The sequence below is a fragment of the Lactuca virosa genome, chromosome 2 (assembly GCF_052849685.1).
Source record: "Lactuca virosa cultivar CGN04683 chromosome 2, Lactuca_virosa_CGN04683_v6, whole genome shotgun sequence".
NCBI classification, from domain to species: Eukaryota; Viridiplantae; Streptophyta; class Magnoliopsida; order Asterales; family Asteraceae; genus Lactuca; species Lactuca virosa.
The window spans coordinates 237,659,885-237,731,973 of record NC_136427.1 but is presented as its reverse complement, the minus strand read 5'-3'; the positions used below and the strand labels follow the sequence as shown (position 1 = coordinate 237,731,973).

Below are 72,089 nucleotides of genomic sequence, written 5' to 3'. Positions count from 1 at the left end.
CGAAGTGTCTCGAAGGAGGCCTGCTGCTCTGGTCCCCATGAAAAAGCAACACCCTTCCGGGTCAACCTGGTGAGTGGCACGGCGATCTTGGAGAAATCCCTGATAAATCTCCGATAATAGCCAGCCAACCCTAAGAAACTCCTGATCTCGGTGGGGGATCTCGGCACCTCCCAACTCATAACCGCCTCAATCTTGGCCGGGTCGACCAATATCCCATTCTGGTTAACGAGGTGCCCTAGGAACTGGACCTCTCGTAACCAGAAATCACACTTGGAGAATTTGGCATAAAGCCTCTCCGATCTCAAAACTCCAAGTAACTCTCTCAAATGCTCCTCATGCTGCTCTCTGGATCTCGAATACACCAGTATATCATCGATGAACACGATCACCGAACGGTCCAACATCGGTCTGCATACTCTGTTCATGAGATCCATGAACGCCGTCGGTGCATTGGTGAGCCCGAAAGGCATCACCACGAACTCGTAATGCCCGTAACGAGTCCTAAACGCTGTCTTCTGGATATCCTCATCTCGTACTCTCATCTGATGATATCCAGACCTCAAGTCGATCTTGGAAAACCAAGACGCTCCATGCAACTGATCGAATAAATCGTCGATCCTCGGTAAGGGGTAACGGTTCTTGACCGTCAGTTTGTTCAGCTCCCGGTAATCAATGCACATCCGGTGTGAACCATCCTTTTTCTTGACAAAAAGGATCGGCGCTCCCCACGGCGAGCTACTCGGCCGTATAAACCCCTTCCCCAGCAGCTCCTGCAGCTGCGAGGATAACTCCTGCATCTCTGGTGGCGCAAGGCGATAGGGCGCCTTGGCGATAGGCGCTGCCCCCGGAACCAAATCAATACGGAACTCTACCTGCCTCTCGGGAGGCACACCCGACAACTCCTCGGGGAAAACATTTGGGAACTCGCGCACTATCGGGACCTCATCGATCGACCTCGGTCTCTCTGCATCTACTCTCGTATCCACCACATAAGCCACAAACCCACTACAGCCCTGCTGTAAACTCTGCCTCGCTCTAGCGGCCGAACAAAATGCTGACCCAGAACGGGAACCCTCGCCGTACACCGTAAGTACTCCCCCACTGGGGTCTCGTATCCTCATCAACTGTCGCTCATAGTCAATCACAGCTCCGAAACGGCTCAACCAATCCATGCCCACTATGACACATACGTCCCCCATAGCAATCGGGACCGGATCTATCGGAAACTCGACACCGAAGATCTCGAGTACACATCCTCGAATCACATCAGTAGCATACACCGCTCGCTCGTCAGCTATGGAAACTCGTAGAGGTCGACTCAACGCCTCACGCTGGGTACTGATGTGCTGACTAAACGCTAGTGACACAAAAGACCGACTCGCACCCGAGTCAAATAACACCAAGGCAGGTACAGAACACACAAGAAATGTACCTACGCATATCACGATATAAGCATAACACTACAAACTCAAAATAAACAGAGGAAAGAATACATACCAGCTACCACATCGGGTGCTGCGCGGACCTCCTCCGTTGTCAACTGGAAGGCTCTCCCGCGAGCCTTCGGTGCCTCAGCCTTCGCCGGCCGACTCTCTGTAGCTCGAACAGCAGCAGGAGCAGATCCCTGAGAAGCTCCCTGAGCTGACCCTCGTAACTGTGGACACTCGGCCTTCCGGTGTCCGGTCTGGTTGCAGTGAAAACAGACTGCAATCCCCTTGGGGCAATCCTTGGCCATATGCCCCTCCTTGCCACATTTGTAGCAAGACCCTGCTCTGCACACTCCGTCATGACTCTTGCCGCACTTGCCACAAGTGCGGCCCCTCTGGCTCCCTGATCTCGAATCGGCAGGCTTGGCCCGCTTGGCTGCCGGCTGAGACTGTGCCGGTCGCCGATCCCTCCCCTGAGACTCCGCCTCCTCCCTAGCCTGAGTCTCCAGCTCTATCTCCCTCTTCCGGGCATTTGCCTGAAGCTCGGCAAATGTCCGGTACGTCGAGTTCGCCACGAACTCTCGTATATCCCTCCTCAAAATGCTCAGATATCGGCTCATACGTGCCTGCTCGGAGGACACGTGCTCTGGGCAGAACATCGCCCGCTCATGGAACATCCTGGTGATCACTGTAACAGACTCTGTACCCTGCTTGAGGGTCAAAAACTCATGGGCCAAACGCTCCCTCTCCACCTGGGGAACGTACTCTTCTCGGAACATAGCAGTGAACCTCTCCCAGGTCACTGCAACAAGCTCAGTAGGCGAATAGTGCGCCGTCACAAACTTCCACCAGTCCTTCGCTCCCAAGCGAAGCTGGTTCAACGCGAACCGGACTCTCAAATGCTCTGGAGATGAGCAAGTAAAGAAACACCCCTCAATGTCTGATATCCACCTCATCACTGCAATCGGGTCCTGGGTCCCATCAAACTCCGGTGGTTTTGTGTTGCTGAACTCACGAAACAGCAACGCATCACCACCCTGCGGCCTAGTCGCAGCTATAGCTGCAGTGGCCGCAGCAACCACAGCCTCAGAAAGAGCAGCGTATCTCTCTTCAAATGTCTCTATCAGTGTGGTCTTGATAGACCCGAACATCTCTGGTATCTCTGCCCTGATGGCCGCAACCACCTCCTCATGAATGATCCTACGGATCTCCTCATCACTAGTACCGCTGCTCTCTGGTGTGTGGCGTGTCCCAACCATGATGTCTCTGAAATACAACATAATAAATATCAGGGACTCGCTCGAGTATACTCGCACTCGATAACTCCACCCTACTTGCTCCTTAGTACCCAATGGATTCTTACTTAGGGTGCGCACTGCTCCGGTCTCTTCAGTAGTACGGGCCCTATACTACCGTCCACACCGCATCAGCATCCACTCTAAGTCCTCCTCCTTGGATCCCAAGTCCCAAGTACTCTACTCTCTTTAACCATATGCTACTCACTAGCAGCTCTCTCATAAACTCCTCGCTGCTATCTAAACACTCTCAAGTATCCCTAGCAGCAAAACTCCTAGACTAAGGCATCACATATCAGGCCACTCTAGTCCTAATAAGAATACCTAGTCTACTCTAGCATGCATAGCATAACTCATCATATATCATAACATAATATATCTCATAACACTAATTACAAGGGTATTTTGGGAAATCACCGTTCGGGCGCTGGCTGATCGTACACACGGCTCTGCTCTGTTAGTCTAAAAACTCTTTTTACTCTTTTAAAAAGTTTTTAGTCATCAAAATTTCTCTCAAATCCTCAGTTTGAGTTCAGATACGCCCGAAGATGAATCTGAATCCCTCAAACCAAGGCTCTGATACCAACTTGTAACACCCAAATTTTCAAAACAATTTTTCACATTTTATAAAACACATTTTCATTCATAATCGTTATAAAAACACCATTGGATCACATAGTCAATCATAACATCATATCCCAAGATCATAATAAAAATCTCCCCGTGTGTGTACTGATCAAGCCGGCGCCTTCCCGCGATCCTCGCTGGTACCTGAGACACATAACACAACACTGTAAGCATAAATGCTTAGTGAGTTCCCCAAAATACCACACACAACACATATTAGCCACTCGAGGCTATGACTCTGATGACCCTCTGGTCAAGGTGTCTCTATGGGACCCTCCAGTCCCATAACTCTGTGGGCCCTCTAGCCCTAACCCTGTGGGCCCTCTGGCCCTAACTCTGTGGACCTTCCGGTCCTAACTCTGAAAACTCTGTAACATACATAGCATATAACACATAGAAATCACATCATGCAAAAGCATACAACATACTCTGTCTCATAGCTCTAATTACCACTCTAGGTAAAGTATAGTGAGAAGACTCACCTCGGGTAACTCGGTAAAGCTCGAACTCTGTAAAATCAGGTCTACCCTCCGCCTAATCATGTAAAATAAATACTCTCAATCAATACATCTCTCAAGGCTAGACTATTCCTCCTCTTAGTACTCTCAGAAGGGTAAAAGACCATTTTACCCCTCTCATAACTCAAAGGCCCCACTATAGACCAAACCCTAAAAGTCAACCAAAAGTCAACCCTCCGGGTTACGCTGCGCGTACCAGATGTGTACGTTGGGCGTACCCGGCAGTCTCTCAGAATCGGGGAACGCCACCCCGTACGTCGCGCGTATTGGGATTACGCCCGGCGTAAATCCCAGTTTCAGTCCCTTAGCTCTTGAGGTCTTAAACAGTTAAGACTCACGTCCAACTTTTAGATCTGACCATTTTTAAGCCTCTTAATCCATAAAGTCGATGACTTTAAGCCTTTGCATGGCTGAACAAGTCACTAACACCCAAAATATACCATTTCCTAACACTAGAAAGCCCAATACTCAAGCATGATCTCATATCCACGACCAAGATGGGAACTTTATGGATCTATAACACAAATACCACTGAAATGGGACAGATCTAGGTCCATGGAGCACATTACACTCATAAAGTCTCCACCTTTGGGACTTTTAACCCTAAAATGGTCCATGAAGCAACAAACCAAATGAAGAGGAAAGTTTTGAACTTTATACCTCCAAATGCAGCTCCTTCCTCTGTAGATCTCAGATCCAAACTTGCACTTCAAACTCTAGTCTCCACAAACTCCTCTCCTTCTTCTTCACTAGCACACCAAGGCACTTTTAGCTCCAAAATCACACACACTCACTAAGAACGATGAAAAGTTCTCTCTTAGGGTTTTACTCACTGCTATGGAGGCTGAGAAATGAGCCTTAGCATCCAATATATAGGGCACAAGTCAGAAATTAGGGTTTGCACCTGGACACATTACGCCCAGCGTAACCCTGAGTACGCCCAGCGTACTCAGGCGAGTCCGCGTCCAAAATAAGCGCATGAGTACGCGCAGCGTACTCTTGAGTACGCCCAGCGTACTCATTTGCTACCAATTCCTCTTAAGGGCTTAACTTGACACTTTGAATAAAAGAAGGGCTAAATAGTTGTACCTGAATTTCGGGATGTTACAGGTATTGTCCGAGTACAAGTATGCTAGTTTACTAGGATAAATCATTGTTATGCGTGTGTAGTTAGAACACTTGGTGTCTTGGTATGCAAGATTAGTAGGGTCTTGCATGTTGATCATATGATACTGTTAGGAGTTATGTATGGTTAAGATAACGAGGGAAGGACAATTCTCAGGATCATGTATGATTGACCAACGAAGGACTTAATTGAGAAGTGGTCAATGACAGGGTATGTAATACGCTAGTATATGCTATGTGTTTATGTACATGATTATGTGGTAATGATAACATTGGTTCTATGTAGGTTAAGTTGGATAGCCTGATAACTCTTGGTCTATCGCCTTATTGTGATGTTTTTTGTCTAATTGTTCGCTCTTGGTGGATCATCTGTTCGACTATCTATTTGATCTATGGCAACATACAAATTTATGGATTGTATGAAAGACCAGGATTTAACCCCTGAAAATGGCATGAAAGACCATAAGAGGACCATGACATTTGTATGAAAGTCCATGGGAGGACCATGATACTTGTATGAAAGACCATGGGAGGACTATGGCAGAAGGACCATGACAACCGTACGTAAGAATACGGTAGGAACATAGTAGTCAAGACTTCAGGAGGACTACATCAATAAGTGATTGTAAGATTGTGGGAAGACCATAGCATTCAGATGTTTTATACTGATATGTATGTTGATAGATGGGTGTTATAGCCGAGGACCTTGTGTGGATGCATTGTATGTATAGTTGAATATGTAGTATATTGGGGAACTCACTAAACTTTAAGCTTACAATTGTGGATTAAATGTTTTGCAGGTTGTTCATGAGAAGATCTCAAACAGGATGGTACACACACATCGAAGATATCCATTTTCAAGGTTTTGTAACTCAAATGTCACTCAAGGGTTTTTGAGATAAAGGTTTTAAATAGTTAATCTATTTTATAAATCAAAAATCTCTCTGTAATTTTTAGGACGTTACATAATTACTTATAATGTCTACCGCTAGCCAGTGTCTATAACACCGCTAATCCCCAAAGGATGACCCTGTTCGCTACAAACATGAACAGAAGACCAGTGCATCAAGTGAGGCGCGACTCTTACCCACAACACTACTCTGGTTCTTCGCGTTCAATACTTAGACTTTGCATGTATGGGTACAATGCATTGTCTTTAACGAGTGTTTTAATTGATATTTCCACACTCATACCTCCCACTTAAAGGTGATGCTTGATCCGACATCTCCGAGTAGCTAACATCACTCTAATCCCCGTATACCCTTGTGCACAGATTCCATGTTTCGAAATGGTTATCTAGAAAACCACTCGACGTCTCCTTTGCTTAAGCTATTATCCAACGACATTCTTCCACAACTAAATTCGGATAGGATACGTGCCTAAATTTAGGTTCCTACTCTTTACGACTTTACCCCCTCTATGTGTGTTTCCCTTTTTAATTAATTTATAATTAATAATTCACTTGCATGGGTCTTATACACTCCTCTCCATTCGACATTATGTAATCATGCTTGTACTTTATTCATCAATTCATGACATATTGCACTATAAATCATATTATAAAAGAATGTAAACAAAATACACCATTTAAACAATATATTATCCACTATCCTGCATTGCCTAATTCCAATATAAACATGTTATACCATAATCGCATCATGCATAAACTTCACATTTTAATCATCAAACATAATCCTCACCTCTAGCATGAAGCTTACCGCTCATTTCATACAAATTCATCATCTCATGATGTGTAACATGTAAATTTTACCCTAGTTGATTTACCCATAGAGAAAGAACAATATATCTTAGCTTATACTTCATATATAAATAAGATTATAACGTCACATACAAAGTTCTAGACCAACAGAATTGTACCAAAACATGCAAGCTTCCATATTTGTACTAGACAACCACAAGAATGACTCACCTCAAATCCAAGTTATGGGAAGCAATGAATGGAGGAAGACACTATCCAAGAGACCACTAAGCATCCTAAAAGGTTACACAAAATCCCGATTAGAAACAAGCAATCAAAACATAAAACAAAGTCTAAGTTTCATATTTTGAAGTTTCACAGCCTGGCCCCTTTTCAGTGTTTTAAGCGTAAAACAGAAACTACAACTACAAACAAGATGTTATCAGACTTTATAGAAACTAGACTCGATTTTACACGACTTTATTATTTTGGTGATTTTCTCTAATTCGGACCAGAATGACCTCTACAACCCTTGCAATACAGGTCACGAATCTATCCAAATTTCTAATTTTGCCAAACATTACCAAAACCCTACACTCATGTCGAAAATTTATCCACGACACTTCTAATGCACTGGATATAAAAAAAATAGGAGATATGAGAAGGATTATTACCCTTAGAAATCTGATATGGTGCTAGGAACAAGGTAGGAGAGAAGAAACCAAGCTACACACCAAGAGTTCACCAAAGAAAGACCCAAACATCTCTTCAATCGATTGCAACTCCAAGAATGGAAGATACTTAATAGCTCTCACTGACTTAGGGTTTATTTGCTGAAAATGTGATGTTAATCATGGGTTTTAGGTCAGGATGAGTTAAATACATGATAAGTTTCATTCCAGGCCCTTAAAGTATGAGAAAATGACTCTATGACCCTTATACATGATCAAGAATCATTTTCTTGCATTTCAGCCCTCACAAGGTAACTTTAACCAAGCTAAAAGGTTAACTTAACTTAGTAACATAATGGGAACTAACCTCAATCATAGAACGGGAAATTCATGTCGCAACAATTAACAACTTAAAAATCCAAATTTGTCGTTACCTCTCTACCGTCCCACCTCCCCTCCTATTCGACACCCCTTGCTCTCTACTGCTACATCATAAAGAGAAACAGCCACCTTCAGATTGCTTCCTTTACAACTTAAGGGTTATTAAAAAACAAAATATGTGGATCTGGTACAAGTTATAAATCAAAAATCGAAATTAGGGCTCGGGTTGATAGTGTAAATAAAAAAGGGAAAGAAAAGGATGATGTCGGGTTATTGAGTTTTCTACATCTGTGTATTTTTGATTCCATACCTGCATCTTTGGGTTACCAAATTTTTATGCATCTCTATAGGATTTGCCTAATAGTGGAACGAAGAAGAGAAATATAAATATGATGTTGGAGTAACCAATTTTTTTCATGCAAATCTATCGGTTTTCAATGAAAAATTTACACTCGGGTTAAACGTTTTTTTCCTTCTATTTCTTCATGCAAATCTATAGGTTAGTTGATTTTTTCTACAAATATTTAGGTTGTCGATTCTTTAGAAAAATATGAATAGATAAAGAAAATGATGATGTTGGGTTCAATTTCTTCTTGCACCTATGGGTATTGATTTTTGAATTTTATCTTTGTTTTGGTTTATAAATTTTAGCTGAAAAACTCACTCTCAAGATCCGTTTAAGGACAAAGGTGAGTAGGTTGTTTGGGTGGTTTCATCGAATATGACAACAGTAGGAAGCTTGGTGACATGGATCTGGATGGGAGGAGATGTGTTTATTGGGGGTGGGTGAGGTTAGACTAGCGGGAGCCAATAAAATAAATAAACAATAATAAAAGTTCAAAAAAAAAATCTAATAAGGGTTTATATAGTCAATTTAAGTCGGTCCGAGACCAAAACCGAAACAAAAGCAAACTATTGGTATGATGAGTGTTAAAAAAAATGAGCAAACATACTAAATAGCAAAAAAAATCTAATAAGGGTTATATAGTCAATTTAAGTCGGTTCGAAGCTAAAACCGAAACAAAAGCAAACTATTGTGATGATGAGTGTTAAAAAAAATGAACAAACACTAGTATAGCAGAAACCACATAGACCATTAATGTAAAATTACTCTAAAATCTAACTAGAAAGTCATAGATATTAACAAAATGAGTTGTATTGTTTTTAAAGTATTGATTATTACAAAGAGATAATAATGATATATCAACTAACATTCATATTATTTTCCGTTTTGAACTGAATTCTAAAATGTGATGGAGACGGTATTAAATTATATTCAATATGAAAATGTAAGCTAGTTGATATTCTTTCTATTTTTAGTTCTATTATAACAAAAATGGGAATTAGATACTAAGTTAAATAGCTTTTAATGACGACACCCTTTTTAAAATGTCATATCCGAATTGATGCACAAATGTGATACTCCATATGCATGATCAACTATTAAAGACGATATAAATTTGATATCGAAACATATCGTGTAGGTTAAAAATGTAATAATATTAAATTGAATTTAGTAAGACTAGTTGTGAGACTCATGTATTACATGAGTTAATTAAAAAAAAATTAAATATAAATGTCAAAATATTGAAAACTTTGAATTTATAAGAAAAAAAAATAATGAATTATTATAATGGAAATGCTTTTTATCTTTTAAATTTAAACAAATAATTTAAATAAAGAAAAGAAAGCTTTAATTTTGAGAATTTTAAAATTAAAAGGTAAATTTATTAATGAAATTAATATCCCATTATTGCTACATTTATTACAATTATTACATTAAATATTATGTGAAATTTAATAAAATAGAAAACTAATAAAATGGCAAGTGGAAAAAAAATAATTCAAAATAACTACAAAATAACATTTGGCAAATTGAATGAGAATTTGAAAAGTGGCAAAAAAAAAAAAACCTTTATTTATTAGAGAGGATTATAAAAGCTATTAAGAAAATAAAATAATATTTTTTAGTAGACCTAAACAACTAAATGTTATCAAGTTGTTAATCTAGTGATTTATAGTATGTGCTATTCAGCCTGACTTACGAATGAACTAGCTCGTTTAATCATTAACTAGGTGTAAGACAATGTATTACATGAGTTCATTTTAAAGAAAAAAAATATGAAATTCTAAACATTTGAGAAGTTTGAATTTATACGAAAAAAAATAAAAAAATATATTGAATTATTAAAATTAAATTGTTTGTTTTTTCTTTTAAATTAAACAAATAATTTAGATAAATAAACAAAGGAAACTAATGAAACTTTAATTTAGAAAATTTGAAAATAGAAGAAGTCAATTAATGAAATTGATATGCATTTAGTATTACATTTATTGTAATTATTACATTTAAATATTATGTGGAAATTAATAAAATGAAAAAAACCATAAAATGTCATGTGGAAAAAAATTAATTGAAAATAACCACAAAATGACATGTGGTCAAATCAGTGAGAATGTGACATGTGCCAAAAAGTTTTTTATTTATTAGGAATGATGCCTCATGAAGCAGTGACTTTTATGTTTTGAACTATTTAAAATTTTAAATATCACTAGTCTCTATAAAAGTCACTCTCCATCTATAAGATATATTTTTTTATACAATTTGTGCGGATAAGTTTTTTTTTTTTTGAATAGACTTATCCATTCGTTATTTTTACAAATTATGAAAATGAAATATAAATTAGGTTTTCACTTACATAGAGATAAAATACAAAAGGAGTTTGGTGCATAAAAAGAGAAATACTTAGCAACAATTTTGGTAGTTTATTTGTCACACATCCCATCCTCTTCCAATGCTTTCGTCATTATTTCTTAATTACCCATCATGCATGTCTAGGGCTGAACAAAAATCATGATGGTATTGAACGGAACCAATATTAATACCGTATAGACACATGCGGGTTGGTATTCGGTTCCCTAAAATAGAGCAAATTAGGTCTGGGTACTTATGAGATTCGGTGCTTCGGGTTTGAGATTTTACTAGAAGTGAACTGGTCTTATATTTTGATCCTCATAACTCTTTCGTATGAACTTCGAATGAGTTGATTTTCTTCTTGCAATTTCTTCTCTGTCTTGGCTACATGTTAAAATCAAGAATCAACTAATTTGGATAAATATATCATAAGTTACATAACCTTAAACATGGGTTTTTGAACATTTTAATTTTCTATAAGTTTTTTTTATCTTACAAGAATATGTGCATTAATTTTTCTTCAACTTTGAACAATTATAATTCTCTCATATGAATTCGGATTGACTTTATTCTTTATCCTATATGTTCTTTATTGTCTCGCTACAATGTGAGGCTTAAGAACCTCCTTTTGGTTGTATATAAACTTAAGTTCTATAGCCTTAAATGCCCTCTTGCATATTAAAAATTGATACTAAAATGGTATTGGTACTAAAGTACCATTACCCACATAATCACATTTTCAGTTTCAGTGCCCACAAAATCACACTTTTGATTCTGGTGTCGAGCTCACCCCGACCTATCTATGTCTTTATACCACATAAAATCGTTACAATTTTATTATTTCTTTATTGAGATCATCAGTTAGGTGATGTTTGTTTTTTTATAAAAAAACATCTTCAGACATTTTATTGTTGCGCGGCGCAGCACACGCTCAACACTTTTAATCTCGCAGCTGTTTGTTTTTTTAGAAGTCTTCAGAGTAAAAAACCTATGCGCGTGTTCTGTTTGGCGTAACACTTGTATTTTCTCTTCCAACCTCTTATTCTTTTTTCTTGCTGAAATCTTGATTATATGTTGCTGAAATATTATTTTACTTTTTTTTTTGTTTTTGTTTTTGTTTTTTTTTGTTTATTGTTGATTTTTTTTTCATTTTTTATATTAAGTAATAATAATTTCTTGATGAAATATCATTATTTTTTGCTAAAATATCTTTATTTTTTGTTGAAGTATCATTATTTTTTGCTGAAATTTCATAAATTATTGCTAAAATGTCATACATTATTAAATTTTCGGTATTAAAAAACTATTTTTGATTTATAAAATCAGTTTATTTTAATTTTTTAATACCTGCAGCAGCATACAGATGTTAAAAAAACGAACACGCTTCTTATTACAGTCTGCAGTCGCTTGGTCCACCTCTTCTACTGCAGAGGGTTGCAGAGGTGGTCCGCAGACTTTATGAATTTTTGCTTCAAAAAAACAAACAACACCTTAGTCAATGTTTAAGATATAGTAGGTATATATCAACGTGATGATTTTCTTTCTTGTGTGACAATTATGAATTGTGATTATTTCTTTCAAAACATGAATAAGACACCAATTAAATAGGTTTAAACGTAGAGCTGGGGTCGACTGAACCCGACACGAATATCTACTAACTTAATGTGGGAAAACCTTTCTTAATATTAAATTATGCCATGCTATTGCATACCATTTATTAGATAATAGTCATGTGTCGTTATTTAAGCTCAGTAAGTCTTTTTAAATACCTTATTCTAACATAATAACAATAAAAAATTTATTCGGTACATATTCACCATTGTTTTTTCCTATGGTCCCACAATTCACTAATAATGATTTTTGCTTTAAGAAGTTACCATGTGACTCAAAAGTTGTTTCCAAGCAAAGTATCCAAAAAAGGTGAAAACCATGCATCGTTTTCGTCTAATACTACAATGCCCGGTTGCTTCATCCATCACCACCCATTTGTCCACGCTGCTGTGATGTCTTTCTGTATTTGAATGCATCACTTACGTTTCAAATATAATTCAAGATTTTAATATATAAATACTACTTATATATGAGTGTCATTAATTTGATTATCGAAATTAATTAATGTACTAATACGATTAAAATATTTAAATTAAGTTATCACCAATACTTAACATCATCAACTCTGATCACTTCTCGTTTTTGCTACTCTTTGCTTTAATTCGATTATTTAAATCTCAAGGAATATACTTGTTTGATGTGCTCTCTCTATCTTTATTCCTTAATTTCAATTTTTTGTCGGGTTCCTAATCGAGGATGTCAATTTATGTTATGTTGCAATCGCATCACTAATTAAGCTTACATGTAGACGTAAGTTATGATCGTACATTTACCAGATACGTAACATTAGCAAAATGATCAGCTATTTCGTACCAAAATGAAAGGCAAAAAGAAAACACACTAGAAAATAGGGGTCATGATGCTTTAGTGATGATCTTTTCTCTTATTTAATTTGAGTAATCTTTACGTATAATGAATATCGTGGAGAAATAAATCATTAATTAAAGATTACCTAATTTTTGGTGCACATTAATATCGTGCGTTATTATTATTTTTGGCATTAATCCACTAACATAGTAGCATGCCATGCATATATATATGCATAGGTTTTTTTTTGTCTAATAATTAATACTTCTTTATCGCCGATTTATAGTTTGTCATACTATTTATTTTGTCATGTTCATGGATTATTTAGTTTCCTTAATGGCATGATGAGTTCGACGAAAAAAAGGGTGGTTGATGCGATTGCTTGTACTATATTTTGGTACATTTGAAGATTTCAGAGAATGATATAGTGTTTCAAACAAAAAAGATACAAAGATATGTGATAATTGATTCTATAAAATAACTTTTTTTTGTGGTATTCAAATAGAAATAGTAGATGTTCGATAGGGTTGGTTAATTGGCTCCAAAATCCCATTAATTTTTTGTAATTGTTTTCAAGCTCTTTGCTAGTATTATATTTATGGTTAGCTATTTCAAAAATATATATAAGTTATATATATATATATATATATATATATATATATATATATATATATATATATATATATATATATATATATATATAAGTAGTAAAATAGATGGGCTAGTTAGGCTCATGATCGGTGAAAACAGGTTGCAAGAGTCCTGTGGGTGAGCCAATCGGTTCACATTTTAGATTACTTAGCCATGTGCAATTGGTTTGGTGGGGGTGAATTAATGGTATGGATCCTTGATGTGATCTAACTGCACCTCTTTCTTGAGGTTTATGAAACTTATATTTCTCTATATTTAGAAATGTATTTAATAGTTTTAAGCGCTTAGGTTTCTTTTTTTAAATAGAGTTGGTTTCATGTCAGTTAGTTTTGAATACAATAGGTTTTTGGGAGTATGACCCAAATAGATAAATTTTGGTGTTGTTTTCTAAAATTTAGACATAAAAAAGCATTTTTTTCATATATAGACATGTATTCTGCGGAACCATCTCCGAGGGCTCTGCGGAATCAGCTTAAAGCTCCAAGGAATCGATGTGAAAAAAAAAAATTTGAAAAACCATTTCGCGGAGCTACCTCCGAGAAATGACATTCCTTGGAGGTAGCTCCACGAAATGGTTCTTCGGATTTTTTTTTTTTTACATTGATTCCTTGGAGCTTATACTCATTCCGCGGAGCAAAGGTTCATTCCTCGGAGGTAGCTCCGCGGAATGGTTCTTCAGATCCTTTTTTTTTGTTGCCACATCGATTCCTCGGAGCTTTAAACTGATTCCGCGAGTCCTCGGAGGTGGCTCCGCGGAATGCATGTTTATATGTGGAAAAAGGTTTTTTTATATCTAAATTTTGGAAAACAACCCTAAAAACTGTCTATTTGGGTCATACTCCCTGGGATTTGTTTTTTGTATTTTTGTTGTATAGTTCATTAGTTTAGCTCCTTTAGGATTGGAATGATATGTTAAAAAGAACAGTGAAGTTTTTTTTTCTTGTTTCGCCAATAAATGGTAGATGATGTGGGTTGGAGTAGACCTATTGACCTACATGTTTTGGCGGACATAGTAATCGAAAAACCAAATTAAAACTTAAATAATCAAGATATTTGAACCAACATTAAAATGGGTAGTTTGGTTTTAAATTTTTTTATTAAATGCTTAAATCGTTTCGATTTCGATTATACATAAAAAGCTAACCGATATTACCAAAACTTATCAATAAATATTAAAAACTAGGTGTGAGACCCGTGTATTACACATGTTTATTAAAAATAAAAATTTAATATGAATATATAAACATTAAATATTTTATAAAATAATGTTTTTCCATAACAAATTGTAATCTTTTGGAGCATTTATGAAAAAAATCAAATTCTTTGAAGCAGTTATGAGAATTTATTATCAAATTAATAGAATGATAACCTTACATATATATAACCCATTAGAATTTTTTGGGAATTTATTTTAAGAAAATTGAAATCTCGCACCATATTTTGATCTCCCTTTTCTTCGATCCGGAATTCCCAACAAATCCTTGACTCCTCCAATACAATGGGATTTCTCTTGTATACTAGCTGTCTCATAGGTTCTCGTTAGCAAGGATAGAGAGACAAAATGATAGCTTCGAAAGTAGGTAGGCTAGGGAGAAGTGAAAAATAACAATTTTAAAAATCCTGAAAAATAACATTTGTCAAAATGAATGAGAAGATGACAAGTGACAAAAGTATATTTTTTTATTAGGTAGGATTAGAAAAACATAGAATAGGACTTCTAATAGAAATATAGTTTCTTTCAATTAAATTATATTGCAATGTACTTTTAGTTTCTGACTTTTATAGCAACATAGTTTTTGACTATTAAATCTTCGGGTGTTCAACTATGCATAATATTTCGGATTGTGTTTCAAAAATCCTTATTGACTTAATGATTTTTTAAAAGATAAATAAGTTAAAAAGAATGTTTGGAAAATCAAAATAGTTTTTAAAATGACTTCTCCACATCATTAATAAAGAGTTTTCAATAAATGAATTCTTCCTAACTTTTAAAAACTTCTTATGAATTTTTTTGAGATAAAAAAACTATATTTATCCTTAATGAATCTCACACTTTTTTTTTCATTTTCTTATTATTATTATTATTATTATTATTATTTGTCATTTGACATATATATATATATATATATATATATATATATATATATATAATTTAATGTTCATAATATTTTATAAAACATAAAGAGAAAGTTTTACATAGACGCAGCGGGTAAACGAGCAACAAGCTGTGCCGCAACCCATTTTTGGATTAGCAAAACTAATTCTTTTAAAAACAACATCTATAGATCTTAGAGTCATAACATTACTATGCATGACCCGTTGGACTCTATTGAGTAAGCTCTACCGCTTCTGGTGCAAGGAAAGTGAAAGTATCAAATGCAAAGGGTATAAACGTGTGTTGATTTTCCATGCACATTTTCTCATGTTTTGCCACTTTGCTTGATGCAGCTTTTAAAGCAGCTTTCCCCATAGTGAAAACCCCACTCCCCATACCTACAAGAGGGGAAACCCCTGTTAGATACATGGATGCATGTTTTCCTCCAGCCCATCCAAATACTAAAACATCAGCTGATCTAAGTGTTGATCTTCCTTCTAATGGGTCGGTCAAAAAATTCACAGGTGCCTCTTTCTTGGCAGAAACCCCAGCGCGCTTAAATATATCAAAAAGAACATCCCTAACCAGATCGTGTCGGTACTTGAAACCCGGGAGCTCTTTACAATGAACTGCATGCTCCCCAAAGGAGTCCAAACATGCCTTACGACAAACAGGGCAAGTCTTGACAGCCGGAAATAAGGGGATCATAAGGTGATACTTGAGGATGGCACAATACTCCACTGGCGACATATGCTGGCCAATACCGTCAATAGGAATAGCCATAAGAAAATCCTGAGCATGTGGAGCCCTTAGACACTCAAAAATTTCTTTCTGCCTAATCGTCATGTCGAAGTAAACTTCTATGTCTTGGACAATTTTACTTAAGCTGATAAGCATTTTTAACAAAAAGTTTTGAGACACAATCAACAATTACCAAAGGCCAAATCGAGTAGGGTTATGCCAAATCGAGTCTGTTTGATATTAAATGTTATCCACTCAGATGAGTTTTAATTCCCAAAGGCCAAATTAGTCCTCTTAATGCATGTTTCGATTGCAATTATTTTAAGGACCTTAAGTTGCACTTCGATTAAACTTGTATGCTTTTTATGTCTTGAACCGACGACACACTCATAAAACTATAGGTTCTTTCAAGTATCACATCATTTTTAAAAGCAAAATAATAGTAATAATAAGATGGTTACATCAACTCATCAAGATAACATGCAAGATCTATGCAATACAATTGAAGTAACATGAGCTCATAAGTTTGAAAAACAACATACTGCTATAATTGCTCAATAATATATAAACAACACCCAGTTGGATAAGAATCAAAATAATCAAAAGATAATATCCCAAAACACACTTCTACTCATTATTCAATGCATACAACTCCAAAGAAAAACCAAAAGCTTGCAAGCGTCGATCTTTACACATACTTAACCAAGAAGGATTTCAGCCCTCAACAATTTCTCAAAAAAGAGACGAATCAAAACAAAAATAAAAAATAAAATAAAAATAAAAATAAAATACACAACAATGGTTAACCATTTAACCGATAACCAAACCCAGTTTAACCAGCTATAACTGTTAGCGCTATAATTATGTTGCATAGATATATAGTCCATTATGTATTTAGCCCACTGTATTTGATACTTAGTCCACTTTGTAATGTCTGATTGTATAATAATTCGTGAAGGCTATACGCCTCTTGTAACATCCCGTTTAAAATAAAGTGATTAAATAATAAACCCGGAACCCCGAGAAGTAATTATTATTATTTTATATTATTATAGCCCAAAATCAAATAATAATTAGCGGGGTGTTGGTTTCGGGGAGCCAAATGACAAGATTTGAATCCCCGGGGGTTAAAGTGTAATTTCGGGATTTATTTTGCAAAAGATTTTAGAAGTCAGGGGGCGTTTGGTATCATTTGGACTTAATATTAAAGGTTTTTGAATGGCTGAGGCTAAAAGGGTAAATTATGTACCTAAGTTGAAAAGAATTTGGCAAGCAGGGGCTGCATGGTAATTTTTGGCACTTAAGTTGAAAAGATTTCTTATGGAGAGGGACCAAACGTGTAATATATACAAATGTTTGGAGATGGACACGGGTGGAATCCATCACCCTCATTAGCCTCCGTATATATGCATATCAACCCACGTAAACTCTAACCCTAAACTTAGTTATGTGCAGCCGCTACCTTCCATATGTGGCCTCCCTTCAGCCGCCATCAACCCCTTCACTCCCGTTTCCGATCAGCAGGCGACGACAACGACCACCAGACGTCCGTCGTTCTTCTCCTTCTCATTCTTCAACCGACAACAATGAAGAGCCTGGCGTTGAGGTTGAATCTGTGGGTCGTCGGGATCGTCTAGCATGGCCGCTGCTTTGCCAACGAACGCCGCCGTCACAATGCTGCTACCGGAGACGCTGTGAGCAGCTCGAATGACCGCTGAGACCGACGAGCCAACGTCACGGCAGTAAGAAGTCGGAAGAGCAGAGCTCATAGTCGTCGTCCCTGTTGAAGACGGAGCCGCCGACGAGTGACCACCATCTGTTACTGCCGCTGCTGGACTGTTCCGAAGAGATCATGACAGCACCAATCTCTTCTTCTTCTATGTCGTTTCAGCTATTGTCGATGCCCGTCGTCCGCCGACGCCGCCTGTACAATCCTTCTTCTACTCCGGTTAATATCTGTCACCCTAAGGAAGGCTGTATTTGTGTCTCATAAGTCGGGTGTGTGGTGTACTGCTGCTGTATTGCATTAAGTGTGTGTGTGTGTTGTGTAATTTGGAATCAAAAGTGAGCCACCGCCACCACCGTGAGGTGGTGGCTAGCACCTCCGACCACCGCCTGCCTCCACAGGGCGGATGTGTGTGTATGTGTGTGTCTTATTTGATGTGTGTGTGTTTATTCGGATATTTCGATGTAAAATGTATTGTACGGCAGGAATAATCAAGGAAAAACCCATAACCACCACCGTGAGGTGGTGGCTGCCGCCTTCTACCACCACCAGCCGCCATGTCGGGTGGCGGTGTGCATTTTGTGATTGGAATGTTAGTTTAGATGCTTGGACATATTTAGTTTAAAATTTATAACTACCACCGCGAGGTGGTGGCCGCCGCCGTGAGCCGCCGTTGACCACCACTACCCGAGGTGGTAGTGGGTGGTGTCCGACTTGTTTAACCCTAATGGGCCCAATGAAGCCCTAATTGACCTAAAAGCCTAACCATGTGACTAATGGGCTATTATTTGGGTTGGAAACCCTAATTAGGGTTTGGAAAACCCTAATGTCATGAAACCTTAATTTTGGGGATTTGATCGGGACCCGCACTGGAACTATTTATTAGACTGAAAATGTTAATTAATAATCTTTTGCAATTAATCTAAGGCAATATTGGACTTAATGGATTAAGTCCTTAATGGGTTAAGTAGGAACACTTAACCCTAATCGTCATTTCATGTGAAAACCCTGATTTCTCTTGGGCCTTGAGTTGGGCCTTTCTATTGGGCTTTGGTGATTGGGCTATCTAAGAATAAGTAAATGGACTAAAATATTTGGATGGGCTTTGGGGTAAGGCCCATGTGAAGGGTTTGGGCCCAATTTGGAAAATTGGGCCATATATTGGGCTTTGGTCCATTGGGTGACTTTTGGGCATTTGGAGTGTGAGTTGGGTCTTGAGCTTGAATCAAGCTAGGTTGGGGGTAAAGTAGTCTTTTACCCCAAGCATGGACTTATGGTTATGTACTGGAACCTAATTATTAATTGGGTGTTGTTTTGATGTTGACAGTTCGGGAATCTGTCTTAGGGTTTCGTCAGCGGGACTTTAGCAGTGTGAGGTGAGTTTTCCTCACTATACTCAAGGGTCTAAGGCACAAAGGCCGGCCCTTTTTGGATTGTCATCCTGATATGTTATATATGCTCGAGTATCGTATGATCTGTTAGATCGGTATCCTGGTAGATAGGATGTTAATATGGTATTATGATCTTTTAGATCGGTATCCTGGTAGATAGGATGTTATTATGCTATTATGATCTGTTAGATCGGTATCCTGGTGGATAGGATGTTATTATGTTGTTATGATCTGTTAGATCGGTATCCTGGTAGATAGGATGTTATTATGTTGTTATGATCTGTTAGATCGGTTTGTCTGTCTATAGACTATTATGTGATTATCTGATATATGTTCACATGTTTGATTAGTGGTTGAGGCTTATCTGCTTTGTGTGAGGGCCAATAGACCTAGGCATTCCAACCCGATGGTTGTGGGCCGTGAGTATTCCATCCCGAGGATGATTGGACACGTAGTATGTGGGCATTCAAACCCGATGGTTGTGGGCCGAGGGTATTCCATCCCGAGGATGACTGGACCCATAGTATGTTGGCATTCCAACCTGACGGTTGAGGGCCTGGGGTATTCCAACCCGATGGTTGATTGGACCCATAGTATGTTGGCATTCCAACCCGATAGTTGAGGGCATGGGGTATTCCAACTCGATGGTTGATTAGACGCATAGTATGCTGGTTGTGATTATATGTGTATTGTTGTGTGTATGGGTATTTTGGGGAACTCGCTAAGCTTTATGCTTACGGTTTCAGTTTATTGTTTCAGGTGCTTCAGATGTCTCGGCAAGGCGAAGGCGTGATCGTACACATCCTCGTGTTTTGGACTTATGGTTTCTAGGATACTCAGATATGAAACTATTTTGAAAACATTTTGTAATAACTAATGGCTTTTGGATGTTTGAAAAAGTTTTAAATTGGCTTGATTTTTATGGGTGTTACAAGTTGGTATCGGAGCCTTGGTTTGAGTGAATTGGAGGAACACTCCTGTGAATCCAGTCTCAAATCAAGGAAAAAAAATTTCAAAATGATTTTTAAATGGTTTTCAAATACTAAAGGAGGATGCAGGGTGTATGATCAGCCGAAGCCAGTAAGTAGACCCCAAAATACCTTACAGATTATTTGATTTTGTGATATGTTAGAACAACATGCTAGTACTAGGATAGGGATCTTCAGGAATTGCATGATAGAATTGCTTGATTGTATGATGCCTGATAGCCTAGGGTTTTTCCTTATATGAAATTGACATCATTGATGTAGTTGCTTAGTGTATGCATCACGATTGTACATAATTAAGATCTTATAGCCTGAGAATGTTTGGTTTGGCCTTATTTCCTGTTCTTGTTTGATGAAAGGCTTAGGGTAGGATCATGTGTTCGAAAGTCTATAGGATCTAACGTTATGTATGGTTAGCATACACGAGTGTTGCAGGGTTGGTGGAAGTTTCATGGGTGGGTTATACGAGGTCGGTATGCCATTTATGAGATATTTAGTATTCCTCTAGGAGTGAGGATTGATCGCTCGCCATGTTATGTATACAGTTAGGGCATTTTGATGATACCTGAGACAAATATGGGTAGGTGTGGAAGGTTTACCCCAAGCTTAAACCTTACTTGTCCTCAAGTAAGACAAGACTAAAATGAACTCGGGATGAACTATCCTAGGGAAAATAAAAAGAATGGATAGAACCGCGGAACCTGATCACCGTTAGTCAACATGGTCAGAATTGATCTTGCTATTGCCTCACGAATTTTTCATCCGATGACAATGGGACCATAAACCACAGCCAGGACAACTCCTTTAGGTGAGTAAGGAGGGATGAGCAGTCGCAGCCCAATGGAACATGCGTACAATGAAGAACATCTGTAGTAGGGAGAAAGCAGCTGGATGGGCTCGTGTGGAGCTCTTCTTTTAAGTGTACACTCTGATCTCACGTCTGCCGGCTACTCTCATGTGTAATTGGGTTTCATCGCTCGGGCACCGTTGTAGGAATCAGTTCACTTAGTGTTGGCCCAAACCTCCCGTAGTATTCGACTCAACAGTCTCTCTAACATCATCAATTTGCGAAAAAAACAACAACTCGATCTATATACAATAAGACAATCCTAAATAAATGAATATCAAACGTCGGGTGACCAAAATGTAGGAAAATTTGTTCAATAATTGAACCAGTCACCTATCTACGATTATTGCAGCTTGAATTTTTTTTATTTATTATTTTTTTTATTTATTATTATTTTTTTTATTATATATATATTTTTTTTTTTCAAAGAAAATTTTTGACTCAAAATTTGGTTCCCAAGAGTATGTAAGTGGAACCGAGAGGGTAATAATATAATCCGAATGGTCTAAGTGTGAAAATGACCATGTGTGGAGCATAAAGATGTAATGTAAGCTCCTTTTCAAACTTGCAATTTTTCAAAAATAATGAAAATGTCCATATGCGGACTAAAAGACTCTCTAAGATCCTAAGAAAATCGCAAAAAGATATGGTGATGTAAAGAGACCGGATATGGATTCTACTCGGGGACAAGCACCAGTGCTTCATCTTAACGGTTCAAACATGATCAAGTGTGATCCTCTCAGCGGTAGTGACCGCAAGGCTAAGAACATCCATTGCTATAGTATATCCTACAGTTGTTAGTATTGCATGCATAATTCTTCATGAAAACTACCTGGCCATGATCACTTACCCCTTTAAGCTTCCAACATCTGATCCCAAGTATGAAATCCCAAACTGCAGCTAGTGGTCCCGGTTCGATGGGTGAGATAGCAACAAGATCCTGGACCAATAATGATACAATAACTATGAACCTGTTCCATGGCATCCAAGGGGGGTGAGAATAAACAGACAACAAAAATGCATGAATGCTAATGCCCTAAGCTAAATGTTATGCAAAAATAGAAAGTAGAAAAGAAGAAAATAAAATCTTTTTGGAATTTTATAAAAAAATAAAAGAAAAATGAATGCAAATTAGCTTAAAACTAAAATGTTATGCAACCTAGTTAAAAAAATGCATGAAAAAGTAAAAGAAAAGGGAAGTGCCCCACCCCAAGCTTAAGAACAAGCATTGTCCTCAATTCTTAAGGAAAGGGCGGAAATGACCTAATTCGGAGGGTCGGGCGGCGGGAAATGCCCGTGGCGATAGTGGTAGTCCCACATATCCTGGACCTAGCGGGAAGTGGGCGGGAAGGACTGCTCCAATCGATCAACACGGGTCACCACATCTTGGATGGCTCTCGTGTTCTCTTGCGTTTGGGTGTCGATGCGCTGCACCGTGGAGAACATTGTGGCGAATTGGTCAAAGAACGTAGGGGGGAAATATGGTGGGACTTCGTGTCCCCCCTGCTGCTGCGGCTGATATTGAGGCTCGGCAAAATGCTGTGGAGGCTGAAACTGGCCATCTTCATCATCTATAGGAGGAGGGTAGTCGGATGGAATGATCCATTGATCAGGGTCAGTTGGGTCGAAACTCCCTATATACTTGTGGGGAAGAATGAGGTATGGTTGGTTGTCAAGAATCCACATGGGACCAACGACCGAATCCCGGACGAGTTGCATTCGGCGGAGTGCGTGGCCGTCAAGGCTAGAGGGGCCGGAAGCCTTCTCGAATGGAAGAGTGGAGAGATGAAGTTGAAGCGGTGGCCGAGATGCAATGAGGGTGATCAATCCCCCAATGAAAATGTCTCCTTTGTCCATAGTTGTGAGGTTGTAACATTTGGTGAAGAAAAAGGAGGCAAAATCCGGCCGCGGGCCATTCTCACGAGTCATGCACCAAAGAAAAAATAATTCCGCCTTTGAAATTTGTCCCACTTCGGAGCGGGCAAAAATGGTGCATGTGAGTACTCGATGTGCTAGGCGCAAACATGGGTGAATTATGGAGGAGGCCTTTGACGAAGACGATGAGTATTGTGGCTCGTTGGTAATTTGCTGCCAAAAGTGATGCTCATTGAAGTTTCCGGGCCATGGGTCTTGTTGGTGATATAGATTGTCCACTGGAGTGCCCATCAGGGCGTTCACCACCCGATATGGTAGGGATCGTTTCTCGCCGAGCATTTGGAAGGTGACGGTTTCGCCTTCCTCTCCGGGATTGAATGTGGCGAGAAATTCCAAGGCTGGTTCAACATAGGTGGCGGCGCGGTTATAGAGGAATTGGCCCCATCCAATATTGTTAAATAACGCTTGGACTCCATCGAGTACCCCAAGACTAGCAAAAGATTCCCTATGGAGGAATTTTGTTGACTTGACTTGACGTTTGTTCGAAACGAGAAAATCATATGTTTTGCGGTCCTCGCGATTCAACAAACGAAACGGGGGATCCTTGGATTTTCCTTTTGATCCACCTTTAGAGGAAGTAGCTCCCGTCCCCGTTTTGGCACGTTTAGACATTATCCGGGACAAAATTTTATCAACAATAATCTTCAAATGACACCAAAGACCACACAATTCCAACAACTAATGGGTAATCAAGATGCAAATAATCAAGATAAAGGAATGAAAGTACCCAATTTTCTTAGACCCGGGATGAATAAGTGCAACCAAAAATATTTCGTCAAGACACACCCCAAGCTTACAATTTTTGCTCCGTATTTGACGCTTTAATCGCTAAAACAACCCCACAAACGAGCTTCAAGATGACTTTCCGGCGACTAGAGTGGCGGCACCCGAATTGGTCGGAAATTTTTCGTGAGTTTTTGGGAAAAGATGGGTATGGTTAGAAAGCCCTTGATGAGAGAAACAAAACCTCGTGCTCGGAATCTCCAATGGTGGCCGGAGTTGGTCGGAAAATGCGAAAGAAGGTGGTGGTGGGTGGTGGTGGCGCCCGGAATTCCGGCCACAGATCGGACCGGAATTTGGGTGGGGTTTGTAGAGGATGAAAAATGGCGAAGAATGGCGGTGGTCTCGCGAGATTCCGACCGGTAGAACTCCGGGAAAATGGATTTTTGTGAGGAGTGGGTTATGGTGTTCTTGAGAGTAAATGGTGGAATTTGTTAGGTTAGAATGGAGAAGATGAGTACTGGAGATGTTTAATCCATGGTCAAGAAAGGTCAAACCCGGTCAATGTTGGTCAACTCATTAAACCCCTTAGTCAACAAAAGTCAAAGCAGTCAACAGCTCAAAAGAATGTCATTCGACCAACCACGCGGGCAGGGCGCGGGCCGCGTGCAGGCCGCGGGAACTGAATGGCCCAAAAAAATTGCTAAGTGCTCGAACACTCACGCGGGTAGGACTCGGGCCGCGCGCTGGCCGCGTCTAGCGTCTGAAAAACTTCTGAATTCTCTGATCTTTCACGCGGGTAGGACTCGGGCCGCGGGCTGGCCGCGGGTGCTGTACTCTATCTGATCCTTGATCTACGCGGGCCGCGCAAACATTAAGCCGCGAAGCCACGCGGGCCGCGGGTCATTTCTGCACTTCAAAAATGATTTTTTTTTTTTTTTTTTGTTTTTTTTTGTTTTTTTTTTAAGCCAAAACGATCCCCATAAGGCCCGGTTTCAAAAATTTGACAAAATTGGGAACAAAACGGGGAGTGAAAGGTGAAACCTTTCAAAAATTTATTTTTTCAAAATCCCGAAAACGCGTTGAAAAATGATTTATTTGGATCCGGAAAAAGTGAAAGCATAATGCTTTCCAAAAATGCCCTTCATTAACGTCTTTGGCGAGACGTCCTTCTAGCTTGATTCAACACACCGGGACATCCAAATGGATGATTTCAAGAGCATTTGCATTAAAACCTTCATAGAATGGCTTCAATCGGTGCCCATTGACTTTGAAGATTTGTCCCGTTTCTTCACTTTGGATTTCCACCGCCCCATGGTCAAAAGTCTTTATCACGACAAAAGGTCCAATCCATCTTGACCTTAGCTTGCCTGGAAATAACTTCAATCGTGAATGGTAAAGTAAGACCCTATGCCCCGGTTCAAAATGCTTCCGGGTGATGGACATGTCGTGGAAGAGCTTCGTCTTCTCCTTATAAATCCTTGTGTTTTCATAGGAGTTGTTTCTCAATTCTTCCAGCTCTTGGAGTTGAAGCTTCCTATGTCTCCCCGCCTCATCAATATTGTAATTACATTGCTTGACCGCCCAAAATGCACGGTGCTCTAATTCGACAGGTAGATGACATGACTTTCCGAAAACCAACCTAAAGGGTGACATTCCTATCGGGGTCTTGTAAGCGGTCCGATAGGCCCATAAGGCATCATCAAGCCTTAAACTCCAATCCTTCCTTGTCGGATTCACTGTTTTCTCTAAAATAATCTTCACCTCACGATTTGAGACTTCCGCTTGACCGTTCGTTTGAGGGTGGTAGGCGGTAGAGACACGATGGGTCACGTTGTACTTTTTCAGCAAGGCCTCCATCATCTTATTGCAAAAATGCGTCCCTCTATCGCTAATCAAAGCCCTAGGCACACCAAATCTCACAAAGACATTAGATTTTAAAAAGTCGATAACCGTTTTGGCATCATCCGATCTTGTGGCTTTGGCCTCAACCCATTTAGAGACATAGTCAACCGCGAGCAATATGTAAACGTTGCCAAACGAGACGGGAAATGGGCCCATAAAATCAATCCCCCATACGTCAAAAATTTCACAAACAAGGATTGGATTTTGTGGCATTTGATTTTTTGTGAAATGTTTCCCGTCCTTTGGCACCGTTCACAGCTTTTACAAAACATATAACAATCGCGTGACATGGTTGGCCAAAATAATCCACATTCAAGAACCTTTCTCAAAGTTCGGCTAGGTCCGAAGTGTCCCCCACAAGCAAATTCATGACAAAATTGTAAAATGGATTGATGCTCTTGTTGGGGTACACATCGCCTAATGATTTGATCGGGACAATGTTTCCACAAATAAGGCTCATCCCACACATAGTATTTTGCATCACTTTTGAGCTAGTCTTTTTGAGCACGTGAGAATGTGTCGGGATACCTTTTTGTGACCAAAAAGTTAACGATATCAGCATACCAATGAGTAGATTGAATAAGGGAAAAGAGATGCTCATCCGGAAACTCGTCCCGCAAAGGGAGAGGAGTTTCATTTGAAGTGATCCGGCTTAAGTGGTCGGCAACAAGGTTCTCGCATCCACTTTTGTCTCGGATTTCCAAATCAAATTCTTGCAATAATAAGATCCACCGGATGAGTCTTGACTTTGCATCTTTCTTTGTCATCAAGTACTTGAGAGCCGCATGATCCGAATACACTATAACTTTGGTGCCAAGTAGGTATTGTCGAAACTTCTCCAAAGCGAACACTATGGCTAATAGCTCCTTCTCTGTGGTAGAGTAGTTGCTTTGAGCATTGTCTAGTGTCCTTGATGCATAATAGATCACGTGGGAGGCTCTTCCATTCTTTTGACCCAAAACGGCGCCGATAGCATAATTGCTTGCATCACACATGATCTCGAAAGGGAGATCCCAATTCGGTGCTTATATGATGGGGGCGGATGTAAGCAATTCCTTAAGCTTGTCGAAAGTTTATTTGCACGCCTCATTGAACTCGAAATCGGTCTCCTTTTGCAAGAGTTGGCACATTGGTCTTGTTATCTTTGAAAAGTCCTTGATGAATCGTCGGTAGAAACCTGCATGGCCCAAAAAACAACGAACTTCCCGAACACAAGTCGGGTAAGGTAAGCTTTGAATAACATCGATCTTGGCCTTATCTACCTCAATTCCTTTTTCAGACACAATGTGACCCAAAATGAGACCTTGACTCACCATGAAATGACATTTCTCAAAGTTTAAAACCAAATTTGTTTCAATGCATCTTTTCAAAATTTTGGTGAGATTGGTCAAACATTCTTGAAACGAGTTCCCATATACCGTAAAGTCATCCATAAAAACCTCAATTATGTTTTCGACATATTCGGAAAAGATACTAACCATGCAACGTTGGAAAGTGGCTGGGGCGTTACACAATCCAAATGGCATTCTCCGGTATGCGAAAGTGCCAAATGGACATGTAAATGTTGTCTTTTCTTGGTCTTCCGGTGCCACCGGGATTTGGTGAAAACCGGAGTACCCGTCTAGACAACAATAGTGAGATTTCCCGGCCAACCTTTCAACATTTGGTCGATGAAAGGCAATGGAAAATGATCCTTTCTTGTGCTTGCATTGAGTTTGCGGTAGTCAATACATACTCTCCACACGTTTTGCACACGGGTGGGGACCATCATACCTTTGTTGTTCTCGACCACCGTGATTCCCGTCTTCTTGGGAACGACTTGCACCGGGCTCACCCATTTGCTATCCGAGATTGGATAGATCATCCCCGCATCAAGTAGCTTCAAAATCTCTTTCTTTACAACTTCCATCATAGGCGGGTTCAACCTTCTTTGCGCATCCCGACTCGGCTTGCATTCATCCTCCATCAAGATTTTGTGCATACAAGTGGAGGGACTCAAACCTTTGATATCCGCAATCGTCCAACCCATGGCTTCCTTGTGTTCCTTCAACACCTTGAAGAGTTGCTCTTCCTCAAATTCGGTTAGATGAGTCGAAATGATAACCGGAAGAGTCTCATTCTTGCCCAAGTAAGCATACTTCAAATGTTGAGGTAGGACCTTTAATTCCAATTCAGGTGGTTGAACAAGGGATGGAGACAACTTCGTATGGGTTGGGGTCAACTCAATTTGCTTGACATCAAATCTTATGGATTTCTTCACCTCTAAATTATTGACCAACTTCTCAACCTCCGGATCCAAGGAATAAAACTTTAATTGCTCGACTAGCTTCCCAAAATCAAATCCTTTGCTTAAAATCATTTCCAACACATCGCCATTAGACAACTCGAACAATTCTTGGGTCAGTGGCTCAACAACATCTACAAAGTACATAGATGAAACGTCACTAGGATATCTCATAGCATCATAGATATTAAAGCTTATTGTTTCACCATCAAACTCCATTGTCAAACTTCCCGCATATACATCAATCTTTGTTCTAGCCGTTTTCAAAAACGGTCTCCCAAGCAAGATTAAAGCCGATTTGGAGGACACTTGCTCATCTAGATCAATCACATAGAAATCCGCCGGGAAGACCAATTGGTTCACTTGCACCAGGACATCTTCCAAAACACCTCTAGGAAAGACACTTGATTTATCCGCAAGAGAGATTATGACACCGGTTTCACTTAAGGGTCCGACATTCAATGATCCATACACCGAATAGGGCATGACATTGATAGAGGCACCAAGATCAAGCATAGCACTACTAAAAGTGACATCTCCAATCTTGCAAGGGACCGTGAACATTCCGGGATCTTTGCATTTGGGTGGAAGTTTCCTTTGTAAAACCGTGGATGCGTTTTCATTCATCAAAATTTTCTCATTCCCCTTCAACTTCCTCTTGTTGGTACAAAGTTCTTTTAAAAACTTTGCATATCTCGGGATTTGCTTGATTGCATCAAGTAGAGGGATGTTTACTTCCACCTTTCGAAAGGTGTCCAAAATCTCTTTCTCCTCCATGTTCTTTTTCGAAGTCGCAAGTCGGGAGGGGAATGGCGGTTGAGTGGCTATGGGTGTTACTAGAGGGGTAGTCTTCTTTGGAACTCCGGCTTGTGCATCGTTCTTGACTATAGGTTCTTCAACGGGAATAACTTCTATTTCTTCCTCTTCATCTCTTGGCTTCTTCTTTGAACTACTCTCTCCGGCTTGTTTGCCACTTCTCAAGGCCACCACATTGACATTTGGGTTCTTTTCGGTTTGAGAAGGCAATTTCCCACGGGACTCCAACTTGCTTATGGATGTAACTATATCTCCCATTTGTGCTTCAAGGTTGGAGATACTAGTTCTTGTCTCTTTTTGGAATTGTTGGGTACTAGTGGCTAAGGATTTGACAATGTCTTCAAGAGACATTCCGGAGCTACTTGGTTGGGATTGAGGAGGTTGTTGGTGATGTAGAGGGTGTGGTTTGGATTGATAGTGTGGTTGTGGATGTTGGTAGTAAGGTTGTGGTGGTGGATAGGATGGTCTAACCAATGCATTTTGAGGCAATGGTCTTGGGTTGTAGTTCATGTTGGGATTTGGTTTCCAACTTGAATTATATGCATTTTGGTAACCGGATGGCTTGTTATGATAGTTTTGGAACTCTCCCGTGGCATTTACATGTTCCACATCTTCTTGGAGAATGGGACACATATCCGTAGGATGTCCCATTGTTGCACATATTCCACAAACCATCACTTGTGGAGTTTGTCCCATGGCTAGCTTTTGGACAACGGAAGTTAGATCTTTGATTTGAGACTCGAGGCTTGATGTTCCCACCTCATTGACTTTTTGTTGAGTTTCTCTCTTCATATCTTGGCGCGGGCCAAAGTGTTGGGAATTTGCGGCTATGGTGTTGAAAAGTTGTCTTGTTTGTTGTGGAGTTTTACTAAAGACATCACCACCACTTGAGGCATCGACTAGTCTTCTCTCCATTGGCAACAATCCCTCATAGAAGTGTTGAATGAGGAGTTGTTTCGGAATTTGGTGTTGTGGGCAACTACAGCACAAGTTGTTGAACCTCTCCCAATAATCATGAAAAGTCTCATTTTGACCTTGGCGGATTCCACAAATCTCATTTCTAAGACTTGAGACTCTTGAAGCGGGATAGAACTTATCAAGAAAAGCTCTTGCCATGTCGGTCCATGAGTTGATTGACCCCGGGGGAAGATAGAATAACCAATCTTTTGCTCTATCGGCCAATGAAAAGGGGAATGCCCTTAGCTTGATTTGGTCATCGGTTGACCCTTGTGGCTTCATACTAGTGCAAATAATGTGGAACATCTTCAAGTGCTTATGCGGGTCTTCGTTCTCCAATCCATGAAAAATCGGGAGGTGATGGACTAAACTTGACTTCAATTCCGAACCTCCTTCCAAAACCGGGTAATTGATGCCGGTTGGAGTTTGTGTAACATCGGTTTCCATCATTTGCCTCAAAGTTCTTTCGGGAACTTCTCCTCCGTCCGCCATTGCAATTGGTTCAATAATGGGTGGATTTTGTTGTAGAGGCGGTGTTTCGGGAATTTCTTGGCGAGGGTCGGGACTAGAATCGGGTTCCGTATCGCTTGATGAAGCGGGTTCAACCTCCGGATCCCCGTGAGGATTAGAAGTTTGACCACGTTCAATTCGTTTTTCCTTCGCCAAACGCCTTGCTTCTTTTTCAATTTCTGGGTTGTAAATCAAGTCACCTGTACGCTGAGATCTGGGCATAGAGAAACAAATTGATTAAAAATAAACCAGTCCCCGGCAACGGCGCCAAAATTTGGTGGTTGTCGAGGCCAACAAAATTAATAACCCTAATTATTACACACTAAAATAGTGTATAGTGGTAAAGGGATCGAATCCACGGGGATTGGTTCAATTTAATAACTCTACGAAAAATCTCTTTGTAAAAATACTTGGAAAATGACAATAAATTAAAACTGGGGGTTTTGGTGTTTTGAAATACTTGAAACAAACTAGAATTAACTAAGATTTAAATAGACAATTTCAACAAAAATAAGAGTTTGATGTAAAATCAATAAGAGAAGGATGGTTGACTTAAAGTTTCCTCACTTTGACTTTTGATGAACATATCATTAGAATCAAATGGTGCAATACTTGTTTTAAACCCTTAATTTGGCTATAGTAATCCAAGGAGCTTGAGATTACCTAGACTTTTCTTAATTGTTGAAATGGTTAGAGAAGCTCATAACAATTTCCTTAGTTAAAGTCACTAATTCCATTAAGCATGTAATTAGTGAAAGTCAACTAGCATTAAGAACCAAAAAAGTCACCAAATCCAAGAGGGGTCAAATGCTTTCACCACCATATAGAGCTCTAAGTAAAATCCAGAGAGAAAAGTATCAAAATCAGACCTCCAAGATTCTGCTAAAGAGGCACACCAACCTTCCCAATATAGAGCTCTAAGTAAAATCTCGAAATTGCCCTTGTCAGGAATCCACGCGGGCCGCGGGGAATCTTACGCGGGCCGCGTGACTTCGACGAAATTTTTTTGGGCTTCTTCAAGTCTTGGGCCCCCACAGCTAATCCATTGGCCCAGTTCGAATCCAATCTGCTTCTAGCCCATTTCTCTTCAATATTTCTTCAATTTGAGCCCAATTTGTCTCTCCACATCACTCAAAACTTCCGCAAACTCCCCAAACATCGATCTTGCACACTCAAGAATTCTCCCGTTGCTTTCAAATTTAAAGTTTAATTCTTCCAACCCTTCAAATAATTGACAATCCCACTCCATGCATCACCTCTATAGCCATCAAGCCTAAAATCCTCGTTGTCCTCCAAGTCCAATTGCTTCCCAAAAGATCCCGCTCCGCTAGTCTCCTTAAAATTTGTAATTAAGCTCACAAAACTCGAAAGAACCCGAAAGTGGTCATAAAATAACAAAAAGGAAAATATGCATGGAAATTAACTAAAATGCGAATGAAATATGCTAAAATAAACTATAAAAAGAAGTAAATAAAATGAAGCTATCAAAGGTAGTATGGGCCCGTACTACTGAAAGCACAGGACTCATACGCGCAGCAAGGAAGTCACAACCCTAGGGTTTGGTTGGGAGTTGGTTCCCTGTCATTATATGGGTTATCAAAGATCTTCTGGTGTATTATCAGAATGGTGGTTACGAGACGTCTTGAGACCGGATCCGGGTCAGGATCAGGAGCTGGAAACCAGGATAGGCCAGTATTGTCAGAGGATCGTGTCAGTGGGATCATCCGGGAGGAGGTGATCGAGATTGCCCGGGAACAGTTTCCGGAGATGTTTGGGTCTATTAAGACAGCCATGGTTGAGTATTCCGATTAGCGCTATGCAGCCATTGCCAAGACGGTTGCCGCGACAACTACATAAGCTGTAATGGCGGTAGGGGGAGGAGCTGGTCGAGCTTTCCAGTATCGGGACTTCGATAACGCGGAGCCCCCGAATTTCAATAGGGTGCAGGACCCGGTTATAGCCATAAGGTGGCCATCTGACGGGGAGGGATGTTGTTTCACATGTTCATTTCCTACTAACTAGAAGGTCAAGCGCGCTCTGAACCTGCTAAGGTCTGGGGCAAAGGACTGGTGAGGACTTGTTACTGGGACGTATTCTGATGAGCAGAGAGCTGCAGTTACTTGGGATCAGGGAGATGTTCCGTACTCGTTACATTCCGCGGGTTGAGTGGGAGAGGCTGTCATAAGAGTTTCTGGATTTGAGGCTTCGGGGTTTTTGTTCGAGGCCAGGATTCGAGTCACGGGGACCCCAGAAGGGAGTGATGATCATGATTAGCTGGGGTTTTGCAGCTGGAAGTAGAATGGTTAATTGATGGATTGAAATGTCGTTTTCTAGGGCAAGGATTATGCCCTTCCAGTTCTTCGAGTTTAAAGGAGTGAGCAGGGGTGTGACCCTTGAATCAGGCTGTATTCCAGCTCGGGGTCAATTGGCCGCAGGGGTTGGCGACAGTATTTCAGCGCTGGTGAGCACGGGTGGGTTTATGTGGCATAAGTATCTTGCGAGGTCCGGTTCGCCTTGGATCTCTTGTGTCGGGCGGCAATGATTGATTATGCGATCTATCACGCTTTTGGATTGGAGACTATGTCTTGGGAGTAGTTGGTAGCCCGATTTAGGGCAGAGGTTGCTTCAGCTACTGCAGTTCAGCTGTGGGCGACTGAGATGGTGAGTGAGTCAGGGTGCGAGACCTTGAATGATATGATTTCTAGAGCCCCAGAGTGGGAGATTTGTTTGGAGCACCCTGGGAAGAGGGGTATTATGTGGGAGGTCTGCGGACAGGGCCCCACAGGATGGTTATTCAACATTGTCAGGATTCAGTGGTTTTAGTAACCGTAACTGATTGGCGGATGAAAGTGCCAACGGAAGTAGCTCGTTGCTGAGGTATTAGTTGGAGCATCTATCATTTGGTTTTCAAGATTTGAGTGTAGTATCATCTCAAAGCGTATGAAATGATCAGTATTGTTGGAATTCAGGAAGTGTTCATCTGGTTCTTAGAAGTGCGTGATCATTTGGGATTGGCTAGTAATGAAGTACTAGTTGGAAAAAGTTGGTTGTCATCAGATCGATCGTTGGAAAGTGAGAAGATTAGGAATTCTCAAATTTTCATGTATTGTGAATACGTAGTCGAATCTAAGTGGGGGAGAATTGTCCCAGAATGCAGAAGCAGGAGCGGTTTTGAAAATGGGATAAGTTTCGCGTTTCCGTCAGGGTGAAAGGAGGCATACGTGGTTGTTTGGTTTGAGGGTTGCGTGAGTTGGGAGTCCGGTAAAACTGCCCAACATGTGAATCGTGTCGTCTTGGGGCTTGATAGCAAAAATTGGGGAATCAGGTTGTGGTTCCAGTCATGACTTGAGTTCAGTTTGGGCATTCGACCAAGTGTGTGCTCGACTCTGTGTGCGTTTCTGTAACATCCCAAAAATACCAGCTAAAAATTTCATTTTTAAATTAGGTTAATTCATAAAAACATCGTTACAAAACATTCATAATATTAATTTATGTCTGAAAACCGGTAACATCATAGTAAAATATTCAGAGTACATCCCAGAAGATCCATAGTGCGGAAAACATGAGAGTGTGTGATATGCCGCTACCGCGCCGGCTCCTGTCCCCTAGCTGAAGAGGTACCTGAAAACAAAACTATAAAACGTAAGCACGAAGCTTAGTGAGTTCCCCCATAATGCCACATACCATGCAATCATATAATGAACAGCTAAGAGATACGGGCCTCGCCCACACCCATAGAGATACGGGCCTCGCCCACACCCTGCTAGCTAGGAGATACGGGCCTCGCCCACACTCCACTTTCTGAGAGATACGGGCCTCGCCCACACTTCGCCACTAAACCGTAACATACAAGTATCACACAGACAACAAGTATAAGCAATTCTATCATACTGGCATACATCACAATCAAACTCAGCTATGAGATACGGGCTCCGCCCACACTCCGATACTAACAAATCGTCTATACGGGCCGGCCTTGGTGCCTTAGACCCGTCCCTACTGGAAGGAAACTCACCTCGAGAGTAGCTGCCGAAAACCTGCTCAGACTACGCCTGGCTGCCGCACCGGTAATCCCTCCGGTTATAAATCCGTAAACATGGATTAGGTACTCATAAATACCCCTAAGGTCAAATGACTGGTCAAAGTCAACTCCTTGGTCAAAGTCAACCTTCTGATTGACTGGACTCGCCGAGTCCATATGGCGACTCGCCGAGTCCTTCTATGTCTAGCCCGACTCTGACTCATCGGGTCCCTGTTCCCACTCACTGAGTCGGCCTGACTCGGTAGACGAGGGCAACTAACAAACCCGCGACTGGACTCGCCGAGTCCAAGGGGGTGACTCGCCGAGTCCGACGAACAGATCTCCCAAATCGCTCCAATCAGAACATCAACCTTGGAGATTTGGAGATTCTGGGACTATAGCTACACGTTAAATTGCTAATTCCACGTGCGACTACGGAGGGTTGGACCTCCTACACTTAAACCCTTCTTATCCTAGTGACTGATCATATGACTCGCCGAGTTTGAAGAACAACTCGCCGAGTTCAAGGCTATAATCAAGGGACTCGCCGAGTTTGAAGAACGACTCGCCGAGTACCAGGCAATCTTCATAGGACTCGCCGAGTTGTTTATCCAACTCGCCGAGTCTAAGGCCATCTTCATGGCACTCGCCAAGTGCACTTTGGCACTTGCCAAGTACCCTTCGACTCTTCACCCATTCTGGCCAAAACTGAGACATGCAATGGTTCCAAACCATAAATCTAAGCTTCTAGGGTATAAACACACGGAGTTTGGGAGGTTTAAGGTCTTGAAATCCACATATAAGGGACAAAAAGGGAATCTATTATACTAAAGATTAAGAAGGAGCTTTCTTACCTGGTTAGGAGCTTCTCCCAGGGTAGATTTCGGATCTACCACACTTCCTTGCACCCTCCAACTTTCCTCCTTCTTCTCTTAAGCTTCAAACTTCCTTCACCAAGCCAAAATCACTCACAAGAATCAAAATGGGCTAGGGTTTCGCTCTACAGTTCTTCTGGAAGAGAATGGGACGAAATGGGTGTTTTAGAATGGGTAAAATAGGGTGCAATGTCTGAAATAGAGTTTCATTAGACAGGTGGACTCGCCGAGTCCGTGCATCGACTCGCCGAGTTCACCGCTCAAATCCCGTGTCTACCCTGCTGCTACTCGGCGAGTCGGGACGCAGACTCGCCGAGTTCGTGGAAAAATTAGGATAAAAACTTAAATAAAATCATACCATGAACCCGGTGTTACAAATCTCCCCCACTTATTTTAGACTTCGTCCTCGAAGTCTGCCGCTCCCTTCCGGAACAGCTCCGGATAGTGCTCCATCATCTCATCCGCGGGCTCCCAAGTCCATTCCGAGCCCTTCCGATGCTGCCATTGCACCTTCACCAGCTCCACCCTTTTGTTCCGCAGTTCCTTCGACTTCCGGTCTAGGATAGCCACATGCCGCTCGATATAATTCAGGTTGTCATCAACCTGGATGTCCTCCAAAGGTACCACTGCTGAATCGTCCACCAGGCACTTCCGCAGCTGGGAGACGTGGAAAGTGTTGTGGATCTGACTGAGTTCGGCTGGCAGGTCCAGCTGATATGCCACCTTGCCCACCCGGGCTGCAACCCTGAACGGTCCAATATACCTGGGACCCAACTTGCCCCGTTTCCTGAATCGGATGACGCCCTTCCACGGTGACACTTTCAGGAGAACCATATCCCCGACCTGGAACTCCAGGTCTGATCGGCGCCTATCGGCATAACTCTTCTGCCGACTCTGAGCAGTCTGAAGCCTGCTCCGAACCTGCTGAATCTTCTCTGTCGTCTTGAGCACTACTTCGGTGCTCCCCATGACTCTCTGTCCAACCTCGCCCCAACATATCGGGGTCCTGCACTTCCTTCCGTACAACATCTCGAAGGGAGGACAGTCAATACTCGCGTGATAGCTGTTATTGTATGAAAACTCGGCTAAAGGAAGATAGGTATCCCAGCTACCACCGAAGTCTAAAACACACGCTCGCAGCATGTCCTCCAGAGTCTGGATGGTCCGCTCGCTCTGGCCATCCGTCTGCGGGTTAAAGGCTGTACTAAAATGCAGACGAGTACCCAGCTCGTCATGAAACTTCTTCCAGAACCTGGAAGTGAACCGCACATCCCTATCCGAAATCACTGAAACTGGCACCCCGTGCCGTGCCACCACCTCTCTGATGTAGATATCGGCCAATTTCTCGGCCGAGATGCTCTCCTGAATCGGGATAAAGTGGGCGCTCTTGGTCAATCGATCGACGATGACCCATATCGAATCCACTCCCCGCGCGGTCCTGGGAAGCTTGGTGATGAAATCCATCGTGATGTCTTCCCATTTCCACAGCGGGATATCCAACGGCTGCATCTTGCCGTGCGGTCTCTGGTGTTCGGCCTTGACCTTCCTGCAGGTCAGACACCGCTCAACGCACCATGCTACATCCCGCTTCATGCAGGGCCACCAATAGTCCAGACGAAGATCCCTATACATCTTCGTTGCCCCTGGATGAATGGAGAATCGAGATTTGTGCGCCTCCTCCATCAGAACCTGGCGCACGCCTCCGAGATATGGAACCCACACCCTGCGGTGTAATGTCAATAATCCCCTGTTGTCATGGTCGAAGGAGGAAACCTGTCCCACAATCCGCTCACTCTTCCGATGTTTCTCCTTTATAGCCTCCTGCTGAGCCTCCCGAATCCGCTCCAAAAGCGGAGTCAGCACTGTCATCCGCATGCAAATATCCCTGATCGGCGCCGGCTTGCGGCTAAGTGCATCGGCCACCACGTTGGCCTTCTCCGGGTGATAAAGGATTTCACAATCATAATCCTTTACCACATCAAGCCACCGACGCTGCCTTATATTCAGATTTGGCTGGTCCATGAGGTACCTCAAACTCTTGTGGTCCGTGTAAATCGTACAGCGAACCCCATAGAGGTAATGACGCCAAATCTTGAGGGCGAACACAACAGCCCCCAACTCTAAATCATGCGTCGGGTAGTTCGCCTCGTGAGGCTTCAGCTGCCTCGACGCGTAGGCGATGACATGCCCTCTCTGCATCAATACCGCGCCCAAACCTGAGATGGACGCATCGCAATATACAACAAAATCCTCCATACCCTCTGGCAAGGCTAAGATTGGCGCCTCGCACAATCTCTGTTTCAGTGTCTCGAATGCTGCCTGCTGCTCAGGCCCCCAACGAAAGACCACAGCCTTCCTCGTTAACCTGGTCAGGGGTAATGCTATCTTGGAGAAATCCTTGATGAATCTCCGATAGTAGCCAGCTAATCCTAGGAAACTCCGAATCTCAGATGGAGACTTCGGAACCTCCCATCTCATCACGGCCTCCACCTTGGCCGGATCCACCGAAATCCTGTTCTGGTTGACAAGGTGCCCAAGAAACTGCACCTCGCGCAACCAGAACTCACACTTGGAGAACTTAGCATACAAGTTCTCCCTTCTCAAGGTCTCCAAAACCTCCCGCAAATGCTCCTCATGCTGCTCTCGCGTCTTGGAGTAGACCAAGATATCATCAATAAATACTATCACCGACCGGTCTAACATCGGTCTACACACACGGTTCATGAGGTCCATGAACACGGCAGGAGCATTGGTGAGCCCGAAAGGCATCACCACGAACTCATAGTGGCCATAACGTGTCCGAAATGCCGTCTTCTGCACATCCTCCTCTCTGACCCTCACCTGGTGATACCCTGAACGTAAGTCTATCTTGGAGAACCAAGATGCTCCCTGAAGCTGGTCAAAGAGGTCGTCAATCCTCGGGAGTGGGTAGCGGTTCTTCATCGTTACCTTATTCAGCTCCCTATAATCGATACACATCCGATGCGACCCGTCCTTCTTCTTCACAAACAGGATCGGGGCTCCCCAGGGTGAACTGCTCGGTCTAATGAAACCCTTGTCTAACAGCTCCTGAAGCTGTGTAGACAACTCCTGCATCTCAGGAGGAGCCAACCGATACGGTGCCTTGGCTATCGGAGCCGCACCAGGGACTAGGTCGATCCTGAACTCCACCTGTCGCCCTGGAGGTATCCCAGGCAGCTCCTCGGGGAATACATCCGTGAACTCTCGTATTACGGGCACATCGCCCACCGTCGCCTTACCCGCCTCCCGGGTGTCCATGACATATGCGACATATCCTACACAACCTTGCTGAAGGTAACGCCTTGCCCTCGCTGCCGAACAGAAGGCTGGCCCTCGCTGTGATCTCTCACCCTGAATTACTAACTCTCCCCCACTTGGGGCTCTGACTCGTACTAACTGTTGCGCACAATCTATCACTGCCCCATTGGGACTCAGCCAATCCATACCAATAATGACCTTGTTTCCCCGCAATGGAATGGGAACTAGGTCAACCAAATACCGCTCTTCGAACAACCTTAACACACAATCTCGGAAGACTTCTGATGCTCGCACCGACCGGTCGTCCGCAATCTCGACCTCTAAAGGGCAATCCAACATGCTCGAGGACTCAGGAAACTTCTTGCTAATTGCAAGAGAAACAAAGGATCGGGTAGCCCCCGAATCAAACAACACCTGGACTGGAATACCGTTCACATGGAACGATCCTAAACGTATATACACAGAGCACATATCAATATCATAAATCTCATATAAATAGGTCAGAGGGAAAGAATCATACCCGTCACCACATCGGGTGCAGCGCGTGCCTCCTCGGCTGTCAGCTGAAATGCCCGGCTCCTCACCACCGGAGCCTCTGCCTTGCCCTGCCGGCCATCTGTAATCCGCAGGGTCACTGGAGCTGGCGCCTGTACTGGCGCTGCTGCTGTCAACTGGGGGCAGTTGGCCCTCTTGTGGCCCCTCTGGTTGCAGTGGAAACACAGCAACTCAGATGTCTGAATAACCGGAGCAGGGGCAGTACAATCCCTGCCGAAGTGTCCCGTCTTGCCGCACCTGTAGCAGCCTGTCGATCCTAACCTACACGATCCCTCGTGCGACCTGCCGCACTTCCTGCAGCGGCCCGGTCCTGAATGGCCTTTCGGCCTACCATCTGATCCCTTGGGCTTCTTTCCCGAAGCCCCTATCGTCTGTCCCTCCTCTGCCTTCCTCTTCGGATGTGCTCCAGATCTATCTCCCTCTCCCTCGCCCTAGCAATCATAGAATCCAGGGTAGGGCAAGCTGAAAAACTGACATGCTCCCGAATGTCGGCTTGCAGCATGTCATGGTAGCGGGTCCTCCTCATATTCTCATCACCTGCATACTGGGGCACCAGTAACGCCCTCTCCCGGAACTTGGCAGTGATCTCCGCCACTGTCTCTGTCGTCTGCCTCATATCCAAGAACTCTCGTGCTAACTGCTGGAGCTCCACCGCAGGCGCGAACTCCGCCCTGAATCATGTCACAAAGTCCGTCCATGTCATAGCCTCAATGGCCGCGGCTCCCAAAGAGTCACAAACCGACTCCCACCAATCTCTAGCTCTGTCGCGTAGACACCCTGCTGCAAATCGTACCTTCGACCCCTCGGGGCAGAAGCTGATCAGCTGTGCAGACTCAAGGTCTGCAATCCATCGTCTGGCAGCAATGGGGTCCTTCGCCCCATGGAAATCCGATGCACCACTGCCCCTGAAGTCCTTAAAGGACAGTGTGCGTGGTCCTGACTGGCTAGCCGCCATATCACTCCTGAACGCCCTGAGACGATCCTCCATCAACTCTACAATACCCTCCTTGATCGACCCGAAGATGATGGGAGTCGACTCAAGGATGCCCCTGGTAATCTCTGACGCAATGAACTCGCGTAGACCCTCATCAACTGGTTCGGACCCTGAACACGAACCCGATCCTGATCCTGAGCCTCCCGCTCCCTGTCGTGTGGTCACCATACTGCAAAACATAGCATAACCACCATCATACTATATTCGACTAACGAAGGTCACATTCATATCACAAGTCCCCGGTCTCGTCTCGGCCCTTTTTGAATCGAGTACGGATCCTCCGCTTTCAGTAGTACGGGCCCATACTACCTTCCACGTCTATCCGTACTTTCCTCAAGAATTGCCTCAACTCGACCAAGTCCTTTCTACTAATACTGCGGTTCTCATGCTACTCTCGCCCTAGGCTTGCCCTAAGTAATCGCCATCCCACTCTCCGCCATCAGCTGCACAAGAAGTCCCTGCTTTCTTTCCCTAACTAGCTCGCGAATACTATTACATATTACTCAAACTAGATAATTCTTCGAATGAGAGGTCCTACCCTACAACGGTTGGACTCAAACAAGAGCTGCGAAATAGGGCTAGACCCAACCTTCTGAAATTATTTAATCCTTGCAATATGTAACTTAGCATATTCGTTCACTAGTTAGTGAAAGACGACTAGAACTCCTAATAGCACAAAGCAAGCAGCATTCGGGCATTGAGTACACATAATCGAGTATATACTACTCTGGCTATCATACTGACTGATCTGTACTAGCATGCAATTCTCAAAAAGCCGAAACTCATAAAGCAGGCACATAAGGCATCATTCCTAGATCCTTAGTCCTATTCTAGCATGCTGTTCTACTGAAACTGAAACTGATAATCATAACGTAAATTTATATGGGTACCTTGGGGAAAACTTACTTGAGCTCGGCCGGTCGCGCACATCACACACCTTTTTCTTTTTAGAAACCCCTTTTACTTAGTCTTTAGAAAATCATTTATTTATAAAAAATCTTTTAATCCCTCGATTTGAGTCCAGACATCCCCGAAGGTGTGTCCGAATCCCTCAAACCAGGGCTCTGATACCAACTTGTAACATCCCAAAAATACCAGCTAAAAATTTCATTTTTAAATTAGGTTAATTCATAAAAACATCGTTACAAAACATTCATAATATTAATTTATGTTTGAAAACCGGTAACATCATAGTAAAATATTCAGAGTACATCCCAGAAGATCCATAGTGCGGAAAACATGAGAGTGTGTGATATGCCGCTACCGCGCCGGCTCCTGTCCCCTGGCTGAAGAGGTACCTGAAAACAAAACTATAAAACGTAAGCACGAAGCTTAGTGAGTTCCCCCATAATGCCACATACCATGCAATCATATAATGAACAGCTAAGAGATACGGGCCTCGCCCACACCCATAGAGATACGGGCCTCGCCCACACCCTGCTAGCTAGGAGATACGGGCCTCGCCCACACTCCACTTTCTGAGAGATACGGGCCTCGCCCACACTCCGCCACTAAACCGTAACATACAAGTATCACACAGACAACAAGTATAAGCAATTCTATCATACTGGCATACATCACAATCAAACTCAGCTATGAGATACGGGCTCCGCCCACACTCCGATACTAACAAATCGTCTATACGGGCCGGCCTTGGTGCCTTAGACCCGTCCCTACTGGAAGGAAACTCACCTCGAGAGTAGCTGCCGAAAACCTGCTCAGACTACGCCTGGCTGCCGCACCGGTAATCCCTCCGGCTATAAATCCGTAAACATGGATTAGGTACTCATAAATACCCCTAAGGTCAAATGACTGGTCAAAGTCAACTCCTTGGTCAAAGTCAACCTTCTGATTGACTGGACTCGCCGAGTCCTTCTATGTCTAGCCCGACTCTGACTCATCGGGTCCCTGTTCCCACTCACTGAGTCGGCCTGACTCGGTAGACGGGGGCAACTAACAAACCCGCGACTGGACTCGCCGAGTCCAAGGGGGTGACTCGCCGAGTCCGACGAACATATCTCCCAAATCGCTCCAATCAGAACATCAACCTTGGAGATTTGGAGATTCTGGGACTATTGCTACACGTTAAATTGCTAATTACACGTGCGACTACGGAGGGTTGGACCTCCTACACTTAAACCCTTCTTATCCTAGTGACTGATCATATGACTCGCCGAGTTTGAAGAACAACTCGCCGAGTTCAAGGCTATAATCAAGGGACTCGCCGAGTTTGAAGAACGACTCGCCGAGTACCAGGCAATCTTCATAGGACTCGCCGAGTTGTTTATCCAACTCGCCGAGTCTAAGGCCATCTTCATGGCACTCGCCGAGTGCATTTTGGCACTCGCCGAGTACCCTTCGACTCTTCACCCATTCTGGCCAAAACTGAGACATGCAATGGTTCCAAACCATAAATCTAAGCTTCTAGGGTATAAACACACGGAGTTTGGGAGGTTTAAGGTCTTGAAATCCACATATAAGGGACAAAAAGGGAATCTATTATACTAAAGATTAAGAAGGAGCTTTCTTACCTGGTTAGGAGCTTCTCCCAGGGTAGATTTCGGATCTACCACCCTTCCTTGCACCCTCTAACTTTCCTCCTTCTTCTCTTAAGCTTCAAACTTCCTTCACCAAGCCAAAATCACTCACAAGAATCAAAATGGGCTAGGGTTTCGCTCTACAGTTCTTCTGGAAGAGAATGGGACGAAATGGGTGTTTTAGAATGGGTAAAATAGGGTGCAATGTCTGAAATAGAGTTTCATTAGACAGGTGGACTCGCCGAGTCCGTGCATCGACTCGCCGAGTTCACCGCTCAAATCCCGTGTCTACCCTGCTGCTACTCGGCGAGTCGGGACGCAGACTCGCCGAGTTCGTGGCAAAATTAGGATAAAAACTTAAATAAAATCATACCATGAACCCAGTGTTACAGTTTCGAATTGATAGGGTAAGGGTAAGTCATCGGGTTGTGGTTGTGTTAGGGCGGAAGTGTTGTAAGACTGCAGGAGTAATCGTAGCATTCATAAATTCTTTCAGATGATTAGGTCGGGATGGGCCAGTTCGCAAGATTGTGGGTAAACCACAACATGAGTGAAATCAGGAAATGGTAGGTCGTAGGGGACCGGGTATGATGTAATACTACAGTATTCTGGTAGCATTCACTTTTCGTATTTGATTCGATTGCAACAGGTTGGCAGACTATTATGATCGGGTGGACCATAGGGATTGACGGAGCCATGGTTGGCAATATATCTAGGGCAGTTATTGCTAGTCGAAGTTTCCGTCGGGAGTCGCGTGGAGCGGCTGTAAGATCGCTCGTTGGTTCAGCAATCGGGCAGGAATCCGGTATTCCGGATGAGCTTTCTGTCAAGTATAAGTGTACTGCAGAGAAAATTTGGCCTGTGACTCTGTCTTCTAGTAGGATCTTCAGGTTTTAGAACCCTGCGAGGGTGGGTTACGGTTGCCTTGGAAAGGTTGGGGTATGCTTGTAGTTGTGGTTGTGTTGCTCGAGTTATTTGGTGTGTCAGGAATGGTAAAGAATGATTTCGAGGACGAAATATAATTTAAGTGGGGGAGAGTTGTAACATACCGTTTAAAATAGAGTAATTAAATAATAAACCCGGAACCCCGAGAAGTAATTTTTTTTATTATTTTACATTATTATAGCCCAAAATCAAATAATAATTAGCAGGGTGTTGGTTTGGGGGAGCCAAATGACAAGATTTGAAACCCCGGGGGTTAAAGCGTAATTTCCGTATTTATTTTGCAAAGGATTTTAGAAGTCAGGGGGCGTTTGGTATCATTTGGACTTAATATGAAAGGTTTTTGAATGGTTGGGGCTAAAAGGGTAAATTATGTACCTAAGTTGAAAAGAATTTGGCAAGCAGGGGCTGTATGGTAATTTTTAGGACTTAAGCTGAAAAGATTTCTTATGGAGAGGGACCAAACGTGTAATATATATACAAATGTTTGGAGATGGACACGGGTGCAACCCGTCACCCTCATTAGCCTCTGTATATATGCATATTAACTCATGTAAACCCTAAACCTAAACCTAGTTATGTGCAGCCGCCACCTTCCATATGTCGCCTCCCTCCGGCCGCCACCACCCCCCTTCACTCCCGTTTCCGATCAGCAGGCGACAACAGCGACCACCGGACGTCCGCCGTTCTTCTCCTTCTCCTTCTTCAACCGAAAACAATGAAGAGCCTCACGTTCAGGTTGAATCTGTGGGCCGTCGGGATCGTCTAGCATGGTCGCTGCTTTGCTAACGAACGCCGCCGCCACAGTGTTGCTACCAGAGACACTGTGAGCAGCTCGAATGACCGCTGAGACCGATGAGCCAACTTCACGGCAGTAAGAAGTCGGAAGAGCAGAGCTCATAGCCGCCGTCCCTTTTGAAGACGAAGCCGCCGACGAGCGACCACCGTCTGTTGTTGCCGTTGCTGGACTGTTCCGAATAGATCATGGCAACACCAATCGCTTCTTCTTCTATGCTGTTTCAGCTATTGTCGATGCCCGTCATCCGCCGCCGCCTGTGCAATCCTTCTTCTACTCCGGTCAACATCTGCCACCCTAAGGAAGGCTGTGTTTGTGTCTCATAAGTCGTGTGTGTGGTGTACTGCTGCTATATTGCGTTAAGTGTGTGTGTGTGTGTTGTGTAATCTGGAATCAAAAGTGAGCCACTACCACCACTGTGAGGTGGTGGCTAGCAGCCTAGCACCTCAGACCACCGCCTTCCGCCAAAGGGCGACTGTATGTGTGTGTGTGTTATTTGATGTGTGTGTGTTTATTCGGATATTTCAATGTAAAATGTATTGTACGGCTGAAAATAATCAAGGAAAAACCCATAACCACCACCGTGAGGTGGTGGCTGCCGTCACCAGCCTCCGTGTCGGATGGCGGTGTGCATTTTGTGATTGGAATGTTAGTTTAGATTCTTGGACATATTTAGTTTAAAATTTATAACCACCACCGCGAGGTGGTGGCCGCTGCCGTTGACCACCACTACCCGAGGTGGTAGTGGGTGATGCCTGACTTGTTTAACCCTAATGGGCCCAATGAAGCCCTAATTTACCTAAAAGCCTAACCATGTGACTAATGGGCTAGTATTTGGGTTGGAAACCCTAATTAGGGTTTGGAAAAACCTAATGTCATGAAACCCTAATTTTGGGGATTTGATCGGGACCCGCACTGGAACTATTTATTAGACTGAAAATTTTAATTAATAATCATTTGCAATTAACCTAAGGCAATATTGGACTTAATGGATTAAGTCCTTAATGGGTTAAGTAGGAACACTTAACCCTAATCGTCATTTCATGTGAAAACCCTAATTTCACTTGGGCATTGAGTTAGGCCTTTCTATTGGGCTTTGGTGATTGGGTTATTGATGGGCTATCCAAGAACAAGTAAATGGACTAAAATATTTGGATGGGCTTTGGGGTAAGGCTCATGTGAAGGGTTTGGGCCCAATTTGGAAAATTGGGCCATATGTTGGGCTTTGGTCCATTGGGTGACTTTTGGACCTTTAGAGTGTGAGTTGGGCCTTGAGCTTGAATTAAGCTAGGTTGGGGGTAACGTAGTCTTTTACCCCAAGAATGGACTTATGGTTATGTATTGGAACCCAATTATTAATTGGGTGTTGTTTTGATGTTGACATTTCGGGAATCTGTCATCCAGCAACTAGGGTTTCGTCCGCGGGACTTCAGCAGTGTGAGGTGAGTTTTCCTCACTATACTCAAGGGTCTAAGGCACCAAGGCCGACCCTTTTTGGATTGTCATCTTGATATGTTATATATGCTCGAGTATTGTATGATCTGTTAGATCGTTATCCTGGTAGATAGGATGTTATTATGTTATTATGATCTGTTAGATCGGTATCCTGGTAGATAGGATGTTATTATGCTATTATGATCTGTTAGATCGGTATCCTGGTGGATAGGATGTTATTATGTTGTTATGATCTGTTAGATCGGTATCCTGGTAGATAGGATGTTATTATGCTGTTATGATCTGTTAGATCGGTTTGTCTGTCTATAGACTATTATGTGATTATCTGATATATGTGCACATGTTTGATTAGTGGTTGAGGCTTATCTGCTTTATGTGAGGGCCAATAGACCTGGGCATTCCAACCCGATGGTTGTGGGCCGTGAGTATTCCATCCCGAGGATGATTGGACTCGTAGTATGTGGGCATTCCAACCCGATGGTTGTGGGCCGAGGGTATTCCATCCCGAGGATGACTGGACCCATAGTATGTTGGCATTCCAACCCGATGGTTGAGGGCCTGGGGTATTCCAACCTGATGGTTGATTGGACCGATAGTATGTTGGCATTCCAACCCGATGGTTGAGGGCTTGGGGTATTCCAACCTGTTGGTTGATTGGACGCATAGTATGCTGTTTGTGATTATATGTGTATTGTTGTGTGTATGGGTATTTTGGGGAAACTCACTAAGCTTTATGCTTACGGTTTTAGTTTATTGTTTCAGGTGCTTCAGATGTCTCGGCAAGGCGAAGGCGTGATCCTACACATCCTCGCGTTTTGGACTTATGGTTTCTGGGATACTCTGATATGAAACTATTTTGAAAACATTTTGTAATAACTAATGGCTTTTGGATGTTTGAAAAAGTTTTAAATTGGCTTGATTTTTATGGGTGTTACACCTCTTCTATTGGAAAATATACTTTGTAACATGGTATCAGGCTATAATCCCTCTTAACCCTAAACAACCGATCCCAACAACCGTATTCCTTTTTTCATCGATCAGGCATGTCCTCATTCTCCTTCTTCTGTCGACTTCTTCTCCAACGCCATCTCTATTTTTCGGATATCACCATGGGTAATACTGATGATCTAGGTAACCCTAAAACTACTTCTACTCCTAATGACAAGATCTATGGCATCACCAATCAAATCATATTTTCATATATTACTTGATTTGGATCAGCTGAACTATGATTCCTGGAAAGAGTTATTCAAAACTCATTGCATGGGCTACAAGGTTTTCAACCACCTAAAAGGCTCTTCTTCCTCCTCTATTGATCAAGACCCGAAATCGGCTACTGTTGATAATATTGTTAAGCAATGGTTGTATGGAAGCTTTTCTTAACCGGTGCTTCAGTCCATTCTCAAACCCGATAACATGGCTGCTGAAGTGTGGAAAGCTATTCAGGACCGGTTTCACGAAAACAAAGAGACCAAAGCTCTTGAGCTTGATGATGAATTGCGCAACATTACACTTGGTGATTCAACTATTATGGAATACTGCAACATGATTAAATCTATCTTTGACCTCCTCACTCACATTGGTTCACCGGTTTCAGAACGCAACCTCGTTATCTATGCAATTAACGACCTCTCATCCAAATATAACCATGTGAAACCTACTCTCCGTCACTCCAATTCGTTCCCAACGTTTCTTCAAATGCGCTCCATTTTAACCTTAGAAGAATAGTCTCTTATCAAGGAAAATCCTTAACAAGTCCAAGCTGAGCACCACGATCATGCATCCTCACCAACGGTTCTTGCCACATAACACAACAGTCGGTCCTTAACTTCTGGAAAGCGCAACTCAAATAATTATGGGGTTGGTCGTGGTGGCGGTCATCAGCGTGGTGGTGATCGTGGCGGTCGATCTGGCGCCAGAGGAGGTAGTTGCCAATCTCGTGGTCACAACAACAACTATTCGACGCAACCCCAAGGCTGAGGGGGGGGGGGGGACTCGCTCCATGGCCTGTCATGGCTTTTCCACCAGCCCAACAACATCAACAGCGTGGGTTGTTGCCCATGCTACCTGCCAATCAGGTACAATGGCCCTCTAATTCCACTTCCAATCAGTGTACTACCTGGACCACCATGCCGTTAGCCCAATAATAGTTGCAACAGACCTTCTTCAACATGGCAGCCTAATTGCCTTCACAACCCACTTACTTTCAGTATCCATCGGATCAACCCACTACCCTACCGCAAGTTTTTAGCTCCATGACTCTTCAAAATCCAACGAACAACAGTTGGTACATCGACACCGGGGCAACCACGCATATCCACAATAATTCAGGTATCCTCAGTTCCATTGGAAATTCGTGCAATAATTCAAATTTCTCCGTTTTAGTTGGCAATGGATCATACATTCCGGTTACTCAAATCGGTCACACTACTCTTCCTTTCAACCCATTTCGTCCTCTTCACCTAAAAAACGTTCTTATTACACCACAAATTATTAAAAATATTATTTAGGTTCGTAAAATTACTCATGATAACAAGTGTTCCATTGAATTTGACGAATTTGGTTTCTCTGTGAAGGATTTTCTGACCAAACAAATTCTCATCCGATGTTATAGCACGTGCCATCTCTATCCTTTGACCAAGCCAACATTTCAAGCTCTCATCGCCATCAACTCATCTCTATGACACCAAAGACTTGGTCATCATGGTCACCCAACTATCAAGCATTTAATTTCTCATAATTCCATTTCATGTAATAAATCGGATTCTCATTTGCTTTGTCATGCGTGTCAACTTGGAAAGCACACTAGATTATCATTTTCATTATCTTAAACCGATGCGTTATTTCCATTTCAAGTTATTCATAGTGATGTGTGGACTTCTCCTTTACTGAGTCATAGTGGCATTCAATGTTATGTGATTTTTCTTGATCAATTCACTCATTTTGTTTGGGTTTATCCTCTTCAAAAGAAATCCAAAGTCTTTTCTAAGTTTCTTCAATTTCGTGCTTATGTTCCAAACCAATTTAAGACGGACATAAAAAATTTTCAATGTGACAATGGCAAGGAGTATGACAACTCCCACTTTCATCAACTATGTGACACACACGATATTCACAAGTGTTTCTCATGTCCCTACACGTCCCAACAAAACGGTAAATCTGAACGCATGCTTCACACTCTAAACAATATGATTTGTACCCTATTGTTTCAAGCTCATCTTCCACCCTCCTATTGGGTGGAAGCACTCCATATGGCAGCCCATCTTTTGAACATACTTCCGTCTTCCGCTCTCAAACACAACACCCCGTTTCACAAACTCTTCAATAAACAACCATTATATTCCCATCTTCGTGTTTTCAGTTGTCTTTGTTATCCTCATCTCAACCCCTCTCATAAACTACAAATTCGATCCGTTCTGTGTGTCTTTCTTGGATACCCATCTCATCACAAAGGTTTCTGATGTCTCAATCTTCACACTAAAAAGAACATCGTTTCTCGCCATGTCACATTTAATGAAATTGTGTTCCCCTTTAGATCTATGACTCCGATGGCTCCCCCGATTACAACTTCCTTAACATTGACGATTCCCATAACATGTTTACTAACCCAAACACTCCCTCTCGCCCTCTCGAATCTCAAACTACTTATCCTTCCAGTCCAGTTTTGAATTCTGTCGCGGTCGCTCCTCCTTCTGGCGTGACACCCACTTAGTCGCTCACTCCACCCCCTCTAGCACACCGACTGCCACATAGGCACCACGTGGTCCTCCATCAGCTCCTGCCCGAACTCATACCATGGTTACTCGGGTGTCTCATGGTATCTTTAAACCGATTCACAAACTCAACTTGCATATCGAGTCTATATCTCCATCTTCTCCCACTCCACGATCCTATAACAAAGATTTTCGTGATCCTAATTGGCTAAATGCGATGAAAGATGAATTTAATGCACTTATTACTAACAGAACTTGGGTACTCGTACCTCGACCCCAAAATGCTAACATTGTTAATTGTATTTGGTTGTTCAAAAAGAAACTTAATGCAAATGGTTCTTTATCTCGTTACAAGGCGCGGTTGGTCGCTAATGGTCACAGTCAGCGATCATGGATAGATTGTGATGAGACTTTTAGCCTGGTTGTTAAACTGACTACTCTACGAACCGTCCTTAGTCTGGCTCTTTCTTACCGTTGGCCAGTGAATCAGTTGGATGTCAAAAATGCGTTCCTAAATGGTCATCTCCAAGAAACGGTTTACATGCATCAGCCACATGGTTTCATGACCCCTTGGCTCCTGATCATGTGTGTCTCTTACAACGGTCTCTTTATGGGTTAAGCAAACACCGAGGGCATGGTACCATCGATTTTCTCATTTCATTACTCGACTTGGTTTTACTAACAGCAAATCATATTCTTCTCTTTTTATCTACAGGCAGGGCCCTCAGATTGCTTAGCTACTTCTTTATGTTGATGATATACTTTTGATTGCTTCTACAACCAATTTTCTTCAGCAGATTATTCACAAATTATAGTCTAAGTTCTCCATGACAGATTTGGGGTCATTGAACTACTTTCTTGGTATTGTAGTCATGCGTGACAGTCATGGGATGTTTTTATCCCAACAGAAGTATGCGTCCGAGATTCTTGACCGTGCACACACATCTAATTGTAACCCCACATCACACTCCAGCCGACACATTTGCCAAATTTAATGGCTCCGGTCCTCCGGTTCAGGATCCGACTCTCTATCGCAGTCTTACGGGTGCTCTTCAGTATTTGAATTTCACGCGCTCTGATATTTCTTATGTTGTTCAGCAGGTGTGCCTTTGCATGCATGACCCACATGATCCTCATTTCTCTGCTCTTAAACGCATTCTTCGCTACTTATCAGGAACTCTAGATCACGGATTACATTTCTACGCATCTCCTTCTTCTGGACTTGTTGCATACTCTGATTCTGATTGGGCTGGTTGTACTTCAACTAGGCGATCTACATCCGGCTACTGTATTTTCTTGGGTCAGAATCTTCTTTCTTGGTTGTCTAAACGACAAACCACCATTTCGCGGTCCAGTGTCGAGGTTGAATATCGTGGAGTTGTGAATGTCGTTGCTGAGACTAGTTGGCTTTGCAACCTTCATCATCCACCTCGCACTGCCACTCTTGTCTATTGTGACAATGTCAGTGTTATTTATCTATCTAACAACCCGGTTCAGCATAAACGCACCAAACACATCGAGATTGACCTTCATTTTGTGCGTGATAAGGTGGCGTTGGGTCAGGTTCGTGTTCTTCACGTTCCTTCGTCGTCTCAGTATAGTGACATCTTCACCAAAGGGCTCCTGTCTACTCTATTTATTGACTTTCAGATCCAGTCCGAACATCCGTACGAGACCTCCCGTTCCGACTACGGGGGGATGTTAGCACTATTATTATGTTGTATAGATATATAGTCCATTATGTATTTAGCCCATTGTATTTGATACTTGGCCCACTTTGTAATGTTTGATTATATAATAATTCGTGAAGGCTATACGCCTCTTCTATGGGAAAATATACTTTGTAACAATAACCGACAACCAAAACCGATTGTTTATGAATTTGCATTAACGACTTGGTTCCATTATGGTTCGATTTTGGTCACAACGTATGATGTGAAGTGGGGGAAGAACGAGAAGATGAGAACGTATTTTTTATTGTTTATTGTTTCCTTTCTTTTGTATATCTAACTATCGTTAACTTGTATATGACTATTTTATTAGATTATACTTTAAACAAATTGGGTGTTTGGCCTATTAAAATTCAAATGTGGGCTTTTGAAATCTTAATTAATGTATATATATGTTTTTTCCTAAAATATTAAGTAGTTCACTTTAAAATTTTAATGTAGGTCACATTTTGTATTTATATATAATAACCTCTTAACAAAAAAAAAAAAAAAAAAAAAAAAAAAGAGAAAAGGCGGGTCAAGTGACCCACCTACAATATACATATACTCGTCCCGAGTCAAGTTTAAGTCTTTTTATAAAAAAAAAACGGTCCTTATGTCCACCTCTAGCAGTTGTATAACTTGCACGCCTTATGGGTCGGAAGTGAGTGAAACAAAGATAATACACTAGACAAATTTTGTAAAACAACACAAACATATGTATTTTACTTTTGAGATGTAAACACTAAATAATAAAGTAAAGAGCTTGAGAGACGATACACTATCGGATGTAAACGCTAGACAAGGTTACTTTTGAAATGGCTCACATATGGTTTCAAGGTGTAATCCAATAGTAAACCATATATAATTAGAATTGAGATGTCCAGAGACAAAAATCATAAATTTGAGATGTTGAAAAATAATTTACCTTATTGAAACGGAGTACTGAATTTGAGGGCCTTTGAGTTTCCATTCGCGTGATTGGGCCGTCAAGAATTTAGCACCACCCAAAACAACATCCAACTTTGGCCCTTCTTGTTAGCATGATTTCTTTTCCCCTTAGGGTGGCTTACAATTGCATAGGTCTAAATTTACAAATTTTGGGCTTTTTGCAAACATGGGCCTAAGGACTAAGGAGAAATTTTATATAGATGTTCGAAAGGACTAATCTTAGAAAGGCCGAATTTTATATTTCAAAACTTCAAACCGGTTCATAATATAGTCGAAAAGAACTATCGAGCTCAACCACAAACTTTTGACTTTTCAACTTCAAGTAATCACTTTACAGTGTACTCGCGTGGCAACAAAAAGAAAAGTTAAAGTGAAACACGTGGAAGGGGGGTCCCATCGCAACTAACGTGGTGTGTAAATCCCGCAAAAAGGTCAAAGGTTGACTGACTATGTGGCTTCTCTTTCCCGAATTATCCAGCCAGCTTACATGATTTCACCTGCACCGAGGACACCACTCTGCTCCAATCTCAATAAACCCCATTACCCCATACCATTACCATCCAATCCTCTGTATACACCCACTTTGATTTCTTCAAACTATTGGCATTCGATCTTGTTACGATCATACTAAAACCCTACCGCAATTCCTCACATACCATTAATTAATCTCCGATGTCTCTGCTTCAAGTTTCGAATTACGGTGTTTTCTGCCAATCTCCGTGTCTGAGAAACTTCTCATCGAGTCACACTTCAATGTGCTCTTCGTTTTGGGGGAAAGAGTTTTGTTTGATCAATGGAGTTGGAATTTTGGAGAAGACGCAAAGAGTAGGTTCAGGAGGAAGAGGATTTAGGGTTTTTGCGATGTCTGCGTCGACGAATTCCAGATTTAAGATGAATTTGAATGAGTATATGGTTACTTTAGAGAAACCGCTTGGGATTCGTTTCGCTCTGTCCTTGGACGGCAAGATCTTAGTTCATTCCATGAAGAAAGGGGTTCGTATTTTTCTCACTTAATCTGCAACAATTTTCAAATTTACTGTGGTTTCATAGGTAACTTTTCAATTTCGCCATTTTTACTGCATTTTTTAAAGATGTATCGATTCTTGTGTAGGGCAATGCTGAGAAATCGAGAATAATTATGGTGGGTGACACTCTGAAGAAGGCAAGCGCATCTCCTGGTGGCAGTCTTATTGAGATTAAGGACTTCAGTGATGCAGAGTATTTTCATATACCTTTACCACCATATCTTACAGCTTTCCATCTCTTCTGATCTATTCAAATATCTGGTTTCATCCTTGCAGGAAGATGATGTTAGAGAAATCCGGACTTTGTAGTCTTGTTCTGGAAAGACCTTTCTCCCCTTTCCCAATTCAACATCTGCATCACAAAAGCGATCTAGATGTCCAATTTAACAGAGGTCGTGTTCCTATTGCCACTTGGAACAAATCAATACTCACATCAAGTTTAAGAACATCTTTCGAGGGCAACGGGAACTCAGGGTTTATCATGTTCACCCCAAGATTTTCCACACCAAAAGGATGGAATCTTTTAATCAACCAAAACGGACAACCACGTGCAAGAACACGCAAAAATATTCCCGATGAACCATTTACTCAACTAGTCACCATTTTCTCTGAAGAAGGATCTGGAGATGACTGGTCACATGGTGGCTTCCCACTTGAGGAATATATCAAAGCATTAGATCGTTCTAAAGGAGAACTTTACTATGATCATTCACTTGGTATGCGTTATAGCAAGGTCAGAATTCAGATCTCCACATCAATTAAACAACTTGATTCATAAATTACAATGATAGGCTTGTTATCCTACAGATTACAGATCAAATGTATGTGGGGTCATGCATACAAACAGAATCTGATATAGAGACTTTAGCTAATGTCTCCGGAGTCACTGCTGTACTAAACTTTCAAGGTGGAGTTGAAGCAGACAATTGGGAAATCAATTCAAAAGCAATCAACGAATCATGTCAACAGTATAATATCCTGATGATCAACTATCCAATAAGGTAAAATCCAAGTTGTACTTTTTCCTTGGGGGCAAATTTGTCTTTCCACTGCTTTTCTAATCTTGTTTTTTTACAGGGAAGGAGACTCGTTTGATATGAGGAGCAAACTTCCGTTTTGTGTGGGGCTTCTTTTACGGTTGCTGAAAAAGAACCATTGTGTTTATGTGACTTGCACGAATGGGTTTGACCGGTCTCCTGCTTGTGTGATTGCATATCTTCATTGGATGACTGATACTTCACTTCATGCAGCTTACAATTATGTATCTGGATTGCACACGTGTCGTCCTGATAGAGCAGCAATTGCATGGGCAACATGGGATTTGATAGCTATGGTGGAAAATGGGAAACATGAGGGGCCCGCTACCCATTCTGTCACGTTTGTGTGGAATGGACATGAGGGAGAGAATGTGGAATTAATTGGAGATTTCACCGGGAACTGGAAAGAACCAGTTAAGGCAATACATAAAGGTGGGCCACGATATGAAGCTGAAGTTCGACTTGCACAAGGGAAGTAAGTTTTAGCATTCTACTTTTAATTTATGTTGACTATTTTGGTCAAACTATGTGATGTGACTAATTAATTTGATGAGATGTTTGTTTGATCAGGTATTATTACAAGTTTATAGTGAATGGGGATTGGAGGCATTCAACAACTTCACCTACAGAAAGGGATGACAGGGGGAATGTTAATAATATACTTGAGGTTGGTGACGTGGCAAGTGTGAGGCCTTCTATTCAACATCCAAAGAAGGTATACATGAAATTTTTTTTTTTTAGGGTAAGAGTAAGACATAACATACTGACATTGTATTTTTTTTAGGATGCGAATATTGTGAAAGTGATTGAGAGGGCATTGACAGAAAATGAGCGGTTTATGTTAGCAAAAGCGGCTCGATGTGTTGCATTCTCTGTGTGTCCTATAAGGCTGGCTCCCAAATAGTTGCATATCAATCACACCATACATACAAATACAATGGCTTTGAAACAAACGTTCATTTTCATTGCCATCTAACAAATTTTACTTGTGGAGTCTGCTCAAGTGTGACACTAATGAAGAATACTGTTTGAAGCTTAAGAAGTTTCAAGATAATGGGATCTTTGGCATTCCGGCATTGGCATCTGGTTGGTAATTTCTTTCTTTTTGTTATTTTGTCAATTGATATATAATTTGATACATATACATAGATACATACTTGCTATACATGTATACATTGCAATTATCTGTAAATAAATTATTCCTATACGTAAAGATTGTAGACGACAATGGCATGCACGATGTGTACTTGTAAGATGCCCATATCCCCGAGTCATACATAGTATACACAAACACTTCACTAAATACCCTAGTTCTCGCAAAATAAAATTGTTTCGTCTCGTACACAAAGGTCTATCTACCCATATTCACTGAATATGCAACATCCAGAAAAGCTAAGGAACACCGACAATCACCTACATAGATATACCCATTACAAGTTGACTCAATTTACTCATCGACCCCTCAATTTACTCTTCAATCTCTCATAGTATCCCAAGATCTGAGTAACCCTTTTATACACCATACACAAACAAGTATTAAGAACCTATTGCAATCATTTAACAAAAATCAAGACCAAATGCTAAAACTCAAAATCGTTGAATAAGGTTGCCATATAACCATATCGCCATTATGGTGCGGCTCACATACTACGGTACAAACCGAACATTCAACAAACTGTTTGGCGGAAAGTTCGTTTAGTTAATAAATGAACGGACATCAATAATAGAAAGATAAAAAAAAATGGCACTGTTAAATACGAGCAACATATGAAAAATGTTGACAGTCAACTTTTATGGTCTTGATTTGGATGTTCATGTTCATATATGTCAACTTATGTTGTTTTAAGTTTGTTCGTTTAACACCTTAATGAACATAAACAAACAAGCATGAACAAGGTAATTAGTTAAATGAACGAAGATAAACAATAAAATCCGTCCGTTTATATGTTTGTGTTTATTCGTTTGTTTAGTCAACTTAAACGAATAAACATAAACAAGTCATTGTTCATGTTCATTTAGTTTGTTTATAGCCCTGGTCTTTGGAGATTTAATAACACCCAAAATAACATTAATATACTCGTGATCAATCCATTGACATCCCATTTGGATTGGAGTTTCAAAACAACTTATTGACTTGTTGGCTTTTTAAGAAGTCAATATATAGTTCATTTACAAAATCGCTGAATATAGTTTACATCCGTTGACATCCCTCTGGCCCTTCATCAACTCAATCCCCATCAAGTTTTTGCCCTCTTTGGTTACTTTACTGTTTACATATATAAGGATTTTTTTTTTGCCAAACACTCCAAAAAGTGTTTCTCACCTTATAGTGTTTTGCCACCACATATATTTGCTAATTGCTACCGCACAAGCAAGTAACTGTTTGTTTGTTTTTTTTTTTTTTTTTTTTTTTCAAACTCAAATCCAAACACCACCTTACACTAATTAACTTCCTCCTTAATACTATAATTATAACAATCAAAATAAAGTAGCCCCCACAAGCATAAAATTCCCTATTCTCATCAAAGTTTGAAATTCAAGGACAATCAAGATAAATGGCAACTTGTTTAAAGATTTTCACCATACCTTAAAGTACAGATGATGCATTCTCTTTTTCTCAATTTGCCGACTTCCTTACAAATGTTTTACGATTACAACAGAAACAAATAGATTCAGATGGGGATTTTCTTATTCTACTTCAGATTCAAAACCTATATGACATCCCATCTAAGATTAGTTATTATTTGCAGTTTTCACATCAATCATGATTCCCATCTCCCAACAACTAGCAAACATACAACAAGTTCACATTAAACTGACCTCTTATGTTTCATCAGGCTTTGGTTCAAGCATAACAGGAATCTTCTCCACATGATCACCACGCAACACCTCAACAGTCACCTGAAACCATCCACAAACAACTTCCAATTACATCTTTAACATACTGAAAAGGACCTTACAAAATTCACCATGAACTTACCTTCTCACCCACTTTGCATTGGTCAAGAATTCTGTATAAATCACTCCCATTAGCAACCTTTTTCCCATTTACAGATGTTATTATATCACCCAATACAAGTCTCCCATACGCATCACGTTTTGTTGATACAATACCCTGCACAAATTCAAATTCAAATTATTAAGGTTCAGAAGCAAAAGTGAAGTAGTGAGATAATTAATAAGAAGACAACCACAAAATTACAAAATTACCGCTTTTCCAGCTGGGCCATTTGGAGGAGCATCCAAGACAAGCACTCCACTTACTCCTAGCTGTTCCACTGATTGCTCAGGTGCAAACTTTATCCCTAAAATTGGTCGTGTAACTTTCCCAAATTGCACCAACTGGTCAACAATTCCACCTACTGTGTCAACCGGAATGGAAAACCCAACACCAGAGGATGCACCAGATGGAGAGTATATGGCTGTGTTTACACCAATAAGGCTGCCTGAGCTATCAAGAAGTGGCCCTCCACTGTTTCCAGGGTTGATTGCAGCATCTGTCTGAATTACATCTTGGATTGGGCGCCCAGTTGCTGCAGAGCTTATTTCTCTCCTTAGCCCACTATAAATGTATACGGATCAAATTCCAAACATGTTTCTTTAAAAACTAGGTCTTTTGAACTAATTTCATACCTGATGACACCAGTTGTAAGTGTGTGATCAAGCCCAAACTGCAGTGGGATAACATGTTATGGAGATATTAGCAGAAAACACACAACATACACACATATATATATATATATATATATATATATATATATATATGTATCCACACTCACAGGGTTTCCAATAGCAAAAACTTTTTGCCCAACAAGCAAGTCGGCTGACACGCCAACTGGGATTGGTCTCAATTTGTCTTTTGGTGCATCGATAGACAATACAGCAACATCTTTATCTTGGTCAAAACCAACAACTTTTGCATCATAAGTGGTTTGATCAGCGAGAGTTACTCTGAACAAACATACATCACTTCAATCTTAGCAGATAAAAGTTATGGATTCATAGACATTTCTAACACAACTTAATAGGGAAGATAATCCATCAGTTCATAGTTCAACACAATGGAAATACCAAAAGCAACAAACCTGAGATCGGATGCACCGCGTATAACATGATAATTTGTGACAACGTGACCGTTTTTATCCCAAACAAACCCTGATCCAGATCCTTGAGGCACCTCCAACACATCCAGAGTAAACGCATCCTGCCTAAACCACATAATATCAATCTCAGTTGATTCCACGAAATCAACAAGCCAAATGTAAGCATTTAAGCGTCATAAGTTCATAACCTGTATAGCTTTTTCTAATGATCTCATGAAATGAGCATTAAAAATGAAAATATGTGCAAACGAGTTGGATCATTTACGGTTATACTATACTACAGAAAAAAATTGTGCTCAATACTTCGATTATATCACTCTGCATCAAATCCAGCAAAAGGACACAAAGCAAGTATCCATTGAAATCGGAACAAGTAAGCTAAATACCTGGAAGCTAAATTGGTAATGTAGACAACAGAAGGAGTATTCTCCTGGAAAAGACGAACAGTGGCGAGCTCATCCGTCTGCAACTTCCTAGGCGTAGCGACAACGAAAGCGGCAGCTGAGTCCACATCGGTGACGAAAACAGAGGCGGAAAGAGCTACGGAAGTGCAAATCACGAAGCACGAGTTCATAAATTTGTCCAAGGAGGATCTGTGGGTAGATTCCGGCGTCGGAGAGTAGGTGGGGTGAGAAGGTTCGCGAAGAGAAGAAGCGACGATGCAGGAGGTATGCCTATAGCTATTGGGTGTGCGAAGAGAGAGGGTTCTAGAAAGAGAAGGTATGGTGGAGTTATGGGAAGGAAGAGAAGAGAAGGCGCATGTGGAAAGAAGTGAATAGGCAGCCATTGCTGCTCCGTGTGCTTAGACAGTCAGTCAGTCACCGGTCACCGCTTTCTCGTTTTCTGTTGGATCATTTTATTTTAGTATTTCTTTTCCACATTGCTTTTATGTTTCTTTTATCAAAGTTTAAACCAAATGATTAGAATATTTTTCATATTTAACAAACTTATTTTCTCGTAAATTATTATATCATTATCTTGTATTGTCTTTTTTAGTTCATTACTTATTTTTGAAACAAAATTATGAAAAAGGTCAATGAGAAACATATATAAAGATAATAAAAAATAAAAAAAAAAACTATATAACATCATGCTTCTATTTCACTAGTTCATTGTAATTTGTAAGCCGAAAAATCAAAACTATCAATTATTTAACTTTTCAAAATTAAAAAACCAACTCGTTTGGTTCGATTTATGTTGTTCCTAAAGACTAAACTGTGCCACATGACCCCTAACATCTTTATGTCACTTTAGTTAAATTATTTTTGTTCAAAATTAATGTTTCAAAACATAACGTTAGTAATTTTAGTGTCATCGATTCGTTTAGTGTGATTGAATTCGAGATATGTTGAGCTCAATTTTTGTGACATTGCGAGTTTAGGAGGTGCAGAGTGCATTTTCGTATAAACTAATTTGATCTTAAGAGTACAGTGGTTCAAGGGCTACGTGTCAGCAGACAGAGTCGGGTATTATCGGTTCGAGAACTGGAAAACTAAAGGGACGTATATTAGCAAGCTTTCACAACCATGTTACTTACTTGGAACAAATTATTCTCCTTGGATTGCATAGGGTTGAAGCAATCCATGGACATGATCATTCACGAAACAATTGTTTTAGAGCTTCATTAGAGGAGTAATGAAGTTTCTATGTTTGGAGGGTCACAAGTCCAAGGGAGAACTGAGGTGTCTTGGAGGGACGTTTTCGGGTCGCCAAACATGGATATAGAGAGGTGATGATGATGAAATCAAAGATAAAAAAAAATATGTAAAAGGACTTGTGTCCGTATAGCTATGAAGATTGAAGTCCCTTTTAATTTGGTTGTGGAATAGATTTGGTAGAAGGGAAGAGGATGAGCAAATGGGACGACAGATGTGATTACTTCCATGCATGGTGATTGTAGTAGTAACAATATATGTTAAGATGGTGATCTTTTTTGCCATAGGAGCTGCTTTGGATGCTTTCTAGAGAAAGATCTTAATTGTTAGTTTAATGTAAATTCTGGATGTGAAAACTAGAGACAGTTTTGTAGTCAACTAAGTGATGTATCCCAAATCGATTAGAATATTATTGTTTGCTTGTTAATGCATTTGATAATTATCTCGATCACATAAAAAGGACACATGAATCAATGTGTAGAAAACCCAAGTTGTAGAATACGCTCTAAAGATTAAAAATTGAAAGGAGTTAAATTTATTCTACAAACTCAAATTAGTACAACAAACTTACAAGATTGTGTTACTGTATTTAAATCAACTTCATCCCATGAGCAACTTTCAACAATAAAGATTGAAAAGTGAACCATTTCTGCTACCCTTGAGATGTCATTGATACAGTTAAAAGGCTCTCCATAGCCATAGCCTAAACAACCCCAAGGATATACAAAAAACGAAGCATCTGCATATATGCACATGGGAATTTCATACATTTGGATCAATATGTGGATTGGTTTTAAATAAATTAAGAGAGATACTCGACTAATTTAACCCTCAAGGAGAAATTCAAGCGACAAAGATTTCTTGCTTCGGTCCCTGCGTGCATCTTTTAACAACTGGGCCAGCCGTCGTTTCTCATCATCAACGTCCGAACTCGCTGTTCCCAGTTTCTCCTCTCTCATCCCCACCACATATTCAAGTATCTCAATCGCATCTTCCCATCTACCCATTGCATCATAAGTTCCCGCCAGATTACTGTAAACGCCGAGTGTCTCCGGATGATGAGGACCATATTCCACCTCCAAAACCCCCTTCGCTTCTTCAAACAAATCCGCAGCTTCATCCAACAATTCAATCTGGACACAAGCTAATCCCATTTGATTCAAAACACTACCAAATAAAGCCGATTTCTTCTCCGCCACCACTCTCAGCTTCGAAACCGCGATCTTGAAGTAATCATACGAATCGTTGTAAAGCCGCATCATGTAATACAAAACCCCCATCTGAGCTTCAACTCCCGCGATGGTGCTCAATTGACCTTGAACCTTCCCGAAAACTTTCAGCGCCTTCTTCAGAAGGTTAATCGCTGGACCAAGTTCATTCATCGATTCATAAATCGCGGAAACTTCGATAAACCCATTAGCGATTTCATCGTTAGGGCTCCCCGGCATCGGTTTCTCGTAAATTCGTAACGCATTTCCACAGTAAGATTTCGACTCCCGGAACTTTCCCATTTTGTTGTACAACTCAGCCAAACGAACGAAAACGGAAGCAACAGATGGATGATTGTCACCTTTTGTCGACTTAAACACATTCAATGCTTTCTGATACGCGAAAACAGCTTCGTCATAACGAGCTAACGATAAATACGCGTCACCGATACACACGTCAATGGCGGCAACATCGGCGTCTTGACCAGCGGCTGACATGGTGATGCTGGCCAACACGTAATGTTCAAGTGCAGCTTCGTATTCTCCTTTCGCATCACAAACAAGACCCATAAGTCTCCTGTCTGCTGCTTCTTCTACAGAAGCAGTTGTCCCATTTGCTTTGTGAATGTCAAGAGCCATTTCGCATAGTTTCTTGGCTTCATCGAATTCCAAAGCTTGAATATGAGCTTCGGCTACATACCTGCATGTCTCTCCAAATCTTGGATCTGTTACACCTAAAACTTGTCTTTGGATTCCTAAACCATTTGTGTAACATAATATGGAATTTTCGATATATCCAAGCATTGCATATGTATCGCCTAACTGCATACACCCCGCAAACTTAGCTAGTGAGTTATTTTGGCCTTCACCCATACTTGGAATCTCGATAGAACGTTCTAGAAGAGGAATTGCATTAAAATATTGGCCTAAACTACAGTACAATGCTGCTACGATGTGTAAACATAGAACATATTCCAAATTGGGTTTCTGAGATCTATTGGTTTCAAATGCTCTCATTGCTCTTATACCCAATTCCAAAGCTTTCTTTGGATTCTCCCCTGCTGACAACAATTCTCTCGTTTGTTTAAGCAAGTAAGGCCCTAAAAATGCCGGATCTTCTTTCCCGGTTGGAGGTGTTTGTGTGGGAGCAATGGGGCTCTTTTCGACTTTTCTTGGGCTTGCGAGAGGTAGAGGGAGGTTGTTTTCGTGAAAAGACCTGCTCCTTATTTTTGGCTTTGGGATTCTTGGAGATCTTGGAGAAGATACAGTACTTGTTACACTTTTTGTACTTGGAGAACGATTCAATGTCTTCATGACCTTGCTTTCAACATTATTAACTACAGGCTTTTTGGTGGTAGGCTTAGTGTCTCCTCCAGTACGACAGCGTAGCTCTGGTTTATTGATTTTTGGTTCATTGAGTTTTGGTTCTGGAGTAGTAGCATATGATGATACGCTGGAAAGTCTTGGAGGAGAGTGGTTGAAGCTTTGCACATCAAAGGCATCAAGATACAACTGCTCATAAGTGTCGGGAGCTAGAGGACTGGCTTTGTCTAAGTCGATGATGTTATTGTCAAGCTCTTGTGTGCTTAATGGGCTTCCCGGAGGATTGATTAGGAAAAGGTCTTTATGGGCCAACAAGGGGTGAGATGAGCCTGTTTGTACGCTAAGTTCCGCCATTTTTATTTCTTAATGGCTTAATTAGATGCGATTTGCCCCAAGAGTACTGTTGTTTCTGCATACGATAAGAAACCCCATTAATCAACCTAATTAAACCTTTCTTAAATATTCAGTTGACATTACATACAACATACAAGACCCAAAATAGAGGTATTGAAATTTGAACAAGATAATTGTCTAAATGTGGTGCAGATAATTGCAAACTATTAATTCAATTCGTAACGACGATCATGCAATTGTTTTTGTATAATGTAAATGTCAAAGATCGATCACAATTCACAACTTATAAGCACATATAGGCATGCACCCATGCTTATTGTGAAATTGAAATCTCGCAACTTCTAGAAACAAAGTGTTAATTATTTCTCGTTTTGAAAACACTACGAACAGAATCATAGCAATCGAATAAATATTTTGTATAATTATATATCGACATCAAGAATCAAAATCAAAACTATGCATGATCGAAGAGATAAACCAATCTATTAAAAAATCTGAAAACTCCAGCATGTTTAACCTAAGTTTGGGAAACGATAGAAATGTAACAACGTGGAAACGAATCAATAACATTACAAACACAAAAAGTGACAAGAATTTGATTACGTACCTTGATATTTCACCTAAATAACAATCCAATCTCCTTTGTATATGATTAATGCTATCAAAGACCAATAACAGATAACAAGCAACATAAAACACACGACTCCTTTTTATCTCTCTTTATACATGCATAAAAAGAGAGAGAAAAGGAGAAGCTAATTAATTGAAGAACTCGAAGGCAGAAAAGGTGGTCAATAAGAAATTAAAAAAGAGAAAAAAAATCTGGAAATGTGGAGAATCGGTATGTTAAATATAGACAACAATGGCAGTGTGGAAGAGATGAGAGAGGAGGGATGTTTGAAGACGACTAATCTCCGCACAACCACCGCCCCCCCTCCCCAACCGTGCACAACCACTCCTCTCCCTCCCTCCCTTTATTTATTTCTCAATCGCTTTTCTTCGGTTATTATTTCATGGGGGGATTATTTTTTATACATGTATTTCCATTTTACTAACATTTCTTTTAATTTTATAAATATAAATTCCAGACCGTTGATTAGAGATGCATAAAAGGTCAGATAACAAAATTACATGAAGTGGACGAATGAGATTGGTTGAGAATTTGAGATGGATCTTAACTTTTGAGAAATGATCAAGATTCAAACATCAAGTATTTCTATAAGAGTGGGGTGGAGAAGGTTCACAACAAAAAAGTCACTATTAGCGACGACAAAAATCGTCACAAGTAATTACAAAAATCGTCGCTAAAGGTATTAGCGACGACATATTGTCGCAAATGCGCAATACTCAAAAAATCGTCACTATTAGCGCTGTATCTAATAGTCGGCATCGCTAAAAGCCAATGTCATCGCAAAAAAGGACGTCGCAAATAACTTTCCGACGACGGCCGAAGTTATTTTGAAAAAGCTTCCTGGGGTTGATTGTCGTCGCAATTGATTACAGGCGTCGCTAAAGCAATCGCCGCTAATGAATTTTTTTTAATAAAATTTATATTTTATATTTGTTTATATTATAAAAATGCAGAATTTACAAAAATACAGAAATCATAATCTAGAAATATGCATTACATAAAACATCACAATAATATAAACAAAATATACCACATTACATAAACGACCTAATAAAAATAAAATACTAGTCGATCTGATCCATAATCTAATAAATCCATAATAACATCATTCATAACATAAAACAAGAAATACTAGTCATCTTTCCCATCGTCGTTTTCCCCATCATTGTTGCTCGCATTGTTGTTTTGTTACTAAACGAGCGGATAATGTCTCCAATTACCATCACAAACGCTGGGTTTTGACGAAAAGCGTTAACATCCACATCATACAAAGTAAGTATATAAGTTAAAATATTAAACTAAAAACACAAATTATTATTACTTAACAATTAAGTCTCAAGCACATTAAGTCATTAACAATTTAACAAACTATTAAACTACCAAATCCATTAAGTTGTTAACAATTTAACAAACTATCAAATTACCAAATCAATTAAGTCCTTAACAATTTAACAAACTACCAAACTACCAAATTCATAACAAAAGAATGAAGCACTTAACAAATAAGCAAAACACCAAACTACCAAAATTTACTATTAAATGCATTAAGTTCTTAACAACACAACAAAGTACCAACATACCAAATTCTTTAAGAGTTTAATGAATATCTATGTTGGTTGTGGTGTTGGTGACTATGACTGTGTCTGCCACCGAGACGGAGCACTTGTACCTGCTGCGAAAGGAGGTTTAGGCCCGATGTCTCTCATATGCCCCCTTCGAGCACCTAACACTTTCTCAAATGTGCCTACCCAATCAATGGAGTTCAGATCACCGCCAGAGCCGGTTATGTGTTGGGTTTGTAAAGCAATCTCACCAACCAAAGCATTTTGTATTTCACGAAGATTGTCAATATACTTCAAAATAACACAAAAACAACAACAATCTACTTCATTTTTAAGTAATAAAAACTTACATATTGGTCTTCGACTAACGAGTCAACGAATTCCCCTTGTTTATTGACATGCTCATGGTAAAAATGCTTCAAGTCTATTCAAATTCTGTTTAACATTACAAAATATGTTATACTTGAATAAACATTACAAAATATGTTATAACTGAATCCATTACTATAACTTACGTTTTTGAAACAAGCATTACTGTAGTTGCACGTCCCTCCACAATTCTTAACTACTTGATTTTGCTGGCAATCTTTGTTTTCACTGGATCGCTTTTTATATTTATTAGTTAAGAAATAGCTAATAGTAGTACTCCAACGTTGCAGATCCATACCCGTGGGGGGTCGATCCCTTGCCGCCTCCACATCCTCTTGCAAACCAATAAAACGAGTTTTTGCATTATATTTGCGGCCTCTATACTACGCACATATCCGATTGTTCACTAACAACCAAAAAATTGAACCCATGGGATCATTTGAAATCTCTTGAAAATCAAACCATCTTTAAAAAAAATAATAATAAAAAATAGAGAAGTTAAAAATAAATCAAAATTAAACATATTAAATATAACTTTATAAATAATTTACCGAAAGATACGTGAACATGCCATTCTTTTCGGCTTCAGAAACTTCTTTCCAGACGCTTTTATCCAAAGTTATGTCGCGCCACATATAACTCCCAACCCCCTGAATGAAGCATTCGTATACTTCTCCAACTAACATTGTAGTATTTTTGTCAAATACTATTTTGTAACATCTCGAAATGAGGTATAAATTATTATTCCCTAACCTTTCTTAAATATGTCAAAATTAGTCCTTAATTGTGAAAGGTGACAAGTCAGTACGCGCAACGTACTAATGCACTAAGCATGATCGCGAAGGTCACCTAGTAAGCTGGGCGTACTAGGCTCAGTTTGCAAACCCTAATAATTTTTATATCCCTATTTAGGGAACATGATGACCTCATTTCTAGCCACCTTTATCAGCCTCCAACCTTTCCTAAACCCTAAATCTCAAGTGTGTGCTTATGGGTGTGATTTTGCAAGCTTAAAGTGATTCTTGGCTCTTGTAGTTAAAGATGGAAGATAGAAGAAGAAGAGGAGGAGGAAGAAGAAGAAGAAGGTGTCATCCAGCTTAGAGATCCAGAAACCACCCATCTTTGTGCATCATTTTCAGGTATAAAGCTTATACCTTGGCTATTGTTCTTCAAGATCTTTCTAGTGTTAGGTTTATGAGTTGAAGTCCCCAAAGTTTGGATCTTTTCAAGTTAAGACTCTTCAGACAGTTTAAGCTGTCATTTTATGCATTTTTGGGCTTCTAGATCAATAAAAATGGTTGCTTGATCCTTCCTTTGACTCCATGCATGAGTAAAGTACCTTGGAATGGATGAAATGATGTTCTAGCCTCTCCTAGCCATGAAAAAGCTTAAAGCCCACGACTTTATGGATTAAGAGACCTTGATTTACTCAGATCTATAGTTGGAGTGTTTGTCTTAATGGGTTAAGACCAAAGAAGTAAGAAATGGAAGTCCGAGGAGTACGACGTGCGTACTCCCAGCTACGCACAATGTAGGTCTGAGATCCCCCGTGGCATGCATAGCTAGCAGTACGCTCAACGTAGGGAGTTGTACGCCCAGCGTACTCGCTGGGTGTTGACTTTTGTTGATTGTTTTTAGGTCAAAATTTAGGGTTTGAACCTAAGGAGGGGTTGTTTATTTATGCTATGTTATATGTGGTATCTTGGGGAACTCACTAAGATTTGTGCTTACAGTTGTTGATTTATATGTGGCAGTTACTTCGCAGGACCGCGGAAAGGCGAAGGTCTGATTGTACACATGCACTGGGAATTTACTACTTGGACATGATCTTTTATGTACTCTGATAACTATGATACTTGTGGTTTTGGGATGACTTGTACTTGATATTTAGTTGTGAAACTATGTTTTTGGAAGTTTTAAAAATGAAAATTTTGGTCTAAACTTTGAGGTGTTACATAATTTTAGCGGCGTCCTATCGTTTTCTTAGAATAACTTATGTAATTTTTTGTTTATTGCCATGCCTTTTCGTGTGGGAGGTACAACTGCATAAACAAATATTAGTCACGATAATTTTTTATACACATAGAATATGAAATACAATGAATTAGAATAAATATTAATTACCATCGATCTGGTGATCACCAAAACCTCCACCGAACGGATGTGGTGGCTCGTCACCACCATCACCTCCATGGCCCATCACATCAGCCATAAAATGAAGCAATGCATCCAAAAAAATTACATCATGAAAAATTATAACACAATATGAATATATATATATATATATATATATATATATATATATATATATATATATATACACACACACACAATATGATATGATTACAACAAATACAAACCTTATTTTACTAGTCAAATGTAAAGACTTCTATTATGAGATTGTACTTTTTCATATTTTATTTTATTTATATCATTTTTATGTTGTTTTCTGTTATAGTATTGTACTTTTAATGTCATTGTGAATTATAGCATGCTATTTTTTTTCAATCATAGCATTGTACTTTACACATTATGGAGTTTTGAGGACTAGCCTAATTAAGTCATAACATTTTACATACAAATACAAATATACACATATACCAAATAAACATATACACATATATACCAAATACACATATACATATACCAAATACACATATACATATAATTTCTATTTGCATGCATACAAATACACATATATACACTTAACAAATATACCAAACACACACAATACACTTAACATATATACCAAACACACACAATACATTCATATATATCAATTAGATACAAACAAAATGCATATACAAATTTCATATAACAATATGCATATACAAATTTCTAACAACTTCATATACAATTTTCTAACAATTTCATATACAAATTTCTTATACAAATTTCATATGTGTAACAAATACACATAATACATATAACAGAATTCAACAAACAAGAATAGATGCTGGAAAAACAAACATATGGCTGGAAAATGCAGAAATATGGTGTTGTAGTGGTGGCGGTCGCCGAAAAAATCAATGGTGTCTGTTGTGGTGATTTAAAACCACAAAATTCAACAAATTAAAAGAGAAATCGAGGTCGGAAAAGAAAGAGAAAGAGAAAGGAGGACGTTGAGCAAATACCGTCGTCGACAATTGATGTCGAAGAAGCTACTGTCGTCGGGTTTGGAACGCAATCCGGCGAAAGGGTTGAAACTATTCCGACGAGTTGGTGGTGGAGGCCGGTCGGTGGTGATTGTGGGTGAAAATCGCATTTCTCGTGATTATTGGTTGTCAGATCGTGTAAAAATCGTAGGGCCAATATTGCGTCTAATGTAAGGTCGCTGCTAAAGGTGTCTTCGCTATTTCCTTCCACAAGAGTGGTCCTTATCCATTAGATCATGTTCAAAACCAAGGGCCAATATTGAAAGTTGTGTGTCTCCGACGGATGGGTCTATACCTTTAGCAACGACGCTTGTAGCGACTACATTGATATTTAGCGGCGACACCAGGCGTGTCTCGTCTGGTGTCACCGCTAAAGGGGTTATCTGTTGGGTTAGGTGTCTAAGCCCATAACTATAATTGGTATGTACTTGAATTGATAGCAACACAGTCCTTTTGGGTTGCCCTCAAACCTAGCAACTAGACAAGGAAATTATGAAAGCAGAGATATTGATTTATTATAAGATTAATAAATTAATATAAATGATTTATTAATATGTTAAAAGATTAATATATTAATTAGAAATCATAAGGTTTAATTAATAGTTAGCCAGAAATTAATTAGAATTAATTTTGGGGTTAATTGTATTAATTACAAAGTGCAGGGACTAGTTTGCAATTATCAGATAGTTGAGTGGAAGGCTCCAGAACCTCCTTGGAAGGAGGTGGACGAAATCTATAGGGGAAACCCTAAGCATTTCGTCCAAGGGGCTTTGGATAAAGCCTTTGGATTAGCTTAGGCCCTAAGCAAAGGAGTATTAGAGTTTTCCCTAAACCCTAGATCCCTCAGCTATATAAGGAGCCTCCCAGCTCTCAAAATCGGTCACTCCTTCCTTGGTGAAACCCTAGGGCCGAAAATTGCATACTCTCTCTCTCTCTCTCTCTCTCTCTCTCTCTCTCTCCTTCTAGTTTCCTTCTTGCTAGCTCTTGGGGTGTGATTCCATTAGAGGCATTACAATTATGGTGCTAAGCTTCCAAGAAGATCAAGATCAAGAGGATTGTCAATTGTTTGCTATAACAAATGAAAGGTATGTAACCCTTAAACCCTAATTAGTTAATTTCGAAATTAGCCTCCTCCTCTAGGGTTCTTGTTTGCAATTCAAAGTTATATGTTCAATAGATAAAACATAGATCCAAAGTAGGTTGCATGTGAACTTAGGAATTGTTTTTCTAGTTATTTGTTTTACCTAAAACTCATCAGTGGTATCAGAGCCATTGTTTGTTTTAAATTGAATTGCTATAATACTTGAATTGCAAATTAGGGTTTATAGCTATTAAACCCTAAAGACCAAAATTTTCGATTTTTAGGGTTTTGGTTCAAAGGGTTTTCGAAAAACCCTAGCCTCCATGAACCCTAATCGAAATTAGGGTTAGGGTTTTGAAAACCCTAGCCTCTTCCCTTGAATTTCGAAATATGCCTAGTATTTTTAGGGTTTCTTGTTTTGGATAATTGTTACTTGATTAGATTAATTGGATTATTATCCTTTACCCTAATTTTCGAAATTTAGAGGGATAAGGATTAGGATTAAATTAATTGTTTAATTTGATTAGATAATACTTACAAGATTTAATAAATTGATTAAAAGTTAATTAATAGATAAATATTAAATCTAGTTATTTGGTTTATTTTAAATTTAAAATTAATGGCTTAATTTTCGAAATTTATATATAAACCTCAAAGTTTTAAAAGTTTAAAACACACCTTATATATGTATTATAATTAAAAGTTTAATATTAAATATGTATAAGAATATGGTTAGTCAAATCGCTAGTATGCCTCATTCACGAAGCTAGTCTATAAGGGGGGGGGGGGTATAAGGAAAATGTCTATAAAATGGTAGTTGAATGGGTGTCCACTCTCACCCACCGCTTCCTTGATTAGTGGAGGGTCGTTAGCAGAATGGGTTTGATAGGACAACTACATCTCATTAAAAGTATAATGTCATTAAAGAAAGTACTAGAACATTATTTTACAAAATCCCAACTCTAGTTACTTTAGGAAAAATGTGAAAAGTATGCTAATCCATGAAATTGCACATTATGCTTTATTGGTCGTTAGTGGAGCGTGTGTGGTTAACCAACACACTAAAAGGCACTAATAAAGAGTAGTAATGGGTATCTCATAATTGTCATTTTGATGGAGCGTGTGTGGTTTACCAGCACATCAATTGTTAATGATAAAGACAATGAGGTTACCAAGCACATTTGCATGGTTATTCACATATTGTTTGTGATCCTCGGCATCCCAGTCACAAATAGAAGAGCATAATCTGAGATTAAAACATGCCATTGAATAGTTTCAATGTATCTCAAAAGAATTAGGAATTTCACTTCGTTTATTTCGTCTAATGGTGGAATTGGTGAATCGTCATTCGCCTACCTTTATGAATTTTACACTTGGATCTCGGCATCCCATTTCTAAGTTGTGAATCTTCATAATTGGATCCTAACCTTGATATTATATCTTTGGGTTATTATATTGAGGTATCTTGAAATCTAACTAAAACTTTCTTTCTTTTAAGATGTCTACTCCTGGAAACACTTCTGCTTCATCATCCTCCAACCACAACTTCTCTTTGCTCAACATCTGCTCCAAAGCCGTTATGGATGGCTCTAACTATAACGATTGGATGCGTAACATCAAGATGGCGCTTCGATTTGAGGACAAAGAGTATGTCCTTGAAAAGGAGCTCAAAGAGCTTGATGAGTCTAAAGCTACTCCTGAAGAATATGCTGCCTACAAGAAACACTATGATGATGCTACCAAAGTGGCGTGCATCATGGTCGCAACCATGTCCCCAGAACTGCAGAGGTACTATGAGGACTACTGGCCCTTTGAGATGAACAAGGACCTTATGGAAAAGTACCATAAGCGAGCTCGTCAAGAAAAGTTTGAAGTAGTCAAGTCACTCATGGCTTGCAAGATGAAAGAAGGGGAATCGGTTGTATCTCATGTGCAAAGAATGCAACGCTACATAGAGCGTTTGGTCAAGCTCAACATTCACTTTGATGAGGAATTGGCCATTGACATGGTCTTGAACTAATTACCTGATTGTTATGGTCAGTTTATCCTAACTTACCATTTGAACAACACTGAGCAGACACTGGCCCAATTGCACAACTTGTTGCAGACAGCTGAAGCAGGGATGAAGGGTAAAAGTATAGCCTCCACTCCTGCAAGTGCCCCTGTCTTGGCTATTGGACAGGGAAAGGGGAAAAAGAGGAAAGGTCCTCCTAAGCAAAACTGGAAGAACAAGGCTCAAGCTGGGTCATCTACAAATGGCCCAAAGGCTAAGCCCAATGCTACCATTCCCCATATTTCTGATCCAAAGGATGCTAATTGCTTTTATTGCAATGACAAAG

General features: G+C 40.6%; 4 protein-coding genes and 1 pseudogene across 5 annotated transcripts; 2 read left to right on the top strand and 3 right to left on the bottom strand.

Moving 5' to 3' along the window:
• Window positions 1-27,474: 27,474 nt before the first annotated feature.
• LOC145158322 (uncharacterized) lies at window positions 27,475-29,211 on the bottom strand. The gene is made up of 2 exons (XM_079077237.1): window positions 27,627-29,211; window positions 27,475-27,506 (listed from the first exon to the last, which is right to left on the bottom strand). Exons 1-2 carry the CDS (start codon window positions 29,209-29,211, stop codon window positions 27,475-27,477), a joined length of 1,617 nt encoding a protein of 538 aa, XP_078933363.1.
• An 18,079-nt stretch (window positions 29,212-47,290) lies between these two features.
• Window positions 47,291-47,602, top strand: LOC145158321 (uncharacterized). The gene has a single exon (XM_079077235.1). The coding sequence runs from the start codon at window positions 47,291-47,293 to the stop codon at window positions 47,600-47,602; it is 312 nt and encodes a 103-aa protein (XP_078933361.1).
• A 5,107-nt stretch (window positions 47,603-52,709) lies between these two features.
• LOC145160547 (phosphoglucan phosphatase LSF1, chloroplastic) lies at window positions 52,710-55,537 on the top strand. The gene is made up of 7 exons (XM_079079790.1): window positions 52,710-53,240; window positions 53,359-53,465; window positions 53,549-54,005; window positions 54,080-54,273; window positions 54,350-54,784; window positions 54,880-55,024; window positions 55,094-55,537. The coding sequence occupies exons 1-7, from the start codon at window positions 52,920-52,922 to the stop codon at window positions 55,211-55,213; spliced, it is 1,779 nt and encodes a 592-aa protein (XP_078935916.1). The 5' UTR covers window positions 52,710-52,919; the 3' UTR covers window positions 55,214-55,537.
• Window positions 55,538-56,872: 1,335 nt separating this feature from the next.
• On the bottom strand, window positions 56,873-59,285 carry LOC145160548 (protease Do-like 1, chloroplastic). The gene is made up of 7 exons (XM_079079791.1): window positions 58,799-59,285; window positions 58,395-58,517; window positions 58,089-58,260; window positions 57,943-57,980; window positions 57,520-57,871; window positions 57,290-57,424; window positions 56,873-57,210 (listed from the first exon to the last, which is right to left on the bottom strand). Exons 1-7 carry the CDS (start codon window positions 59,197-59,199, stop codon window positions 57,133-57,135), a joined length of 1,299 nt encoding a protein of 432 aa, XP_078935917.1. The 5' UTR covers window positions 59,200-59,285; the 3' UTR covers window positions 56,873-57,132.
• Window positions 59,286-60,592: 1,307 nt separating this feature from the next.
• On the bottom strand, window positions 60,593-63,885 carry LOC145160546 (protein KINESIN LIGHT CHAIN-RELATED 2 pseudogene; annotated as a pseudogene). Its single transcript, XR_013738148.1, has 2 exons — window positions 63,560-63,885; window positions 60,593-63,007 (listed from the first exon to the last, which is right to left on the bottom strand). The product of XR_013738148.1 is annotated as a protein KINESIN LIGHT CHAIN-RELATED 2 pseudogene (transcript).
• Window positions 63,886-72,089: the final 8,204 nt, after the last annotated feature.

What these genes read in the sequence shown, in the direction of transcription:
- LOC145158321 (XM_079077235.1), top strand. Translation starts at nt 47,291, where the DNA reads ATGGCTGCTGAAGTGTGGAAAGCTATTCAGGACCGGTTTCACGAAAAC.
- LOC145158322 (XM_079077237.1), bottom strand. Translation starts at nt 29,211, where the DNA reads ATGGGAGATATAGTTACATCCATAAGCAAGTTGGAGTCCCGTGGGAAA. An exon ending in GGTGGTCGAGAACAACAAAG is followed by an intron (nt 27,507 to 27,626) that starts GTATGATGGTCC and finishes AAATGTTGAAAG; the next exon opens with GTTGGCCGGGAAATCTCACT.
- LOC145160548 (XM_079079791.1), bottom strand. Translation starts at nt 59,199, where the DNA reads ATGGCTGCCTATTCACTTCTTTCCACATGCGCCTTCTCTTCTCTTCCT. An exon ending in CGCGGTGCATCCGATCTCAG is followed by an intron (nt 58,261 to 58,394) that starts GTTTGTTGCTTT and finishes ATGTTTGTTCAG; the next exon opens with AGTAACTCTCGCTGATCAAA. An exon ending in AATGCAAAGTGGGTGAGAAG is followed by an intron (nt 57,211 to 57,289) that starts GTAAGTTCATGG and finishes GGATGGTTTCAG; the next exon opens with GTGACTGTTGAGGTGTTGCG.
- LOC145160547 (XM_079079790.1), top strand. Translation starts at nt 52,920, where the DNA reads ATGTCTCTGCTTCAAGTTTCGAATTACGGTGTTTTCTGCCAATCTCCG. An exon ending in TTGGTATGCGTTATAGCAAG is followed by an intron (nt 54,006 to 54,079) that starts GTCAGAATTCAG and finishes GTTATCCTACAG; the next exon opens with ATTACAGATCAAATGTATGT. An exon ending in GTTCGACTTGCACAAGGGAA is followed by an intron (nt 54,785 to 54,879) that starts GTAAGTTTTAGC and finishes TTGTTTGATCAG; the next exon opens with GTATTATTACAAGTTTATAG.